This window comes from Dromaius novaehollandiae, chromosome 1 (assembly GCF_036370855.1).
Source record: "Dromaius novaehollandiae isolate bDroNov1 chromosome 1, bDroNov1.hap1, whole genome shotgun sequence".
Taxonomy (NCBI): Eukaryota; Metazoa; Chordata; class Aves; order Casuariiformes; family Dromaiidae; genus Dromaius; species Dromaius novaehollandiae.
Genome location: NC_088098.1, coordinates 154,529,489 through 154,599,746, shown reverse-complemented (window position 1 = coordinate 154,599,746; position 70,258 = coordinate 154,529,489). Strand labels below are relative to the sequence as shown.

The 70,258-nt window shown below is 50.2% G+C and overlaps 1 protein-coding gene and 2 long non-coding RNA genes across 3 annotated transcripts; 1 reads left to right on the top strand and 2 right to left on the bottom strand.

The window, feature by feature from the left end:
- Positions 1-11,713: 11,713 nt before the first annotated feature.
- Positions 11,714-13,570, top strand: LOC135329990 (uncharacterized). The gene is made up of 4 exons (XR_010391705.1): positions 11,714-12,223; positions 12,662-12,733; positions 12,925-12,996; positions 13,510-13,570. It is a non-coding gene; the product is annotated as an uncharacterized LOC135329990 (long non-coding RNA).
- An 11,341-nt stretch (positions 13,571-24,911) lies between these two features.
- Positions 24,912-26,812, bottom strand: LOC135327496 (uncharacterized). The gene is made up of 5 exons (XM_064506534.1): positions 26,664-26,812; positions 26,086-26,210; positions 25,814-25,891; positions 25,327-25,474; positions 24,912-25,131 (listed from the first exon to the last, which is right to left on the bottom strand). Exons 1-5 carry the CDS (start codon positions 26,810-26,812, stop codon positions 24,948-24,950), a joined length of 684 nt encoding a protein of 227 aa, XP_064362604.1. The 3' UTR covers positions 24,912-24,947.
- Positions 26,813-26,876: 64 nt separating this feature from the next.
- On the bottom strand, positions 26,877-30,319 carry LOC135329981 (uncharacterized). The gene is made up of 7 exons (XR_010391703.1): positions 30,120-30,319; positions 29,033-29,868; positions 28,902-28,940; positions 28,651-28,710; positions 28,215-28,286; positions 27,640-27,711; positions 26,877-26,942 (listed from the first exon to the last, which is right to left on the bottom strand). It is a non-coding gene; the product is annotated as an uncharacterized LOC135329981 (long non-coding RNA).
- Positions 30,320-70,258: the final 39,939 nt, after the last annotated feature.

Here is a 70,258-nt window from a genome sequence, read left to right as displayed (position 1 = left end):
TGGTGTGAGTGTGAACAGTCCTGTGAGTGTGTGAGTGCGTATAACCTGGGAACCGAAGGGGGCACCCGTCAGCTGCTAAAGCTGCCCGCTGCGACGGGACAGCAGTCCTAGCAGTCAAAGCCTCGGGTGGTGTGAGTGCGGTTCCCAGAGAGAGAGAGTGTGTGATCACAGCAGCTGCAGGCTGGTATTGCGGGGGAAAGAGGAAAGAAAGAAAAAAAAAGGCATACCTGATCACCATAGGATGCACTTTTCAGGAACTCAATGTGGGAAATAATTTTGGCCTAGAGAAGGGGTCACCCTTGGCAGAAATTTTGCAAAACTGGAGTAAGACTGATGGTAGTAAGAATCAAAGGAAAAAAGGGTTGATCCAAGTATGTCAGAAGGATTGTCCGTTCGTGACTAAGGAGGGTAACCCGGCAGAAGGATGGCCGCCGCAGGGAGCCTTTGATCATCAGGAGTGAACAGTGAATACTGTGGAAATTGGGGTAAATTCCTGGGATATAGATTTGGATGTCGGGGGCAGATAGTGGCAAGTATAGAAGGTCTAGAAGTGCCCTATCTAGTGGATACTGGAGCTACCCTTTCCCTTTTGAGTTTTGAGCCTAAAGGGTGCAAATCGTCAGATGAAATAATAGTACAAGGAGTGATGGGAAAAGGCAAATGAGCGTTAACTAAGCCCTTATTGCTCACTGTTGGAGGTAAAGGAGTGTGGGGACATTTCATGATTTCCACAGATTCACCCTCTTGCCTTTTAGGGAGAGATGTCCTGCAAGCCTTGGATACTCAGATCTGCTTACAGCCGGGAGGGATAAAATTAATACTAACGGGCTCATGCGTTGTGGCTGAGACACCAGAGCCAGAGTCAACTAATCTGCAAATTCCCATAGGTTTAGAATGAGTTCCTGGAAAGTTACGGAGCTCTTGAGGAATGGATGGTGGACTGTTGAAATCAGCTAGTTGAGTCTCGATAACAGCAAAGGGGGGATTCCCTCCTATGGTTAAACAATACCCTACCCCAAAAGAAGCTGAGAAGAGTATCTGAAAGCAAACTGATCACTATGTAAAACTGGGTCTCCTTAGAGTCTGTGAATCCCCATACAACACTCCGATTGTGCCACTTAAAAAGCATAGGCAGGATTCTGATGGCGATCCAGAATACCAGTTTGTACAAGATTTGCGAGCAATCAGTCAACGTGTGGTGACCCCTCCCCCAGTAGTGCCTGATCCTTCCACAGTGCTTTTACAAATGCCACGTTGGGCAAAATGTTTCCCTGTAATTGACCTAACTGCTGCTTTCTTGTGGGATGTTGCAGACCATGGATTCCTGGGTTGGGAGAATTAACAAAACCCCTGACAGAGGCCACTAGAAATGAAGAAGCAGAACCCATTGTGTGGGGCCCCGAAGGAGAGCAAGCTTTTAGAAGTATGAAAGGAGCTTTGGCATCCACGCCTGCTCTCAGGCTCCCAGAATACACAAAGCCCTTCAATTTGTAGGTGCATGAATGTAAGGGGATCACCAGCAGAGTAATGAGGCAAAAATTAGGACCCCACCAGAGACCAGTAGCATATTCTGCTCAGCTAGATTTGGTTGCAGCAGGAGTGCCATCCTGCGTCAAATCGGTGACAGCGGCAGCGGCAATAGGGAGAGAGAAGCCACCCTCTCGTTCTGGGGCACCCTGTCACAGTTTATGTGCCGCACAAAGTGGAGATACTATTAAACAATATGCGACCCAGGCATTATGGCCACAACGGGCACACAGATACGAACTGATCCTCCTCATGGCAGATAGTGTAGTCCTAAAAAGATGCAATATCCTGAAACCAGCAACTCTAATACCTCTGCCTGATGATGGAGAAAAACATCACCAATGTGAGCAGGTAATGCACACTTCCAGGAAGCCGAGAACAGATTTAACTGATGTTCCTTTGCAAAAACCAGATCTACTTGTATTTGTAGACAGCTCATCCTGCTACCTGCATGGACAACATCAAACTGGGTATGCTGTAGTCAGCCAAAAATGAGTAATAGAGGCCGAACCGCTTCCCACATGAATGAGTGTGCAAGACACAGAACTAGTAGCCTTGACACATGCAGCGCTCAAAGGAAAAGGAAAGTGAGTCAACATCTACAGCGCCTCTCGATATGCCTTTGGGGTATGTGAGGCAACTGGGATGTTATGGAAAAAACAAGGATATTTTTTTTTTTTTTACATGATCGGGAAAGAAAATAGCCAGTGCAGAAGAAATACATAGTTTGCTGGAAGCAATCCAAATGCCCAAAGAAATTGCTGTAATACACTGCCCAGTCCATACTAAAGACGCTACAGAAATTAGTAAAGGAAATGCTTTAGCTCACACCGCTGCGAAGGCTGCAGCCCGACAGCCTCTGAGAGGATGTATGGTGGCAGTTCCAATGATGAACCAAAGTGAATGGCCAAATTTAATAGACCCCAGAACCATGTGTGAAAAGCCCTGCTCAGTGGAAGAGAAGAAACAATAGGAATAGTGGGAAGCAAAGCAGAATGATGATGGAATATGGACAATTGGAGGAAAACCAATTCTACCAAAAAAAAGGAAAAGTAATTCCTATAGCTAGGTGGTTTCACAAGAAAGCTCATGGGGGAGCAGAGGCAGTAGCTAAGCAAGTACAGACAGTAAGGGCCAGTGCAGGAATTTACGCGGCTGCAAAAAGAAGCAGCAGTAGCTGCCCAACCTGCCAGAAGTTCTCAAGCAGCAAACCAAGCTCAGAGTTGGGGGGACGACCGTGGGCCTGCTTCCCTTTTCAAAGGCTACCAATAGATTACACGGCTATGCCATCCATGGATGGTACAAACACTTTGTAGTGATAGTAGATCAGTTATCAGGCTAGGCAGAAGCTTTCCCAACAAGAAAGGCCGACGCAGGGGAATGAGTAAAAGCCTCACTGAAAGAAATCATATACAGGTATGGGGTTCCAGAAGCCGTTGATTCAGACATGGGCGCTCATTTTACGGCAAGCATAATCACTCAGTTATGTAAGTCATTAGGAATAAAAAGAAACCTACATACCCCTTATCACCCACAATCTTCAGGACAAGTAGAAAGAATGAATAGAACACTAAAAGAAAAAGTAGCAAGAATATGCACACATGCTAGCCTAAAATGGCCAGAAGCATTAAACTTAGCTCTATGGCATGTTCGAAATGCCCCACGCCAACCCGTAGGACTACCACCAGCCGAAATTCTCTTTGGGAGACATTTAGCTGTACGAGGGACTTATTATTCCAGCTAAGAGAAGCCTATTAGACGGAGATGAACGACTAACCCAGTATGTTCTAAGTATGCAAAAAAGGATTTGAAAATCTTAAAAACATATATATATGTGTGTATATATATATATATATATATATATATATATGCTCAATGATATCAATCCCCACCACCTGAAATACAAGTGCCTGGTATACAGCCTGGGGATGAAGTTTTAGTTAAAGCATTTTTATGAAAATCCAAGTTAGAACCTAAATGGGACAGGCCATATACTGTCATACTATGTTCTTATTTTGCTGTTAAAGTTGAACTGTAGTTGTGCATATTGGGAAAGGCTGTGTATGTATGAGAACCCTTTGTAGTCTTATATTCATAGAGAACATTGTTGTAAATACAAGTAATCACTCAAATATTTGTATTTGTAACTTTACCCAAAATTATGGGATGCGACTTTATTTATTCAGCTCCTGTTACGTCTTATCAATTGTTACAATCTAATACACTGAGTCGAGATTGACTGCCTACCCCCATCGGAATGAATCTTACATTTGTGAAGAAACTACTGCAACGTGATGAGCTGCGTCAACTGCTAGAAGGCATCCAAAACAATGGGCAGAAAACTCTAATCACCGTTCATCATCATACGGAAGAGATACACAATGTCTTGGAAAGGGTGAGGCAAGACGGAGCACCTCATGGGTGGGAAACTCTTCTAGGATGGTCACCAACTGCAACAGGGATTTATAATCACGTGTTGCACCCAGTAGTAGTTGTGTTAAGTTTAACTTAACATAACTGTGTTATGCCTATTACTTATGATCATATTATACGTAAGATTATGGAAAGTGATGGTATGCCTCGAAAGACTTTGAGAACGCTGTTTAAAATATTAGCAGGGATGCTTAATAAACAAAGGGAGGACTGTTAAGGAAATTATCAAATTGAAGCTGTCTAGAGGTAGCTGCTTAGCACAACTTATATAAACCTTGCTTAGCATGAGTAGCCACATTTGCTGAGGCCTTAGGCCGCACTTGGATAACGTGAGGAACTTTTACCTAGTTCAGTAAGAAAAGGGCCTGAGAGCTGGTTCAAGCTGGGAAGATAAGGAAGCTACAAGCAGTCTGCATTCCTGCGTCTCACGCTCTGAAAGGGAGGGTGTCAAGACTTTGAAATAAGACCGGTGCAGGGCATCAGGACCTTGAGGGGCAAAGCCTCCCCTCACTGCTGGGGCAGTGTTAATTGTTATGGTTTGGAATCACCTCCTCCTCCTCAGGACCTTGAGAGACAATGGTAGGACCCAACAAGAAACAAAGGTACAGTCGTCAGCAGAAACCACAACGGTAAAGATAAGGAGGAAAAATAGCCTACCTAGGAGCAATGATGAGACCCAATAAGGAGCAGGAGACCCTAGACCTAAAATGACTATTGGTCTGAACTACCGCGTGAGGGGTGGGAAACTTAATTTGAAAAAGTTATAATTGCCCAGGGATTTCTTTGTTTGGGGTCGCTCTTTGGAGGCACCCAGCTCAAGCTGTAATTCCTGCACGCGTGTCATTAAAATTTATTTATTTAATTTGCTTTGATTTGGCTCTGAACTTTTCTGCGGGAACCTAGGGTCGGACCCTGTTATGGTGGCTGGCGAGCCTATTTTCCATAACAAAGGCATCCCCAATTTCTCCTGCATGAAGGTCCAGAGGTGAGCTCTGGGGAGGGTTTTGCTGTCCGGTGGACCTGGGCTCAACTCCCAAAAGGCTGCTGCGGCACATACGGCTGTGCCCCCTCCTCTGTTTCTTTCTGGCATGCTTTCCCTGCAAGCTAACACCTGGTTTCACTGGGGAGTGGGAACTTTGGAATGAGAGGTACAGGACAAGGGGACAAGAAGGCCCCTCAAAGAAGGCACTCCGTGCACGATGCCCCAACAGCTCCCCCATTGCCCCTTTCTGGGCCCTTTGAAATAAGCAGGAGGTCCTGAAAAACAGGGCTCTTTCTGCACGTCTTTAACAGCAATGACTTGCAAAGGCTAGGAAAACAAATGGAGTGCAGTCAGAGTGTGGTTTTTTTCTCTCCAGATTGCACCAAAACCTGCCTATTGCTTCCCCTCTGGGGAGAAGACGGACACTCGAAGGAAGAGACTGTGCCCCTCTGGCAGGGGAGCAAGCACTTGGTCTCACCTGGGGAGACTAAACAGCTGTCCGTAGTAGCCTCGCAGTAGTTCTTCTGTCCTGTGAACCAGCAGCTTTCCAGAGATGGGATGTGTAGCTCATCCATCCTCCACCCAGACACACCTAGCTAGACATGGTCACTAAACTTACTGCCTGTTGAGGACTAGTGCCTACAGAGCAGCAAAACAGAACAGCAAAACATGAAGCCCCAGAAGTTACACCTACTCATCAGCTATTTAAAAGAAAAAAAAATTCTAAGGCACACCTGGCACAAGCAAGTATTGGCAGCTGTGTGCACGTGCAGAGGATGGGTTCATCACGCTGCTAGATGCAAAAGAGCCAAGAGGGATTTGGGAGGGCTTCAGCGATGTGTCCCAGGGTGCTTGGTGTGGCAAAGTGGTTTTTGATCTTCTCTTGGTGCCCACTACTGCACATCGTGCCAGTGGGCAAATTTTAAAGTACTAGGGCATCGGAAGTGTTTTACAACAAGACGAGAGTGGCTTTCTGAAGATGACTTTTGTCTCTGGTGTGTGGAAGTTATTGTAATGAGTGTGTCAGAGATGTGCATATAAACCTTTGTGGATCCTGTGAGGTAGCCTCCCTTCCCACACCACGCAGCTCCCAGGGATTTTGGAGCTTTGCCACGTGGGGACTGAGGCGGTTTTAACCCCACTGAGCACATGTTAGCAAACACGACTCCTAATCCACTCAATCTCCTGCCGTGTCCGCATCTCAGACCTTGCAGGGAGTCCCTCGAGGCCCTAAGCACAAAAGGTGCACCGAGTGGGATCCCTGCTGTGAAAGGAGGCCCAAAGTGATGCCCTGATTTACGTGTTGGGCAGGATTTTGGAAGAGAGCTTCTCCGTCCTTCTGCATGCTGTGTGCCTGAGCAATGCTGAGGTTTCACTTTCCTCTGATTCTTGACAGTGCTTCCACATGTGTCAGAGCCAGGAGAAGCCCCCCACAGCAGGAAATACTCCTTTTTTCCAGTGCACCGAGGTACTGAGCAGTCTTGCGGGGATGCCTAAGTGAGAGATAAGTCCTGGAAACGTGGAGCATGCGAGTTGTGTTTGGAAGAGCAGAGGGCAGAGGAAGGGGAGGTGGTGCCTGTGTGGGAGAAAGGGCAAAGGGAGAGAGCCAGGTTCAGGTGTCTCCTTGGCCACAGGCAGACACAGAGGAGCCCGCTCTGCCTGCTGGCCTGGGGAGCGCCGCCAGCACAGTTTGGGGTAGCGCTGGTTCAGACTTTCACCGGCCAGTGGGCTCTTGCCCATGAGAAGTGTCGATGAACTTTCTTGTCCACCGGTGCCAAGAGGCCAGAATTAGTGACAGTAACAACACGGGATGTAAAATTGCCTGGGAATCCCAACCACACACTGAGATTATCAGTCCTGCAGAACCCAGGGATGTATGGGATTGTCTCCTTTCCTCCAGGTCTTGGTGATGAGAAAGGTGCAGAGGATGCAGCTCATAGAGCCCGACAAAAGCAGCATTTGGTCTTCACTGCCGCAGTCTCGGGTTGGGTGCTGTTTGGGGTAGTGCTGACTTGTATAGTCACTTCCCAGCTGAGGAAGAGAAAACAGTGAGTTGTTCTTTTCTGACCTTCTTTAGTACATGGCTGCTCTTAGCAACAAAGCATGTGTAGGGATAGTGTTGTGGAGTGCCTGGTGAGCTGTTGAGAGGACTCTGTTGAGACGTCTGCTGTTAGCTTTCCTAAGCAGACTCTTCCTTCCTAGCAGTGAGTGCTCTTTCCTGAAAGCCATTCTCGTTGTTGCAGAGAAGCGGTACCAGCTAACCCTGCCGCTGCCTCCAACAGAGGGGAGTCAAGCACAGAAGAAGGCAGAGCAAAACCAGGGAGTGACAGAGAAAAGGATGAGCTCACCCTAGAAAATGAAAATCTGAACAACAGCTCCAGTCGCCTTCCGGTGAACTTTGCAACAGAGCTTTCCCAGTTATTTAATGCCACAAATTCAGAAAGTTCATTTCAGCCTACATGCCAGAACACCTCAGATGGTGATTATGACTCTTCCTCAGATATCTGCATTCCCCGGGATTTACCCCAAGCCGATCATTCCAAGTGCGTGTGCTTTCATTACCAACAGGGATATTGTACTTCAGATGCATATTCCGAATAGAATAATAAAAATGGTGGGCTAGAATGGTGCGAGTCCTTGGCTGTTTTGGTCCTCTGTGTCTGGGTGTAATGCGCAGCGCTTACGGCAGGGTTGGATGAGGGAGAGGAGCTGTCAGGGAGTTGCCCTCCCTCAGGGGCTGCCCTCGGTGCCATCATCAATGTAGTTTCCCAGCTTGGGCTGTCATTAAGGTTTCATTCATCCGAATGGGGGAGCGTGGATGAGACATGGCACGCAAATGGTTATCCGTGAACTCACTGGGAGTGCTGCACTGAATCCTGGTGGATTTGGGGACTGAGAGGGGAAGGAGGTGCTGTGAAGGATGGCTGTGCAGCTCTGAGCAATGAGTTAGAGGAGTGCTAAAGTGAGACCAGAGGCTGCTGGGGGTTCGCGCAATGGTCCTCTGTGCGCAGAAGCTGAATGTCTTCAAGTAGAGAAAAGGGAGAGGGGGCTAGTTGGGCAAGAGAGCAAAAAGGACTGTGATAGGAAGAACAGTACTGGCCTTAAAAATGGCACAAAGACGCACAGAAATGGCATTGCTCTGCTCCCAAACACTCAAACCATGAATACGAGCGGTAAGGCAGAAAAGAGAATACAGCTGTATTTGGAGGAAAGCCCAGGATCCTATGTGCTCTCTCTGAACGGGGCCCAGGTAGACTCTTACCTTTCCAGAGGATCACAGGCAAACAGTTGCCACCTCTGAAAACATGTCACCCCTATTGCCAGCTTGCAGGAGAGGGCGAGGAGTAAAGGCCCTTGTAGGATCCAATAGGAAGGCCATGGCAGGAAGGTGCAGCCCCAGCACCTGCAGTGTCCCTGGGGAAGCTCACAGAGCCCTGAGAAACCTGGTGAGGGAAGGGCATAGGCGAGGAAAGGCAAGCAGTGAGATTTGCGCATGTTTCTTAGGGGGCCCAGCAACCCTTTGCCTCTGGGATCGGAAGAACCAGCTCCTCCCTCTTCCCTGCATGTTCATCAAGTGCTGCAGGATTTGCTCTGTGCGCTGCACTAAGGGACAGGCATTCAAGCGGCAGTTTCATTTTCCTCTCACGAGGCTCAGCCAAGCAAGGCCTAGGAACACACCACTCCCGAGAGCAGCAGGAGGCCTCCAGAAACACAGAAGCCAAAGCCTAATTCTGCCACAGGCTCCTGGAGAGGCGGGGGAAAATCCCACCTCCTCAGTGGCTGGTTGAGAAACACCCCTGATGCCAGAGAGAGAGACATGACAGAGGCTGCCCAGGGAGGGACTGGCCATTAATTTACAGGCAAGAAGCGGAGAAGCAGATCTGATGGTGCAAATGGCCTGACAGAAGTGCTGCAAAGTGCTGTGCGCATGCTGAGCAGGTGCTGAGTTGCCACTCTAATGCTCTGAGATCACTGTGCCCAGACAAGGTGCAATGCAAAGAGGGATGAGAAAGGGCTGAAAGCAGCCCCAAGAGCTCCAGGTCAAGCGCAGTATTAGTATCATTCAAAATGTCGCTGGCAGGATTTATTACTGCAGGCAACAGCTCCCAGAGAAGGTAAAAGGCCTGCTCTGTTGGGGGCATTGTGCAGGGAGGTTCTGAAGAAGGTTATGATTCACAAGGCACCCCCAATTTCTCCCGCATGAAGGTCCAGAGGTGAGCTCTGGGGAGGGTTTTGCTTTCCGGTGGACCTGGGCTCAACTCCCAAAAGGCTGCTGTGGCACATACGGCTGTGAGCCTCCTCTCTTTCTTTCTGGCATGCTAGGAGCTGATTGCACTGGGGAATGGGAACTTTGGAATGAGAGGTACAGGACAATGGGAGAAGAAGGCCCCTCAAAGAAGGCACTCTGTGCACGACACCCCAGCAGCTCCCCCATCGCCCCTTTCTGGGTCCTCCGAAATAAGCAGGAGGTCCTGAAAAAAAAGGAGTCTCTCTGCATGTCCTTAACAGCAATGACTTGCAAAGGCTAGGAAAACAAATGGAATGCAGTGGGAATGTGCTTTTTCTCACCAGATTACACCAAAACGTGCCTATTGCTTTCCCTGTGGGGAGAAGACGGACACTTGAATGAAGAGACTGTCCCCTCTGGCAGGGGAACAAGCGCTTGGTCTCCCATGGGAAGACTAAACAGCTGTCCGTAGCAGTCTCGCAGTAGTTCTCCTCTACTGTGAACGAGCAGCTTTCCAGAGACGGGATGTGTAGCTCATCCATCCTCCACCCAGACACACCTAGCTAGACACGGTCACTAAACTTATTGCCTGTTGAGGACTAGTGCCTACAGACTACTGAACAGAGCAGCAAAACATGAAGCCCCAGAAGTTACACCTACTCATCAGCCATTTAGAAGGAAAAAAAAAATTCTGAGGGGCACCTGGCAGAAGTGAGCAAGTTTTGGCAGCTGTGTGCACATGCAGAGCATGGGTTCTTGACGTGCTTTCCTCCTCCTGCTCGCCTCTTCCTCTTGGGATGCACTTACACCCCTTAGCCCTACAGAGAGACCAAAGGAGGAAGAGCGGCAGCATCATATGATGCAAGAGACTCGCTGGGCCCACAGAGGCCCCTGGCTAAACCACCATGTTCACACAAGCCAAGCATCGCCAGAGCGAGCCAAACACGAAGCCTCTGCTATTGCAGCTCTCAGTCCACAAAGCCTCTGCTACTGCAGCTCTCAGTCCACTCAGCACCTGTGCAGCACATGAGACTATTCAAGGTGTGTTAATGAGCTTTACAAAGCCTTTACAAGGGCAAGTTGCAGGACTTGTTTGCACATTCTTCATAGGAAGAGAGCAATCTGAGGGTAACCCAGCAGGTGAGTCTCACTCCAGCACCATACTTCCCACAGACAAGCAGTAGGGATACATAACACAGGACTGTTGAACTGAAATGGTTTCAGACAGAGTTTGAGAGGCTGTTCTGAGAAAGCCCTAAGTCAGTTGCTGCAGAGACCTAGTTGGAGGATGGGTGTGATGGGACTGGGGCATTCATGACTCCGTAGGTCCTGGCGCATTTCCTTGCTCCACCACAGAGACCCGGGGCAAGTTGTGCCAACCACCTCAGCTGCACAAGAAGGTATGTCTGTTGCAGAAGGGTAGTGTCAAGATAACCATCAACAGCCTAATTCCTCGCTATGCAGATAGTCAACATTCTGGAAATAGGCAGCTGTCCGGGGAGAGGAAGTCCTCTCTCTGGACAGCTGCCAAAGCGACTGTGCCACTGTAGGCGAGCACTGAGACTGCTCCAGAAGCAATTCTGTGCTTGGGCGGGCGGCGACGGAGGCAGCGCCGCCCCCGCGCGGCGCGGCGCGGCGCGGCAGCCTGGGGGCCGCGGGGCAGGCCGGCGAGCAGCCGGGGCGGCGGGAGGCGCCTGCCGGGCTGCGGGGCCGCGGGAGGCGGTGGCGGGGGCCGGGAGCGGCTCGGCGAGGCTTGTGGGGCCGCGGGGAGGGGGGGGGGGTGCGCTGGGGGGCGTCGGGGGCGAGAGCTGTGCCTGGAGCAGCGCCTGGCACTGGGTGACAGGACCTGTTGTCCCCGCGGGGGGTTCCAGCGGTGGCTGCTGGTGATGGCGATGCCGGTGCTTGGCTGGACGCCGGCACTGAGCCTCGCTGGAGGTGAGTCCTTGGGGGACCTTCCCTTCCCTGGCAAGACCAGAAGCATGCCTTTCCTGGTGCTGCGTTGCCCTGGCGCTGGCCGGGAGCTCTTGTGCCCATGCAGTGTGAATGATCCCCCTGAGCCTGTGCTGCTTCCAGTGCCTGCTGCCAACTGGGCTCGCATGATGGGGTTGAGTTTACAGCTTGTGTGAGCTCCGGGGCGTCCTTTCCCCCAGCAGCTCAAGATGCGTGTGATGTGCATGAGTGGAAGGGAGAGACAGGTGCTGTGGTGTAATTATATGTTCCCTATCATTTACCACCCTTCAAATCAGAAGAAGACTATAGAATTAGATAATGAGAACTGTTCCCATCTGTGTTTGGCTATAGATGTGGCTGAAGTTGGTAGATATCCAGCTTCTCAGCTGCATCCCGTTGCTGAGCCTCTGAGTCTTCCCGGGGGTATGTAGTCAGTTTTTACTTTCCTGAAAGAACAAGAACTTTCCTTGTGCTATTTTGTTCCCGTGAACTTGTGCTTCATACTTCCTCTGCAGGTTGTCCAAGCGCTTTACAGCCGTGGGCGAGTCCCAGGGGTAAGTTGTGAGCATTTCTTTCCTTTGAGAGCTCCCAGGTGCTGAGCCTCGCGGACAGGCTGGAGGTGAGTCCTCGGGGGACCTTCCCTTCCCTGGCAAGACCAGAAGCATGCCTTTCCTGGCGCTGTGTTGCCCTGGCGCTGGCCGGGGAGCTCTTTTGCCCGCGCAGTGTAAATGATCCTTCGTGTCCTCCGGTGCTAAGGGTTCCCCATTTGTAGAGTGCTGTCCGTTAGAGAGCTCCCTGCAAGAAGGTGCCGAGGGCCTGTGTGTTTGTCCTGGGGGTGCTTGGGGGCTCTGGGATCACGCCTTGACAGGGGATTTTGAAAGGTGCCAGGGGGCAGCCAGGAGGTCTCCCCAGTCCCTCTGCAGCTGGGGTCTCTCCACCTGCACGTGCACCCAAGTGCTGTCGTGTTCCCTTCTCTTCACTGCGCTTGACTTCTGCAGAAGGATGTTGCAGCCTGTAATGTCAGCTTGTCTGTGTTCCTGTAGGCAGTGGTCTTCCAGCTTCTCAGCTGAATCTGCTTTTTGAGCATCAGGGGGATGCCAGGGGTAAGTGGTCAAGGTTGATTCACTTCATGGAAGGAGCCTTTGCTTTTTGGTATTTTGTTCATGTGGCATTGGACTGACTGACTAAGTCCTGGGCCAATTCTTAGACACACAAAAGAGCAGAGGGGAATTTGGGAAGGCTTCCGAGATCTGCACTGGGAGCTTTGGCGCGCAGAGTGCTGTTGGCGAGCTGCTCTGACACTGTGCTGCTTCCAGTGCTTGCTGCAATGCGGTTGAGTTTACAGCTTGCGTGAACTCCAGGGCATCCTTTCCCCCAGCAGCTCTGTGCCTGCTTAGACTGGTACCCATACAGTGCATGTGCATGCACCCGGTGAGCGTCTGCAAGATGCTCGTGAGTGGAAGAGCATGACAAGGGCCTTGGGTGTAATTCTGTGTTCCTCGCCGTCATTCACTACCATTCAAATCTGTGTTTGGTTACAGATGTGGCCGACATAGATGGGCATGCAGCTTCTCAGCTGGATCCCCATTTTGAACCTCAAGATGGCCATGCACGTAAGTCACGAATATTTAGCTTCTTTGAGAGCTTCCATGTCACGGACAAAATATCAGCCAGGTACCTTGTCAGCTTTAGGTATCTAGAGCTCTATGTGTGTCCCTTTTTCCCCTTCCATGTGCTGCCATTGACTTGAAAAGCTGTGTCTCAAGCTCAAATGGAAGTGTTTATCATGTGTTTTGGATTACAGCTGTTCCCCTGCAGAGGGCTTATCCAGCTTCTCAGCTGGATGCTGTTGCTGAGCCTCCAGGCCTTCCCAGGGGTACGTAGTCAATTTTTACTTCCCTGAGAGAACAAGAACTTTCCTTGTGCTATTTCCCGTGTTCCTGTGAACTTGTACTTCATACTTCCTCTGCAGGTGGTCCAAGCACTTTACAGCCGCAGGGGAGTCCCAGGGATAAGTTGTGAGCATTTCTTTCCTTTGAGAGCTGCCAGGTGCCAGGCAAAAGGTCCTCTCTGCCCCTCCACAGCTTTGAGACTCGTGACCTACATATATGTCCCATCCTGGCCCCCTCCCCTTCCATTCGCTTCCATTTCACTTTCGAAAGCACTGAGGGGCCGTGTGTGTGTCCTGGGGGTGCTTGGGGGCTGCTGGGTTGCGCTGCAATGGAGGATTTTGGAGAGGCGCCAGGTCCCAGCCAACAAGTGCCCCTGGCCCTATTTCAGGTGGAAAAGCCTGAAACTACATGTGCGTCCCCCATTCCTGGCATGTCACTTCTGCAGAAGGATGTTGCAGCACGTAATGACAACTTGTCTTGTCTGTGTTTGCTCACAGGTGTTCCTGCAGGCAGGGGCCTTCCAGCTTCTCAGCTGAATCTGCTTTTTGAGCATCAGGGGGATGCCAGGGGTAAGTGGTCAAGGTTGATTCACTTCATGGAAGGAGCCTTTGCTTTTTGGTATTTTGTTCATGTGGCATTGGACTGACTGACTAAGTCCTGGGCCAATTCTTAGACACACAAAAGAGCAGAGGGGAATTTGGGAAGGCTTCCGAGATCTGCACTGGGAGCTTTGGCACGCAGAGTGCTGTTGGCGAGCTGCTCTGATGCTGTGCTGCTTCCAGTGCCTGCTGCAAAGCCAGGGGACTTAATGGGGTTGAACCTACAGCTTGTGTGAAGTCCAGGGCACCCTTTCCCCCAGCAGCTCCATGCCTGCCTAGATTTATGCCCATATGGTGGCACTGCAGGCACCTGCTAAGTGTTCGCCAGATGCGCATGAGTGGAAGCATGGTGTAATTTTATGTTCCCTGTTGTTCACCACCATTCGAATCAGAAGAGGAGTGTGGAAATATGTACTGAGAACTGCTATGTGAACCCATGTGTGTTTGGTTACAGATGAGGCTGTGGTTGAAGGTTATCCCAGTTCTCGCCTGGATCCCGTTGTTGAGGCTCAGGTTCTTCCCAGGGGTACGTAGTCACGTTTTCCTTATCTGCAAGAATAAGAACGTCCTTTGTAATATGTAGTTCATGTGCAATTGTACATCATGCTTCCTCTTCAGGTGGTCCAAGAGTTGCTGAGCCTCGCAGGGATGCCAGGGGTAAGTTGTGAGCATTTCTTTATTTGAGAGCTGCCAGGTGCCAGGCAAAAGGTGATGCCTGTCACCTTTGAGACTCTCGACCTGCAAATATGTCCCATGTCATTGCCTGGCCCCCTCTTCCTTTCAGTGCAACTGCTGTGTGGAGAAGGAAACCTTGTCACCAAAGTGTTGGGTTTGTGCTCTGCCTATAGGCGATGGTTACCGAACTTTTTGGCGGTATTCAGTTCTCGTGCCTCGGGAGGATCCCTGGGGTAAGTAGTCAAGCTTTATTCACTTGACAGAATAAGCTTTTACCCTTTGAAAATGTTCTTCATATGGCACAGACCTGAGTAAGTCCTCGGCTGATGCTCAGAGTCCTTTCCCCCAGCAGCTCCCCGCACGCTTAGATTTGCCTGCGCAGGCACCTACTAAGGATTTGCAAAATGCTCAGGAGTGGAAGGGTGAGACAAGTGGCTTAGTGTATTTTTACGTGCCATGCTCAATCACTACCATTCACATATGAAGTAGCCTACAGAGCTATGTAACGAGAGCTCTTCTCATCTCTTTGGCTACAGATGTGGTCGTAGATGACGGCTATGCAGCTTCTCGGGTGGATGCCGCTTTAGAGCAGGAGAAAGGGATCGATCAGAGCCTCGCCGCAGTGATGCATCATGTCCCACCTTGCAGGCACTGGCAAGCCGCATAGCTTGTTGAGGGTCTCTTCTACAAGCGTGTTCTTCACCGTGTTTGTTAATGTTAAGGTGCTAGAGTACAGGAAGTGTTCTAAAGCAAGCTGGGAGCGGCTTTCTGAAGATGACTTTTGTCTCTGGGGTGTGGAGATGCTTGCAATTAGTCTCTGGGGAGTCCCAGAGGTGAGGCGTGACTATGGGTTTACTGTGAGAGCCGCTGTGTCCCTAGCCAAAGGTCAGGCAGACCCATCAGCTGCTGTGTGAATCTAGACCTACCCAGGGCATGACAACATCCCTTTCAGTGCACTAGAGTTCCTTTCCTAACACATGTATTGCCCCAGGTATTTTACCCTTTTCTCTTCCGTGTGTAATTACAGATGTCCCTCAAGTCACTGAAGCTTCTGCAGCTTCTCAGGGGCTGGAGCCTTTCCCTGAGCCTCAGGGAGATCGCAGGGGTAAGTAGTCTCTCTTCCTTTTGATTTTTTTAGTATTTTCTCTTTTTTCCTGTTTTATTGCCCTCCTGGGGAATCCAAGGTGCCCAGCACACATGCCCTCCCTGAAGCCCAGGGGCACAGGTAGGGGTAGCGCTGGTTCAGGCTTTCACTGGCCAGTGGGCTCTTGCCCGTGAGAAGTGTCAATGAGCTTTCTTGTCCATTGGTGCCAAGAGACCAGAATCAGCGATAGTAACAACACGGAATGTAAAATTGCCTGGGAATCCCAACCACACACTGAGATTATCAGTCCTGCAGAACCCAGGGATGTATGGGATTGTCTCCTTTCCTCCAGGTCTTGGTGGTGAGAAAGGTGCAGAGGTTGCAGCTCATAGAGCCCGACAAAAGCAGCATTTGGTCTTCACTGCCGCAGTCTCGGGTTGGGTGCTGTTTGGGGTAGTGCTGACTTGTATAGTCACTTCCCAGCTGAGGAAGAGAAAACAGTGAGTTGTTCTTTTCTGACCTTCTTTAGTACATGGCTGCTCTTAGCAACGAAGCATGTGTAGGGATAGTATGGTGGAGTGCCTGGTGAGCTGTTGAGAGTCCTGCATGCCTATAGCTGGGCAAAACTGTCAGCAAGAAATAGAGCAATGGAGCTGATGGTGGAACCTGCCAGACAAAAGTGCTGGGGAGCGCTGTGCGCATGCTGAGCAGCTGCTGAGTCGCCACTGTAATGCTTTGAAAGCACTCTACCCATAGACAGTGAAATGGCAATAGGGAGGAGAGAGGGATGAACGCAGGCCCAAGAACTCTAGCTCAAGCTCAGGATCCTTAAAAAGGCCTTTGGCAGGCTTTATGGCTTCAGGCAATAGCGAAAAGAGAAATAGCGAAAAAGCCTCCTATGCAGCAGTGGTGGTTTTGCAGGGAGGTTCTGAAGAGTGTTATGATTCACTAGCTATCCTGAGTTTCCCACGTGTGCAGGTCAAGAGGTGAGCTGCAGGTAGGGGTTTGGTTTCCAGTGGACCTGCGGTCAAATCCCCAAAGGCTGCTGTGGCACATAAGGCAGTGTCCCCTCCTTCGTTTCTTTCTCGCATGCTTTCCCTGGAAGCTAAGAGCTGGTTTCACTGCGAAAGGGGAGCTTGAGAACCAGGTGTAAGAAAGCAAGACCAAGGGAGAGTAATGCCCCTCAAAGAAGGTACTCTCTGCACGTTATCCCAAGAGATAACTGCCACGGACCCTTTTTGTGCCCTTCCATACTAGCATTAGGTCCTGAAAGAAGGACTCTTTCTGCAAGTCTCTAACGGCAATGACTTGCAAAGGCTACGAAAACAAATGGAACGTGTGTGAGGTGACAGGCAGAGATGGTTGCGATGGCTCCTTGGCAGAACCAGAGGCAAGGGGAGGCATGACAATGATCAACATTGACTGTTCTCAACATCAATATGCCTCAATGACTATCGACTTCCATCCGTATCATGAGGGAACAATAGCTATAGATTGGCATCGATACTTCTCGATCTCAACAGGCACCTCTAGCTTTCACTGTTGCACCGCTTTTGCTCTCTGTAGGCATCAATGCCTATCGACATCGATGCCTCTTGATATGGAGGGGCATCGGTGCCTGTTGAGGTCCATGCCTATCGACAGGCATTGATAGCAAGAGGTATTGATAACTGCTGTTCCTGAGGACGATTGTTAGCTAGGAAATTGCACGCAGCCATGACTTTGGTCAATTCTAGTCCCAAAACCCTGTAATGGGTAGGGATCTGTAAACCAGCTGCACTCCTAACTGCGAGCATGTCCCTCCTTACACTCTCCACACACTCTCACCTTCCCACTACAGACAGCAAAACAAGTGTTTCAAAGAGACTGCACTGTTGTCTTTCTAAGCTTGCACTTGTGAAACATAATAAATGACCTGGTTTTAGAAGAACTTTGCGGTCAGTGCTGGAGACACTGCTGTGGGCACCTTTACAGGAGCACAAGGAAGCCTCCAGAATATGTCTGCTTGCAGAGCTGTGTGCACTAACAGGTGGCATCTGGTTGCCACACTGCCTCCCTGCCCAGCGCAGCGCTTGTCCAGTTGCACTAAGGAGCAGTACAGACAGAGGCAAGATGTGGACGGTTGCCAGCGAGGTGGGAAGGAACAAAAGCCATCCATTGCTCTTCCATGTCATGGGGTGGGGACACTTGCCAAGCCCCATGCCTGGGCTGGGCTGAGCCCTGCAGCGGTGCCGCCCAGGGCTGGGGCTGGGAAGCGGTGCTGCCACAGAGCAGGTCCCTGTGAGCCAGCAGTGCCTGGCCCCGGGCTGGCTGGTGGCCCCGTGGCTGCACTGGCAGGAACCTGGACAGGAGCTGAGGGCAGCCACGATTCCTGGGCGGCCCTCGCCCACCTGCAGAGCTCTACCCCGCTCTGGGCACAGACCAGGACGTGTGTGGACAAAGTGGAGCGAGCCCAGGGCCCAGCACTTCACTGCTTTCCCTGCACAACCCTTTGAACGGGCAACACAAAGCGGTGGAAGCAAAGTGTGTTGCAGCAATGGGATGGCCCCCACCATTTGCCCCGCTGCCCTAACTCAGCTAGAGCGATGCTGAGAAGGTGGATAAATACGTAGAGCCCTCATAACCCCACCGAGCTTTGGGCACCAGGTGTGTATGCGGTGCCCCACCGCCCCCCCTGGAGGGGCTACGTGGCACGATGGCAGTGTGGGGGAAGCAGGTGCCAGGCGCAGAGGGTGGGAGATGCCATTGCGGAAATGCAAGCGCAGGATTGGGTAACGCCAGCCGGTGTCCCACGGAAGTCGTCAACCAGTGGCACCTCTCAGGCCCCATACCTTCTGCAGAAGTGCAGTGAATAGCAGGGGACCATGGCAGCATGTGGATGCAAACGCAAGTCGAGTGTCTCACAGCTGCAGAGGGACTGCAGAGACCTGTTGGTCTCCAGCATGATTTTTCCAATCATGATTGGTCTCAAGCATGATTTTTCAATTTTTGATTCACGGGCCATGTAGCTTAAGTCCTTGGCCAACGCTCCTAGATGCAAAAGAGCCAAGTGGGATTTGGGAGGGCATCAGAGCTCTGCCCTGGGGTGCTTTCTGTGGTGAAGTGCTGTTTGCTAGCTGCTTCGACCTTGGGCTTCTTCCAGCGCCTGCAGCAAAGCCAGCAGGCTTGTTGGGGTTGAGTTTAGAGCTCGTGTGAAGTCCAGGGTGTCCTTTCCCCAAGCAGCTCCCTGCATGCTTCCCTTGGTAGCCAGATGGTGCCTGTGCAGGCACCTGCTAGGCATCTGCAAAATGCTCAGGAGTGGAAGGGCAAGACAAGTGCCTTGGTATAATTATGCGCCCCACGCTCATTCACTACCATTCCAATCTGAAGAAGCATACAGAAATGCGTAATAGGAGCTCTGCTTGTCTCTTTGATTACAGATGCAGGTGTATGAGATGGCACTGCAGCTTCTCAGCTGGGTGCCAGTTTTGAGACTCTGGGGAATCCCGTAGGTGAGTCGTGAATATCTGTTTCCTTTTTTGGTTTACTGGAAAGAAGCACTGTTTACTGTGGAATATTTTATTCGTGTGGCATTTACCTTCATACTTTCTGTTTAGGTCCTCAACGAAGAAAGTGTCAGGCCAGAACAGGCATGTCTTCTCAGAAATCTTTGGAAGTGCTAAGGAGATCTTGAAGCACTGAGAGAGAGCAAATGGTGGGTGTATTTCAGTGTATGTCAAGCGTAATCATTGCAAACCTGAGCTTCAGAAACATGTACGGATAAGCTGTAGCCTATGCAGGAGGAAGGGATTGATCAAAGCCTCACAGTGGTGACGCACCGTTTCACTCCTTGCAGGCATTGGCAAGCCACAGAGCTTGTCCAGGGTGTCTTCTACGAGCGTGTTCTGCACTGCATTTGTGAAAGTGCCCAGAATAGAGTGGTAAGAGCTTGGGGCTCAGTCCACTGTATGTGACTGTTAAGCATATTGACTGGCGGAGTTGCCAGGATAAGCCTTGGTTCTCAGAAGGCCTTTTTCCCCACACGGCTTGTAATCCACTGTACCTCCTGCTGTGTCTGCATCTCAGAACTTGCAGGGAGTCCCTAGAGGCCCTAGACACAAAAGGCACACCAAGTGGGATCCCTGCTGTGAAAGGAGGCCCAAAGTGATGCCCTGATTCACAGGTCAGGCAGGCGTTTGGAGGGAAGGTTCTGCATTCTTCTGCATGCTGTGTACCTGAACAATGTCGAGGCTTTACCTTTCTCTGATTCCTGACAGTGTGTCACAGCCAGGAGGAGCCACCTATGGCGCGGAAAAAGGCAAAGCAAAAAGGGCGAGATTGCCAAATTGCCTGGGAGTGGACTGGAGCCATCACAGTTCTCACTCTCTATGGTAACAGACATCACCATGTTCTCAATTGCCAGAAATTCCCAATGTGCTCCTCAGCCTGGCTGTCAGAGCAGCTCAGCTGGTGGTGATGACACCTTCCCAGCTCTAGGCGTTGCTTTGGAAAAGGACACTAACATTTCCACACTCCCAATGTGTGTGTCCACAGTACAGGCAGGGATTTTGTGCTTTGGAAACATATTCCAAAGACAGCATTAAGAGCATTCAGTGGAGCAGAAGTTGCCATCTTGTTTCCTCAGGGAGGCCTGGAAAGTTGCGTATTGGTCTTTGTTGAGCACACTGAGAAGAAGGACTACGTGGCTCTCCTAGATTCTGGCATACTGCGGAGTACCTCAGGCCCCGCTGTTTCCCAAAGCTAGCTCTCCTCCCCAGCATGGGCAGAAAAGGCAAGTTTTTGCCTTTTCAAGGCAACACAGTACAGGCCAAGAAGAACTTGAGAGGACACTAGACTTGGGTGGTTGGTGCAGACAAAATCAAAAGCCGTGTGGGTGCGGGTGTGCCTGGTTTTTGACCTGCAGTTTTCGGTACCCCACTGCTCCTGCTCAGAGGCAGGGTGCCAGGCACCATGGGGGCCACACGCCGCTCCCCCAGCACCCTCACATCAGCTATGGCCTCGTCCAGCCAGGGGGCCGATGGGGCCCAGCGCTGCAGCCCTGGGAGCCCGTCCACAGTGTGGGGCCGCTGCACCCGTCAGGGCCGGGCTCTCCTCTGCCCCGGCACCCACAGCCCGCATGTCCTGAACAGCTGCCTCCCCCGACACGCACCGTCGCACAGCCCCAGGATCCGGACCAGCCACCAGCAACCGCCCCCAGCCCCCCACAGCCAGAGACTGCCCACTGCAGCTCCCTGGAGAACCAGGCCCACCACGCCCACACAGCTGCCCACCCCACTTGCCCCTGCGGGCAGCAACAGCCAATGGGCATGCCCCACACGCAGCCCCGGCCAATCAGCAGCTGCCACCTGCTGTGCCTGTTGCCAGCCGCCTCCCCCCAGATCTTCCTCCTCAGGGCCTGGCCCCGCCCGCATGTGCCCCCAGCCCGGCCGGGAGCGGCTGGTCCTGTGGGGCCAGGCTGGGTCCTGTGGGGCCAGGTCCATCCTTGCTAGGGCCAGGCAGCGAGGGGCAGCTGCTCCCAGCGCGCCAGTGACTGCCCTGCAGTTTCTCTCATGGGCCGCTCACCAGCCTGTGAGGTTTCCCAGCAGGGATTTAGGACTGTTTGTTGGGGCAGCCGAGGATTATTTAGTAATAAATATCTGTAAAGTACCCTGTGACAGAAGGGAGAGCAACTTCTTTCCTTTTTTTTTTGCTAAGTTAAGCACACAAATGCAGAAGATACACCTACTCCTCATCTCAATTCAATTTCTACATATCAAGACTCATCATCCAGCGCCGTGCCCCCCCCCCCCCCCCGCCAAAAAAAAGAAGACTCTAAGGAGGCCCTGGTAAAAGTGAGCAAGCGTTGGCAGCTGTGAGCACATTCTGAGTATTGATTCTCGACACTCCTGTTCCTCTTGTGATGCAGTTACACCCCATTTGCCCTCAAGAGAGACCAAAGGAGGAAGAGCTGGGGCTTCACATGCTGGAAGTGACTCAGTGGGCCCAGGGAGTCACCTGGCTAAACCACCAGATTCGGCAAAGCCAAGTGTCAGCATACTGAGCCAAACACATAGCCTCTGCTACTGCAGCTGTCAGGCCGCTTGAGGGCTGTACAGCATGGGAGACTGTCCAAGGTGTGTTAATGCCCTGACTCCTTTAGAAGGGTGTCACGGGACGACAGACTACCTACGGTCCCAGACCACATAGGTTGTGTGTGGCACGAGGGAGAGGAGGAGGGGGAGAAGGAGATCTACTGCACGACTCCACAACTTGTCTCAAAGATCAAAATTTACTGCACAAGCTACAATGGTACAAAGCAACAATCCTTATTAACAGAAACTTAGCTCAACTGGAACACTTTCTAATTACACTAAAAGCTATGCTAATGACAACTACTCAGTAACAGACAAAGCTAGCTAATTTATACTAACTGTAACTACCCAAACAAATGAACTAGGCAGACTGATTCTAACTGATCTTACCCATGCATTGCCTCAGCAGCCAACATACACTCAATCCCAGGGAAGGAACTGCAGGAGGGCATCCCCCTCCCCAGGGGATCCACAAGTTGACAGACCCACTGTCACCCACAAAGAGCCCCAGACAGCCTCTGGGGCCAACCTATTTATACCCCTTAGGGGAAGGTGGAGGTGGAGTTGTGAGGCCAGTTGTGGTTCTCTTCGTGCAGTCTCAGTCCCTAGCTCTTGGCTGCTGCAGGGTTCAGCTCTCCTCCATCGTTGTTATGACGATCACACCCACAGTCATGGGGGGGGGGGGGTCCAAACACCCACAACGACAGGCTAGCTGCCTTGAGCACTCTTCAGCACTGAAGAAAGGAGTTTGCGAATGACTGCTTTACTCTTGCAGTGGTGGTTCCAAGGAGAGATCCCATAGCTGGGGTAAAAAGGAGTTAATTCCAGTCCACGATGATTAACACTGCCCTAGCAGTGAAAGCAGGTTTTGTTTCTCAAGGTCCTGACAAGGAGGAGATAATTCCAGACTGCAGTAATTAACACTGCCCCAGCAACGAGAGGAGGTTTTGTTTCTCAAGGTCCTGGCACCCAAGCAGGCCTTATTTCAAAGTCTTGATGTCCTCCATTTTGGAGTGCGAGGCACAGGAATGCAGACTGCTTGTAACTGGCACCAGATGGGGGGGGGAAGCTGGGAGCATCCCCCCACAAAGGGCAAATTACAGAAGTTGTTCTCACGTTCTTTGTAGGATGACAGCAACTATTAAGGAAATCTCAGGTGAACCCAGCCCTGTGCTGCCCACTGACAGGCAGTACGGATGTGTAACATACCGCTGTTGAATTGAAATCTTTCTAAGCAGAGTTTGAGAGGGTGTTTTGCCAAAGCCCCAAGTCAGGGTGCTGCAGAGACCCAGCTGGAGGGCAGTTGTGACGAGGCTGGGGTCTTCGTGACTCTAGAGGTCTCGACCCAATTCCCTGCTCCACCACAGAGACCCAGGGGCAAGACACACTGATGGCCTCAGCTGCTCACCTGTGTCAAGAGAATGACAGTAAAGTAAATGCCATTTCCCAGAAACAGGAAGGAAATGTAGTCATGCTGTGAAGTCTCAGCAACCAGCCCTGTGAGTTGGAGCAGACTCAACAAGAGCCTGTTTCTCAGCGACCTCCAGAGGCAAAGGCTTTTTTTGGCTCCTCAAGTCAAAGAAAGGCCAAAGCCAAGTGCCTCAGAGCAGCCTTTGCTTTTGGAAATAAGGAGGCAACAAGCTCTTAGAAGAAATCCATACTGTGACAGCAGCTGCATGTCCAGGTTTTGTTGCAAAGCCACCTACTTGCCCTTGGAAACCTGGGTCTGTAGGAAGAGAAGTATTTGCACATCTGGCGTCTTAAAGTCATGTAGCTTTTGGTGCAGGGGGAGGGAAATTCCTGCCAGAGTCTGGAAAGGGACAGAACCCATCTGGATGCTAGCTATGGCCAGTCTTGAAGAACTGAGCCTTTCACTGTAGAAGCTGGGGGATGTACAAGTCAGATGCCACCCATGGCAGGAAATACTCCTTTTTTCCAAAGCACCAAGGTACTGAGCAGTCTTGCGGGGATGCCTAAGTGAGAGACGAGTCCTGACAACGTGGAGCATATGAATGGTGTTTGGAAGAGCAGAGGGCATAGGAAGGGGAGGTGGTGCCTGTGTGGGAGAAATGGCAAAGCAGGAGAGCAAGGTTCAGGTGTCTCCTTTGCCGCAGGTGGCCACCAAGGGGCTGGCCCTGGCTGCTGGTGTGGGGAGTGCAGCCGTCACCATTTTGGTTCCCCTTCCATTCAGTGCAAATTCACTTCTGCAGAAGTGTGTTGCAGCCTGTAATGAAAACTCTCCTTATCTCTGTTTGCTTACAGACGTTCCTGCACACAGAGCTCTTCCAGCTTCTCACCTGGATCCTGTTTTGGAGCATCAGGGGAATGCCAGGGGTAAGCGGTCAAGATTTATTCCCTTCATGGAAGGAGCCTTTACTTTTCAACATTTATTCCTGTGACATTTCACTGAATAAGTCCTCGGCCAATGTTGAGCTTGTGTGAAGTCCAGGCCATCCTTTCCCCCAGCAGCCTCATGAGAGGAGACTGCTGCTTGAATGCCTGTCCCTTAGTGCAGCGCACAGAGCAAATCCTGCAGCACTTGATGAACATGCAGGGAAGAGGGAGGAGCTGGTTCTTCCGATCCCAGAGGCAAAGGGTTGCTGGGCCACCTGAGAAACATGCGCAAATCTCACTGCTTGCCTTTCCTCTCCTATGCCCTTCCCTCACCAGGTTTCTCAGGACTCTGTGAGCTTCCCCAGGGACACTGCAGGTGCCAGGGCTGCACCTTCCTGCCATGGCCTTCCTATTGGATCCTACAAGGGCCTTTACTCCTCGCCCTCTCCTGCAAGCTGGCAGTAGGGGTGACAAATGTTTTCAGAGACAGCAACTGTTTGCCTGTGTTCCTCTGGAAATGTAAGAGTCCACCTGGGCCCCCTCGAAAGACAGCACAGAGGATCCTGGGCTTTCCTCCCAATACTGCTGTATTCCCTTTTCTGCCTCACCTCTACTATTCATGGCTTGAGTGTTTGGGAGCAGAGCAATGCCATTTCTGTGCGTCTTTGTGCCTTTTTTAAGGCCAGTACTGTTCTTCCTATCTCAGTCCATTTTGCTCCCTTTCCCAACCAGCCCCCTCTCCCTTTTCTCTACTTGGAGATGTTCAGCTTCTGCGCACAGAAGACCATTGCACTAACCCCCAGCAGCCTCTGGTCTCACTTTAGCAATCCTCTAACTCATTGCTCAGAGCTGCATGGCCATCCTTCACAGCACCTCCTTCCCCTCTCGGTCACCAAATCCACCAGGATTCAGTGCAGCACTCCCAGGGAGTTCACTTGCACTCCAAGGCTCATCTGCACTCCCCCTTTCAGATGAATGAAACCTGAAGGACAGCCCGAGCTGGGAAACTACAGTGATGAGGGGACTGAGGGCATCCCTTGATGCAGGGCAACTCTCTGACAGCTCCTCTCCCTCATCCAACCCTGCTGTAAGCGCTGTGCATTACACCCAGACACAAAGGACCAAACACCCAAGGATTAACACCATTTAGCCCAACAGGTTTTTTATTCTCTTCAGAATATGCACAGGTTTTTTATTCTGCTTAGAATAGGAAGCCGAGTGGAGCTGCTGCTGGGATTTTCATTTTCTAGAGTAAACTCATCCTTTTTTCTTTCGCTTCCTGGCTGTGCTCTGCCTTCCTCCATACTGGGCTCTTCTCCGTCAGAGGCAGCGGCAGGGTTAGCTGGTACCGCTTCTCTGCAACAACGAGAATGGCTTTCAGGAAAGAGCACTCGCTGTCAGCAAGGAAGGGTCTGCTTAGGAAAGCTTACAGCAGACGTCTCTACAGAGTCCTCTCAACAGCTCACCAGGCACTCCACCATACTATCCCTACACATGCTTTGTTGCTAAGAGCAGCCATGTACTAAAGAAGGTCAGAAAAGAACAACTCACTGTTTTCTCTTCCTCAGCTGGGAAGTGACTATACAAGTCAGCACTACCCCAAACAGCACCCAACCCGAGACTGCGGCAGTGAAGACCAAATGCTGCTTTTGTCGGGCTCTATGAGCTGCATCCTCTGCACCTTTCTCATCACCAAGACCTGGAGGAAAGGAGACAATCCCATACATCCCTGGGTTCTGCAGGACTGATAATCTCAGTGTGTGGTTGGGATTCCCAGGCAATTTTACATCCCGTGTTGTTACTATCGCTGATTCTGGTCTCTTGGCACTGGCGGACAAGAAAGCTCATTGACACTTCTCATGGGCAAGAGCCCACCGGCCAGTGAAAGCCTGAACCAGCGCTACCCCTACCTGTGCCCCTGGGCTTCAGGGAGGGCATGTGTGCTGGGGAACTTGGATTCCCCAGGAGGACAATAAAAGAGGTAAAAAGAGAAAATAGTAATAAAAGAATCAAAAGGAAAGGAAGAGAGACTACTTACCCCTGCGATCTCCCTGAGGCTTAAGCAGAGGCTCCAGCCCCTGTGACGCTGCAGAAGCTTCAGTGACTTGAGGGACATCTGTAATTACACACGGAAGAGAAAAGGGTAAAATACCTGGGGCAATACATGTGTTAGGAAAGGAACTCTAGTGCACTGAAAGGGATGTTGCTATGCCCTGGGTAGGTCCAGATTTGCACAGCGGCTGATGGGCCCGCCTGACCTTTGGCCAGGGACACGGTGGATCTCACAGTAAACCAAGAGTCACAACTCACAGGTGCGATTCCCCAGAAACTCAAAACGGGCATCCAGCTGAGGAGCTGCAGAGCCACTGTCATCTGCAGGCAGAGCTGTAATCAGAGAGACAAGAAGAGCTCCCAGTACATATTTCCGTGGGCTGCTTCAGATTGGAATGGCAGCGAATGAACGTGGGACGCATAATTACACCAAGGCACTTGTCTCACCCTGCCACCCCTGAACATTTTGCAAACGCTTAGCAGGTGCCTGCACAGGCACCATATGGCTACCAACAGAAGCATGCAGGGAGCTGCTGGAGGAAAGGATGGCCTGGACTTCACACAAGCTCAGCATTGGCCGAGGACTTATTCAGTGAAATGTCACAGGAATAAAATGTTGAAAAGTAAAGGCTCCTTCCATGAAGGGAATAAATCTTGACCTCTTACCCCTGGCATTCCCCTGATGCTCCAAAACAGGATCCAGGTGAGAAGCTGGAAGAGCTCTGTGTGCAGGAACGTCTGTAAGCAAACACAGATGAGAAGATTTTTCATTACAGGTTGCAACACACTTCTGCAGAAGTGAATTTGCACCGAATGGAGGGGAACCAAAATGGTACCAGCTCACACCAGCAGCCAGGGCTGGCTCCTCTGCAGCTTCCTGCAGCAAAGGAGACACCTGAACCTTGCTCTCCTGCTTTGCCTTTTCTTCCACACAGGCACCACCTCCCCTTCCTCCGCCCTCCACTCTTCCAAACACAACTCGCATGCTCCACGTTTCCAGGACTTATCTCTCACTTAGGCATTCCCGCAAGACTGCTCAGTACCTCGGTGCACTGGAAAAAAGGAGTATTTCCTGCTGTGGGGGGCTTCTCCTGGCTCTGACACATGTGGAAGCACTGTCAAGAATCAGAGGAAAGTGAAACCTCAGCATTGCTCAGGCACACAGCATGCAGAAGGACGGAGAAGCTCTCTTCCAAAATCCTGCCCAACACGTAAATCAGGGCATCACTTTGGGCCTCTTTTCACAGCAGGGATCCCACTCGGTGCACCTTTTGTGCTTAGGGCCTCGAGGGACTCCCTGCAAGGTCTGAGATGCGGACACGGCAGGAGATTGAGTGGATTAGGAGTCGTGCTTGCTAACATGTGCTCAGTGGGGTTAAAACCGCCTCAGTCCCCACGTGGCAAAGCTCCAAAATCCCTGGGAGCTGCGTGGTGTGGGAAGGGAGGCTACCTCACAGGATCCACAAAGGTTTATATGCACATCTCTGACACACTCATTGCAATAACTTCCACACACCAGAGACAAAAGTCATCTTCAGAAAGCCGCTCTCGCCTTGCTGTAGAACACTTCCGATGCCCTAGTACTTTAAAATTTGCCCACTGGCACGATGTGCAGTAGTGGGCGCCAAGAGAAGATCAAAAACCACTTTGCCACACCAAGCACCCTGGGACACATTGCTGAAGCCCTCCCAAATCCCTCTTGGCTCTTTTGCATCTAGCAGCGTCGGCCAAGGACGTAAGCTACATGGCCCACGAATCAAATAGTGAAAAATCCTGCTCATTCCTGGAAGGGAATCAATCCTGACCACTTACCCCTGGCATGCCCCTGAGGCACAACAATGGCATCCGGATGAGAAGCTGGGAGGCCACTGCCTACAGGAACACCTGTAAGCAAACACAGACAAGTTTTCATTACAGGTTGCCACACTCTTCTGCAGAAGTGAATTGCAGTGACGGGAAGGGGAATGGGGACACGCACGCAGGTTGAGAGTCTCCCAGCTGCAGGAGGGCCAGGGACACTTGCTGCCTGGGACCTGGCGCCTCTCCAAATCCTCCGTCAACGCACTATCCAACACCCCGCAAGCACCCCCAGGACAAACACGCAGCCCCTTGGTGCTTTCTTCTGGGGAGGTCTCTAACGTACACCAAGGAAGCCAGAACTCTACAAACTGGGAACCTTTAGCACCGGAGGACAACAAGGGTTGTTTACATTCCTCATGCACAGAAGCCCACTGGCCAGTGCAAGACTCAACCAGCGCTACCCCTAACTGTTTCTCTGGCCTGCCAGCAGGGCACGGCTGTTGCAGACCTTGGCATCATCCGGAGGGCACAACAAAGCGAGAAAAGAAATGCTTATTTTTTCAGCTGAATATCTGCTGACTGCTCACCTCCACGATGTCCCGGAGTCACCAGTCCAGGCTCCAGAGCAGAAGAGGGATCTCCATCCGCTACGGCCACAGCTTCAACCAAACACATGGGAACAGTTCCTGTTATATATATATGTTGCCATATACTTCTGCAGATTTGTACGGGTACAAACTGAAGCCTGCACAGAGCTGCTGGGGGAAAGGATGCCCTGGAGTTCACGCAAGCTGTAACTCCACCCCAACAAGCCTGTGGCCTTTGCAGTAGGCACTGCGAGCAGCACAAAGCCTTCCCAAGGAAAAGCACACCGCGGCAGATAGCTGACGGCCTCCCAAGTCCCACTCTACTCTTGGGAGTGTCTGAGCAGCAGCCAAGGACTTACTCAGGTCTCTGCCATATGAAGAACATTTTCAAAGGTAAAAGCTTATTCTGTCAAGTGAATAAAGCTTGACTACTTACCCCAGGGATCCTCCCGAGGCACGAGAACTGGATACTGCCGAAAAGTTCGGTAACCATCGCCTATAGGCAGAGCACAAACCGAACGCATTGGTGACAAGGTTTCCTTCTCCACACAGCAGTTGCACTGAATGGAAGGGGGGCCAGGCAATGACATGGGACATATTTGCAGGTCAAGAGTCTCAAAGGTGACAGGTGTCACCTTTTGCCTGGCACCTGGCAGCTCTCAAAGTAAAGGAATGCTCACAACTTACCCCTGGCACCCCTGCGAGGCTCAGCAACTCTTGGACCACCTGAAGAGGAAGCACCATGTACAGTTGCACACGAACTACATACTACAAAGGACGTTCTTATTCTTGCAGGTAAGGAAAAGGTGACTACGTACGCCTGGGAAGACCCCGAGCCTCAACAACGGGATCCAGGCGAGAACTGGGATAACCTTCAACCACAGCCTCATCTGTAACCAAACACACATGGGTTCACATAGCAGTTCTCAGTACATATTTCCACACTCTTCTTCTGATTCGAATGGTGGTGAACGACAGGGAGCATAAAATTACACCACACTTCCACTCAGGTGCATCTGGCGAGCACTTAGCAGGTGCCTGCAGTGCCACCATAGGGGCATAAATCTCAGCGGGCATGGAGCTGCTGGGGGAAAGGGTGCCCTGGACTTCACACAAGCTGTAGGCTCAACCCCATCATGTCCCCTGGCTTTGCAGCAGGCACTGGAAGCAGCACAGGCTCGGGGGACTCGGCAAGTGCTTTGCGCGCCAAAGCTCCCAGTGCAGATCTCGGAAGCCTTCCCCAGGTCACACATGTGGGTCGAGAGCCTCACAAGTGCAGAGGAGCCGGGGGGGACCTGTTGGCTGGGATCTGGCAGCTCTCCCAATCCTGCATCCAGGCGCTATACCACAGGCCCCAAGCACCCCCAGGACAAACACACAGGCCCTCAGCACCTTCTTGCAGGGAGCTCTCTAACGGACAGCACTCTGCAAAGGGGCAACTCTCAGCACCAGATGACACGAAAGATCGTTTACCCTGCGCGGGCACAAGAGCTCCCCGGCCACCGAAAGGCCAAAGCGGCGGCAGGAAAGGCATGCTTCTGGTCTTGCCAGGGAAGGGAAGGGAAGGTCAGGTCCCCCGAGGACTCACCTCCAGCATCTTCCCAAGCCTTCGGTCCTGCATCCGGCCAAGCACCAGCATCACCAGCAGCCACCGCTGCAACCACCCGCGGGGACAACAGCTCCCGTCACCCAGCGCCAGGCGCTGCTCCAGGCACAGCTCTCGCCCCCAGACCCCGGCGCCCCCCAGCGCACCCCCCTCCCCGCGGCCCCACAAGCCTCGCCGAGCCGCTCCCGGCTCCCGGCTCCTGGCCCCGGCCGCCGCCTCCCGCCGCCCCGGCCGCTCGCCAGCCGGCCCCGCGGCCCCCAGGCTGCCTCCGTCGCCGCCCGCCCGCCCGCCCGCCCTACCTGGGCCCGGCGCTGCCCGCGGAGCAGCCCGGCTGTCCCGGGCACGCAGGGCCGCCAGGAGGCCGAGCAGCAGCAGCAGGCGGCACCCGGGGCCGGACGCCCCCCGCGCTCGCACCATGCTGCCCGCCGCCAGCAGCCGCCCGCCGCCGGCGCCCTCGAGCAACGCGCGCGGAGCGGCGTCTGCGGAACGCGGCGCGGCACAACGCAGCGCAAAACACCGCCCCGCACCGCAGCACAACGCACTGCACCGCCCCGCAGCCCAACGCAGCGCAGCGCAAAACACCGCACTGCCCCGCAGCACAACGCAGCACAACGCAACACTGCGCAGCGCAGCGCAGCGCGCGGCCCCTCTGTGAGCTCAGGGGCGCCCTCCGCGCGCCTCCGCGGGGGCGCAGGGGGCCGCGCACCCCCGCCGCGGCCCGCGCTCCCTCCGCGCGCCGGCGCCGCCCTGTGCGGGCAGTCCGGGCATGCTGGCGGCCGGGGGTGCTGCCGCCGCCCTCGAGGAGCCCCTCGGGGGCAGCCCGGCTCTCTGCCCACACGCTCGCGGCCCTGCGCTCGCCTCGCTGCTCGGCAGCTCCGCGCCAGCGCCTGCCGGATCCGGCCTCGCTCGCTGCTCTCCTTCCCGCCCCCGCTGCCGCCGCTCTGCTCCAGCCCCAGCCCCAGCTGCAGCTCTGCCCTTCTGGAGCTGGCCCAGGGGCAGCTGCTGACAAGTGGGGGGGCTCCAGTGCCAAGCCTGTGCCCCATCTCTCAGCCCCCGTCCAGCTGGGATTCAGAGTCCTCCATTCTTGCTGGCACCACTCCTTCTGTCCCCTTTGCTTTGGGACCAACATTTCAGGCCTCCTTGGGCTTTGCGCAGCACCCGAAGCAAGCAGAGCTCTCCTGGGCCTGGGCCTGGGCCTTGCCCCGAGTGCTCCTCTTACAAGACAACCCTGGAAGCTCAGGAAGAAGGTTCCTGCTCTTTAAAGGAGGCAGATTAGGAGAAGCGCACTCTCTCTTTTCGGAGAAGCAGCATTCTTTAACCCAGGACATCCTGGAACTGCTAAAGCCCTAAAGAAACATTACATCAAAATGTTTTATTTCTAGCTATGTATTGCCAGTTTGGCAAAAGAGTTCATGTATCCCTAACTGACCTGTCCTCCATGTAATACAAAAAATCACGCCCACAGGTCAAAAAGCCCTGCACCACCCGGGTGAAGACCCCTCCCCGGAGCATGCGTAGTGGTAAAATGGTGTGTAAGCAGTATTATAATTGTCTGTAAATTACTACCCAATCAGTGTAAAAGGGAAAGTTGCAAACCTTGCAGTGTGTTTGTATAAATGCTACTTGAAAAGGCAGGGGGGTGTGCTTGATTTGTGGGAAACCACCGAGCCCCCAGGCTTGCGCACCTCTGAAACTGGAGGATGAGAAAAAATGGCCAGAAATGGGAACGCTGAACTATAATACAATTTTGCAACGTACGTTGTTTTGCAGAAGACAGAAGAAATGCGATGAGGTCCCCTAGGTCGATTTGTTTTTCTCTTTGAGAAGCGATCATGGAACAAGAAAAAAATGTAAGCTGTTGGTCTCTGACTGAAATGTGTTAATGATGATGGAAGACAAAGAGTAAGTGCCTCGGTGTTGCTCTGCTGGTAGCATTGGGAAAAGTTGTTTAAAAGTGGGCGATGAGGAAGAGGATGCACAGCTATTGGTCTCTCCGGAAAGAGATCAAGGTAGTGTCGATGGCAGAGATGAGGGAAGTGAGGCATTTAGCCCGACTGCAGGCAGAACTCGGGCTACTCGGGCTCAGCAAAACGCTGTGATTCAGGCCCCGCTGCGTCAAGCAGTGGGACCAGAGGGACCGCCTGTAGATGTGAAGGTGCCTTTTTCAACTCCAGATTTAATGAATTGGAAGGAGTCTGCTGGGTCATACCGAGAAAATCCAGAAAGGATGTATGGATCCTTTAAAATGATAACTCTCGATATGCCTTTTGAAAAGAACGAGGATTTTTTTAAATGTCATCAGGAAAGAAAACAGCTAGTGGAGAAGAAATATGTAATTGGCTGGAAGCAGTCCAAAGGCCCAAAGAAATTGCTGTAATACACTGCCCAGCCCATCCTAAAGACACTACAGAAATCAGTAAAGGAAATGCTTTAGCTGACGCCACTGCGAAGGCTGCAGCCCAACAACCTCTGAGAGGACGTATGGTGGCAGTTCCAATGATGAACCAAAGTGAATGGCCAAATGTAATATACCCCAGAACCATGTATGAAAAGGCCTGCTCCGTGGAAGAGAAGAAACAATAGGAATAGTGGGAAGCAGAGCAAAATGATGATGGAATATGGACAATTGGAGGAAAACCAATTCTACCAAAAAAAAGAAAAGAAAAAAAGTAATTCCTATAGCTAGGTGGTTTCACAAGAAAGCTCATGGGGGAGCAGAGGCGGTAGCTAAGCAAGTACAGAAGGTCCTGGCCAGTGCAGGAATTTACGTGGCTGCAAAAAGAAGAAGCAATAGCTGCCCAGCCTGCCAAAAGTTCTCAAGCAACAAACCAAGCTCAGAGTTAGGGGGACGACCGTGGGCCTGCTTCCCTTTTCAAAGGCTACCAATAGATTACGCAGCTATGCCTTCCACCGATGGGTACAAACACTTGTTAGTGATGGTAGATCAGTTATCAGGCTGGGTAGAAGCTTTCCCAACAAGAAAGGCCGACGCAGGGGGAGGAGTAAAAGCCTTACTGAAAGAAATCATACGCAGGTATGGGGTTCCAGAAGCCATTGATTCAGACAGGGGCGCTCATTCTACGGCAGACATAGTCAATCAGTTATATAAATTCCTAGGAATAGAGAGAAACCTACCTACTCCCTACCACCCACAGTCTTCAGGAGAGGTCAAAAGAATGAAGAGGACATTACAAGAAAAAATCGCAAAGGTATGCACACGCAGTGGCCTAAAATGGCCAGAAGCCCTAAACTTAGCTCTGTGGGACGTATGAAATGCTCCACAACTACCTCTAGGACTACCACCAGCAGAAATTCTCTGTGGGAGACCTTTAGCTACACGAGGGACTTCTATTCCAGCTAAGAGCAGCCTGTTAGACAGAGAGGAACGACTAAGCCAGTGTGTTCTAAGTATGCAAAAAGGGGTTTGAAAAATCTTAAAAAATACGCTCAGTGGTATCAATCCACATCACCTGAAATACAAGTGCCTAGTATACAGCCTGGGGATGAAGTTTTAGTTAAAGTATTTTTAGGAAAATCCCAGTTAGAACCTAAATGGGACAGGCCCTATACTGTCATACTATGTTCTTATTTTGGTGATGAACTGTACTTGTATATATTGGGAAAGGCTGTGTATGTATGAGAATCCTTTGTAGTCTTATATTCATAGAGAACATTGCTGTAAATACAAGTAATCACTCAAATATTTGTGTTGGTAACTTTACCAAAATTATGCGATGCGACTTTAATTATACAGCTCCTGGTACATCTTATCCACTGTTACAATCTAATTGCACATTGAGTTAAGTAAGATTGACTGCCTACCCCCAGCGGGATGAATCTTACATTGGTGGAGAAACTGCTGCAACATGATGACCTGCGTCAACTGCCAGAACGCATCCAAAACAATGGACAGAAAATTCTAGTCACCGCTCATCATGATACGGAAGAGATACAGGACATCTTGGAAAGGGTGAAGCAGGACAGAGCACATCATGGGTGGGAAACTCTTCTGGGATGTCACCAACTGCAACAGGGATTCATACTCACCTGTTGCGCCCAGGAGTAGTTGTGTTAAGTTTAACCATGTTATGCCTATTACTTATGATCATATTGTACATTAGATTATGGAAAGTGACAGCATGCCTTGAAAGCCTTTGAGAACTCTGTCTAAAGTATTAGCAGGGATGCTTAATAGAAACAAAGGGAAGACTGTTAAAAAATATTGAGCTGGAACTGTCTAGAGGTAACCACTTAGCACAACTTATATAAACCTTGCTTAGCATGAGTAGCTAAATTTGCTGAAGCCTTAGGCTGCTCTCAGATAACATGAGGAACTTTTATCTAGCCCAGTAAGGAAGGGCCCCAGGACCAGTTCAAGGTGGAAAGATAAGGAAGCTTACGAGGAAGGTAAGTCCATCAGCAGAAGCTGCCACAGTAAAGATCAGGAAAGCCAGGCTGCCTAGAGACAGCAGTGGGACCCACTGAAGAACAGGAAGTCCCCAGAACCAAATATGATGATTGGTCTGAAGCTTTGCATGAGGGGTGGGGAGCTTAGATTGTGAGGGTATAATTGCCCAGGGATTTCTTAGTTCAGGGTGCCTCTTGGGAGGCAGCCAGCTTGAGCTGTAATTCCTGCACGTCCATCATTAAATTGTATTGAATTTGCTTTGATTTGGCTCCGAACTTCTCAGCGGCAACCTATGGTCGGACCCTGTTATGGTGGCCGGCGAGCGTAGTTTTCATAGCAGTGTGTGCTTTGAAGAGCTGGGACAGTTGCGGTTTAGTCAAGTGATGGCTTGTAGTCTTAGCAAGAAGGTATTGGCCTGGACGTGTCTCTCTGAGAGAGAGGTGAGTGTTGGCGGCCCGGGTGATCAGGGCAACAGCACCTTTGGGAAGGGCAGGAAAGAGAACGGAAGGGCAGGGAGTTTCCTCCATTCTTCATGTCTTCTGGTAGGTTTGGGATTCATGGGCTGTGGTGGAGCAGCAGAGCTGAGTCTGCCCAGCCACCTCCCCCTGCATTTCCCAGCAGGAGCACTGACCCTGTGTCTCAAGCACAAGCTCCTCTGTTCCAAGTCCATGGATTCCATTTCCTCCTGTCCATTCAAGGTGATGTCGAGTGATTTCCGAGCTGCAAAAGCTTGGGTGCAGGGGAGGCAGGGAAGGTCCGCGAGGAAGGAGTCAGTGGCCCAGAAGAATGTGCACAGGCAGGGAGGCAGCTTTCTGCAAACGGCATTTCTGTCTTTACTCATGTTTTGGCTCGTGTGTCCCCCGGCTCCTACAGTGACATCAGAGGAGCATGAAGGGCTCCGTTGTGCAAGCCTGGATGTAACTAGCATGCAGGGGGGTTCTGTCGGTTCCCAGGCTCTGATGTGAATTGTCCTCCTGGACACGAGTTTAATATGCCCGAGGTGCAAGTACGTCTCTTCCTGCAGGACCAAAGTTTCCAATGGCAAGGAGGTGGCTTTGGAAGAAAGCCTGGACATGCAGGCACTGGCACAGTATTTGTTTCTTCTCAGAGCTTGTTGCTTCCTTCTTTGCAGAGTCCAAGGCTGCTCTTCAGCTCTGAGGTACTTTGCTGTGGGCTTTGTTAGACCTGAGGAGGCAAAGAACGCCTCTGCCTCTGGAGGGGGCTGGGAAAGAGGCTCTTGTGGAGTCTGCTGTGATTCACAGGGCTGGTCTGTGGGACTTCATGGCATGACTCCATTTCCTTCCTCTTCCTGGGAAATGCCATTTCCTCTCCTGTCATTTCTCTGTCCCCAATGAGTGCTTCACTGACTCCAAGCCAGTGTTTTTGGGTGTTCTGCCTTGCGGACTCCTTTGAGGCGAGGGAGCAGGTAACCAATTTTCCTCGTCCCAGAGTTTTCAAGCAGGAACCATCTCCCATTGTTAGGGACTTGTTTTTTCCTCGAAGGCAGTTTGGTCTGCGTTCCTATTTCCCCATGCCAGGAGGCATTTCTTCTGCTTTGCCGTGGAGCAGCTGTTTGCAGATAACAGCTCTGTTGTTCACCACCTTCTGTTTTGGCTGCATGTTCAACAGCACGGGTGTTTAGGATGCTGGCCAGGCCCTTGTGGCTCTTGCTGGCTGAAGGAGGCCAGCGTGGCTTCTCTGGGTGTGTGCTCCCGAGAAAGGGGAGTGTGTGGGCAAAGACATGTGCTGCCTTGCATGAAAGCACAGAATTGCTTCTGTAGCAGTCTCAGTGCTCGCCTACAGTGGTGCAGTCACTTTGGCAGCTGTCCAGAGAGAGGACTTCCTCTCCCCAGACATCTGCCTACTTCCAGAACATTTACTATCTGCATACCAGAGAGTTAGGCCATTGACGGTTTTCTTGGCACTACCCTTCTGCAACAGAGACATCCTCTTCTGTAGGTGAGCAGCAGAGACGGAGTCACAAATGCCCCAGTCCTGTCACACTTGCCCTCCAACTTCGCCTCGGGGCTTTCTCAGAACAGCTGCTCAAACTCCGTCTAAAACCATTTCAGTTCAACAGTCCTGTGTTATGTATCCCTACTGCTTGTCCGTGGGAAGTATGGTGCTGGAGTGAGACTCACCTGCTGGGTTACCCTCAGATTGCTCTCTTCCTATGAAGAATGTGCAAACAAGTCCTGCAACTTGCCCTTGTAAAGGCTTTGTAAAGCTCATTAACACACCTTGAATAGTCTCATGTGCTGCACAGGTGCTGAGTGGACTGAGAGCTGCAGTAGCAGAGGCTTCGTGGACTGAGAGCTGCAATAGCAGAGGCTTCGTGTTTGGCTCGCTCTGGCGATGCTTGGCTTGTGTGAACATGGTGGTTTAGCCAGGGGCCTCTGTGGGCCCAGCGAGTCTCTTGCATCATATGATGCTGCCGCTCTTCCTCCTTTGGTCTCTCTGTAGGGCTAAGGGGTGTAAGTGCATCCCAAGAGGAAGAGGCGAGCAGGAGGAGGAAAGCACGTCAAGAACCCATGCTCTGCATGTGCACACAGCTGCCAAAACTTGCTCACTTCTGCCAGGTGCCCCTCAGAATTTTTTTTTTCCTTCTAAATGGCTGATGAGTAGGTGTAACTTCTGGGGCTTCATGTTTTGCTGCTCTGTTCAGTAGTCTGTAGGCACTAGTCCTCAACAGGCAATAAGTTTAGTGACCGTGTCTAGCTAGGTGTGCACACGCACTTGGAATGATCGGCTTGGGGTAAATCCCGGGGAATGCAGATATCTGAGGAAGAGTCATAATCACCATCTGAGGTGTTCTGGCATGTAGGCTGAAATGAACTTTCTGAATTTGTGGCATTAAATAACTGGGAAAGCTCTGTTGCAAAGTTCACCGGAAGGCGACTGGAGCTGTTGTTCAGATTTTCATTTTCTAGGGTGAGCTCATCCTTTTCTCTGTCACTCCCTGGTTTTGCTCTGCCTTCCTCTGTGCTTGACTCCCCTCTGTTGGAGGCAGCGGCAGGGTTAGCTGGTACCGCTTCTCTGCAACAACGAGAATGGCTTTCAGGAAAGAGCACTCACTGCTAGGAAGGAAGAGTCTGCTTAGGAAAGCTAACAGCAGACGTCTCAACAGAGTCCTCTCAACAGCTCACCAGGCACTCCACAACACTATCCCTACACATGCTTTGTTGCTAAAACACAGAAAATAGAAAGAACGTCGGAAAAGAACAACTCACTGCTTTCTCTTCCTCAGCCAGAAAGTAACTATACACATCAGCAGGACGACAAACAGTACGGAACCCAAGACTGCGGCACTCAGGACCAAACGCTGCTTTTGTCGGCCTTTAGGAGCTGCAGCCTCGGCATCTTTGCCACCACCAAGACCTGGAGGAAAGGAGACAATCCCATACATCCCTGGGTTCTGCAGGACTGATAATCTCAGTGTGTGGTTGGGATTCCCAGGCAATTTTACATCCCGTGTTGTTACTGTCACTAATTCTGGCCTCTTGGCACCGGTGGACAAGAAAGTTCATCGACACTTCTCATGGGCAAGAGCCCACTGGCCGGTGAAAGTCTGAACCAGTGCTACCCCAAACTGTGCTGGCCAGCAGGCAGAGCGGGCTCCTCTGAGTCTGCCTGTGGCCAAGGAGACACCTGAACCTGGCTCTCTCCCTTTGCCCTTTCTCCCACACAGGCACCACCTCCCCTTCCTCTGCCCTCTGCTCTTCCAAACACAACTCGCATGCTCCACGTTTCCAGGACTTATCTCTCACTTAGGCATCCCCGCAAGACTGCTCAGTACCTCGGTGCACTGGAAAAAAGGAGTATTTCCTGCCGTGGGGGGCTTCTCCAGGCTGTGACACGCTTGGAAGCTCTATGAAGAATCAGAGAGAGGGAAAGCCTCAGCACTGCTCGGGCAGACAGCATGCAGAAGGACGGAGAAGCTTCCCTCCTGCCCGACCCCTGAATCAGGGCATCACTTTGGGCCTCCTTTCACAGCAGGGATCCCACTCGGTGCACCTTTTGTGCTTAGGGCCTCGAGGGACTCCCTGCAAGGTCTGAGATGCGGACACGGCAGGAGATTGAGTGGATTAGGAGTCGTGCTTGCTAACATGTGCTCAGTGGGGTTAAAACCGCCTCAGTCCCCACGTGGCAAAGCTCCAAAATCCCTGGGAGCTGCGTGGTGTGGGAAGGGAGGCTACCTCACAGGATCCACAAAGGTTTATATGCACATCTCTGACACACTCATTGCAATAACTTCCACACACCAGAGACAAAAGTCATCTTCAGAAAGCCGCTCTCGCCTTGCTGTAGAACACTTCCGATGCCCTAGTACTTTAAAATTTGCCCACTGGCACGATGTGCAGTAGTGGGCGCCAAGAGAAGATCAAAAACCACTTTGCCACACCAAGCACCCTGGGACACATTGCTGAAGCCCTCCCAAATCCCTCTTGGCTCTTTTGCATCTAGCAGCGTCGGCCAAGGACGTAAGCTACATGGCCCACGAATCAAATAGTGAAAAATCCTGCTCATTCCTGGAAGGGAATCAATCCTGACCACTTACCCCTGGCATGCCCCTGAGGCACAACAATGGCATCCGGATGAGAAGCTGGGAGGCCACTGCCTACAGGAACACCTGTAAGCAAACACAGACAAGTTTTCATTACAGGTTGCCACACTCTTCTGCAGAAGTGAATTGCAGTGACGGGAAGGGGAATGGGGACACGCACGCAGGTTGAGAGTCTCCCAGCTGCAGGAGGGCCAGGGACACTTGCTGCCTGGGACCTGGCGCCTCTCCAAATCCTCCGTCAACGCACTATCCAACACCCCGCAAGCACCCCCAGGACAAACACGCAGCCCCTTGGTGCTTTCTTCTGGGGAGGTCTCTAACGTACACCAAGGAAGCCAGAACTCTACAAACTGGGAACCTTTAGCACCGGAGGACAACAAGGGTTGTTTACATTCCTCATGCACAGAAGCCCACTGGCCAGTGCAAGACTCAACCAGCGCTACCCCTAACTGTTTCTCTGGCCTGCCAGCAGGGCACGGCTGTTGCAGACCTTGGCATCATCCGGAGGGCACAACAAAGCGAGAAAAGAAATGCTTATTTTTTCAGCTGAATATCTGCTGACTGCTCACCTCCACGATGTCCCGGAGTCACCAGTCCAGGCTCCAGAGCAGAAGAGGGATCTCCATCCGCTACGGCCACAGCTTCAACCAAACACATGGGAACAGTTCCTGTTATATATATATGTTGCCATATACTTCTGCAGATTTGTACGGGTACAAACTGAAGCCTGCACAGAGCTGCTGGGGGAAAGGATGCCCTGGAGTTCACGCAAGCTGTAACTCCACCCCAACAAGCCTGTGGCCTTTGCAGTAGGCACTGCGAGCAGCACAAAGCCTTCCCAAGGAAAAGCACACCGCGGCAGATAGCTGACGGCCTCCCAAGTCCCACTCTACTCTTGGGAGTGTCTGAGCAGCAGCCAAGGACTTACTCAGGTCTCTGCCATATGAAGAACATTTTCAAAGGTAAAAGCTTATTCTGTCAAGTGAATAAAGCTTGACTACTTACCCCAGGGATCCTCCCGAGGCACGAGAACTGGATACTGCCGAAAAGTTCGGTAACCATCGCCTATAGGCAGAGCACAAACCGAACGCATTGGTGACAAGGTTTCCTTCTCCACACAGCAGTTGCACTGAATGGAAGGGGGGCCAGGCAATGACATGGGACATATTTGCAGGTCAAGAGTCTCAAAGGTGACAGGTGTCACCTTTTGCCTGGCACCTGGCAGCTCTCAAAGTAAAGGAATGCTCACAACTTACCCCTGGCACCCCTGCGAGGCTCAGCAACTCTTGGACCACCTGAAGAGGAAGCACCATGTACAGTTGCACACGAACTACATACTACAAAGGACGTTCTTATTCTTGCAGGTAAGGAAAAGGTGACTACGTACGCCTGGGAAGACCCCGAGCCTCAACAACGGGATCCAGGCGAGAACTGGGATAACCTTCAACCACAGCCTCATCTGTAACCAAACACACATGGGTTCACATAGCAGTTCTCAGTACATATTTCCACACTCTTCTTCTGATTCGAATGGTGGTGAACGACAGGGAGCATAAAATTACACCACACTTCCACTCAGGTGCATCTGGCGAGCACTTAGCAGGTGCCTGCAGTGCCACCATAGGGGCATAAATCTCAGCGGGCATGGAGCTGCTGGGGGAAAGGGTGCCCTGGACTTCACACAAGCTGTAGGCTCAACCCCATCATGTCCCCTGGCTTTGCAGCAGGCACTGGAAGCAGCACAGGCTCGGGGGACTCGGCAAGTGCTTTGCGCGCCAAAGCTCCCAGTGCAGATCTCGGAAGCCTTCCCCAGGTCACACATGTGGGTCGAGAGCCTCACAAGTGCAGAGGAGCCGGGGGGGACCTGTTGGCTGGGATCTGGCAGTTCTCCCAATCCTGCATCCAGGCGCTATACCACAGGCCCCAAGCACCCCCAGGACAAACACACAGGCCCTCAGCACCTTCTTGCAGGGAGCTCTCTAACGGACAGCACTCTGCAAAGGGGCAACTCTCAGCACCAGATGACACGAAAGATCGTTTACCCTGCGCGGGCACAAGAGCTCCCCGGCCACCGAAAGGCCAAAGCGGCGGCAGGAAAGGCATGCTTCTGGTCTTGCCAGGGAAGGGAAGGGAAGGTCAGGTCCCCCGAGGACTCACCTCCAGCATCTTCCCAAGCCTTCGGTCCTGCATCCGGCCAAGCACCAGCATCACCAGCAGCCACCGCTGCAACCACCCGCGGGGACAACAGCTCCCGTCACCCAGCGCCAGGCGCTGCTCCAGGCACAGCTCTCGCCCCCAGACCCCGGCGCCCCCCAGCGCACCCCCCTCCCCGCGGCCCCACAAGCCTCGCCGAGCCGCTCCCGGCTCCCGGCTCCTGGCCCCGGCCGCCGCCTCCCGCCGCCCCGGCCGCTCGCCAGCCGGCCCCGCGGCCCCCAGGCTGCCTCCGTCGCCGCCCGCCCGCCCGCCCGCCCTACCTGGGCCCGGCGCTGCCCGCGGAGCAGCCCGGCTGTCCCGGGCACGCAGGGCCGCCAGGAGGCCGAGCAGCAGCAGCAGGCGGCACCCGGGGCCGGACGCCCCCCGCGCTCGCACCATGCTGCCCGCCGCCAGCAGCCGCCCGCCGCCGGCGCCCTCGAGCAACGCGCGCGGAGCGGCGTCTGCGGAACGCGGCGCGGCACAACGCACTGCACCGCCCCGCAGCCCAACGCAGCGCAGCGCAAAACACCGCACTGCCCCGCAGCACAACGCAGCACAACGCAACACCGCGCAGCGCAGCGCAGCGCGCGGCCCCTCTGTGAGCTCAGGGGCGCCCTCCGCGCGCCTCCGCGGGGGCGCAGGGGGCCGCGCACCCCCGCCGCGGCCCGCGCTCCCTCCGCGCGCCGGCGCCGGCGCCGCCCTGTGCGGGCAGTCCGGGCATGCTGGCGGCCGGGGGTGCTGCCGCCGCCCTCGAGGAGCCCCTCGGGGGCAGCCCGGCTCTCTGCCCACACGCTCGCGGCCCTGCGCTCGCCTCGCTGCTCGGCAGCTCCGCGCCAGCGCCTGCCGGATCCGGCCTCGCTCGCTGCTCTCCTTCCCGCCCCCGCTGCAGCCGCTCTGCTCCAGCGCCAGCCCCAGCTGCAGCTCTGCCCTTCTGGAGCTGGCCCAGGGGCAGCTGCTGACAGGCCGGGGGGATCCAGTGCCAAGCCTGTGCCCCATCTCTCAGCCCCCGTCCAGCTGGGATTCAGAGTCCTCCATTCTTGCTGGCACCACTCCTTCTGTCCCCTTTGCTTGGGGACAAACATTTCAGGCCTCCTTGGGCCTTGTGCAGCACCCGAAGCAAGCAGAGCTCTCCTGGTCCTGTACATTTCCCTCAGTGCTCCTGGTGGCTTTTGGTGCTCTCTCTCAGCAAGGAGGAGGTCCTGACACACTCACATGTATCCTGACACCAGAGGCTGGACTTTGTGAGCATGGCTTGTGTGTCTTGCCACCCTCCCTTCTTTATGTCAAAGAGGGTCACAGGCCACTTGTGGATGGATTTGAGGCGCTCATAGGTGCAGTGTGGCTGGAAGAAATACTGTAGCCTGTGATTATGGCCTGGCTCTAGTCATGGCTGTGTGCTATTTCCCAGCTAACAGTTGCCCTCAGGAACAGCAGTTATCAGTACCTCTTGCTATCAATGCCTGTCGATAGGCATGGACCTCAACAGGCACCGATGCCCCTCCATATCAAGAGGCATCGATGTCGATAGGCATTGATGCCTACAGAGAGCAAAAGCAGTGCGACAGCAAAAGCTACAGATGCCTGTTGAGATCGAGAGGTATCGATGCCAATCTATAGCTATTCTTCCCTCATGATACGGATGGAAGTCGATAGTCATTGAGGCATCTTGATGTTGAGAACGGTCAACGTTGCTAGTTGTCATGCCTCCCCTTGCCTCTGGTTCTGCCAAGGAGCCATTGCAGCTGTCTCCCCCTGTCACCTCACACGTAGCAGGGGAACGATCCCATTTGTTTGGGAGGGTAGTGCTTTGAGACCCAGAGCCTGAACATCTTTCCGTGAGAAGTGCTGCTTTCGGGAATGGTTTTCCTAGTGCTTACCTGGCTGAGCCTCGTGGGAGGAGCCTGCCGCTTGAATCCCTGTCCCTTAGTGCAGTGTGCAGAGTGAATCCTGCAGGACTTGATCAACATGCAGGGAAGAAAGAGGAGCTGGTTCTTCCGATCCCAGAAGCAAAGGGTTGCTGGCCCACCTGAGACACATCCTCAAATCTCACTGCTTGCCTTTCCTGTTCAGTGCCCTTCCCTCATCAGGTTTCTCATGGCTCTGTGAACTTCCCCAGGGACAGTGCACATGGTGGGGCTGCACTTTCACATAGCATTCATACTGGACCCTAGGAGGGACTTTATTCCATTCCCTCTCTTTGAAGCTGGCAACAGGGTTGAAAAGTGTTTTCAGAGTGAGCAACTGGTTTACATTTGCGCTCCAAGTCTCATGGGCACTCCTCCATTCTCATGAAGGAAACCTTAAGAACAGCCCAAGCTGGGAAACCATGTGGATGGTGGTGTCCCTTGATGGAGGGCAACTATCTCACAGTTCCTCTCACACATCCAGCCTGCCGTAAGGGCTGTGCATTACATCCACACAGAAAGGACCAAAACAGCCAAGCACTCACGCTATTTTAGCCCAACATTTTTGTTATTCTATTCGGAATATGCACTGGAAGTTAACTTGAGCTGTTGTGGAGATTTTCATTTTCCATGGCAAGCTCATCCTTTTTTCTTACTCTTCCTGAATGGGCTCTTCCTTCCTCTGGACTTGGCTCTTCTCTGCTGGAGGCAGTGGCAGTATTGGCTACTCTGAACAGCTAACCAGGCCCTCCACGATACTATCGCTACACCTGCTTCATTGCTTATATAAACCTTACTTAGCATGAGTAGCGAAACGTGCTGAAGCCTTAGGCCACAGAGTCAATAAATCTGCAAATTCCCGTAGGTTTAGGATTGGTTCCTGGAAGGTTATGGAGCTCTCGAGGAATGGATGTTGGACTATTGAAATCAGCTAGCTGAGTCTCAATAAAAGCAAAGGGAGGATTCCCTCCCACGGTTAAACAGTACCCTATCCCCAAAGAAGCCGAGAAGGGTATCCGAAAGCAAACTGACCACTATGTAAAACTGGGTCTCCTTAGAGTCTGTGAATGCCCATACAACACTCCGATTGTGCCAGTTAAAAAGAATAGGCAGGATTCTGATGGCGATGCAGAATACCAATTTGTGCAAGATTTGCAAGCAAGCAATCCATGTGTGGTGACCCCTCCCCTGATCCTTCCACGGTGCTTTTACAAATACCACACTGGGCAAAAAGTTTCACTGTAATTGACCTAACTGCCGCTTTCCTTAGGATCCCACTTGAGGAAAGTAGTCAACCCTTGTTTGCCTTTCCATGGAAAGGGTAACAACGGATGTGGACACACCTCCCACAAGGGTTCACTGGGTCTCCCACCATTTCCTCACAAATATTAAGGAATGATTTAAAAGATGTGGAATTCCCGGGTGGGTCAACTCTCATGCAATATGTAGATGATTTACTGAGAGCAGGTAAGGATGAAGATACCTGTAGAATAGACTCTGCATATCTGAGTCCCACTTTAACAGAAAAAGGTCCCCGGGCATCTCCGTCTAAACTCCACCTGTGTCAAAAAGAGGTAAAATACTTGGGGTTCATTCTCAGAGAAGGGCAACGACTAGTCGATCCAGAGAGAGTAGATGCTGTCATAAAACTGCCCCGTGCAGTAACACAGAAACAGTTAGAAGGATTCCTTGGAGCTGTGGAATGTTGCAGACCATGGATTCCTGGGTTGGGAGAATTAGCAAAACCCCTGACAGAGGCCACTAGAAATGAAGAAGCAGAACCCACTGCGTGGGGCCCCGAATGAGAGCAAGCTTTTAGAACTATGAAAGGAGCTTTGGCATCCACACCTGCTCCCGGGCTCCCGGATTATACAAAGCCCTTCAACTGATAGGTACATGAATGTAAGGGGATTCCCAGCGGACTAATAAGGCAACAATTAGGACACTCCCCCCCCCCCCCCAGAGACCAGTAGCGTAATCTGCTCAGCTAGATTCGGTTGCAACAGGGGCACCAGCCTGCATCAAATGGGGGGCAGCAGCAGCAGCAATAGTAGAGAGAAGCCGCCCTCTCATTCTGGGGCACTCTGTAACAGTTTATGTGCGGCACAAAGTGGAGATGCTACTAAAACAATATACCACCCAGGCATTACGGCCACAATGGGCGCGCAGATACGAACTGATCCTCTTCATGGCAGATAATGTAGTCCTAAGAAGATGCAATGCCTTGAATCCAGCAGCCCTAGTAGCTCTGCCCGATGATGGAGAAAAACATCACCAATGTGAGCAGGTAATGCACACTTCCAGGAAGCCGAGAAGCGATTTAACTGATGTTCCTTTGCCAAACCCAGGCCTAGTTCTATTTGTAGACAGCTCATCCTGCTACCTGCATGGACAAGGACGAACTGGGTATGCTGTAGTCAGCCAGAAATGAGTAACAGAGGCTGAACCGCTTCCCACACGGAGGAGTGCGCAAGGAGCACAACTAGCAGAACCGACTCTCGATATGCTTTTTGGGGTATGTCAGGGAACTGGGATGTTATGGAAAGAATGAGAATTTTTTACATCATCAAGAAAGAAAACAGCTAGTGGAGAAGAAATATGTAATTGGCTGGAAGCAGTCCAAAGGCCCAAAGAAACTGCTGTAATACACTGCCCAGCCCAGGACTTCTTTCTTAGTTGTTTGGCCTACAACTAGTGCATGCAAGACACTCCCCTTTGTGCTGTGTCCTTTGAAGAGCTTGGACACTCGTGGTTTAGTCAAGTGAAGGCTTGTAGTCTTGGCAAGAAGGTATTGGCCTGGACGCGTCTCTCTGATAAGGGGTGACTATTGGTGGCCCTGGTGATCAGGGCAACAGCACCTTTGGGAAGGGCAGGAAAGGGAAGGGAAGGGCAGGGAGCTTCCTCCATTTTTCACGTCTTCTGGTATGTTTGGGATTCGTGGGCTGTGGTGGAGCAGCTGGAAGGGCTTCGTCAACTCCCTCGAGGTAGCGTTCTCTTTCTAGGATAGCTTTATTGCCCATTCCCAAACCGTATGAACACCTGGGATTGTAGTGCTTTAAAGGAGTAATGGCAGGCAGTAAAGGCAGGCTTGCTCTTTTCCTATCGATAACCTGAAGAAGGAAGACAAATGCATCCTGGTCACCAATGTTAAGGAATTTCTGCTCTTTGGCAAACACTGGTGCAGGCGAAACACTCCCCTTTGTGCTGTTGTTAGAGACTATTGAACTGAAAGTGTCTAGAGGAAACCACTTAGCACAACTTACAGAAACCTTGCTTCGCATGAGTAGCTAAATGTGCTGAAGCCTTAGGACACACTTGGATAAAGTGATGAACCACTTTGGGCAAAATGTTTCACTGTAATTGACTTTGCTGCTTTCTTGAGTGGGTTTGAGTCCCGTCTCGTTCCGGCCAGAACGGGGAGTGCGCAGCCAGATCAGCGTAACCTTCAGTAACCTGAAGGAGGAATACAAATGCTTCCTCATCACCGATGTTAAGGAATTTCTGCTGTTTTGCCAGCCCGGGAGGTTATTTTCATTGACCCTATTTCAAGGTGATGCGACGTAAAGTGTTGGAGACAGTCTTCCTGCAAATGTGTGAGGAATGAAGAACAGAGGAGCCGGCTGGTCTGTCATTCAGCACAGTGAATGGCTCTGTAACATCCCAGCAGATGAAAAGGCAGCATTCCTTTTGTGGCAGTCTCAGTGCTTGTCTACAGCTGCATGATCACTTTGGCAGCTGTTGAGAGAGAGGACTTCCTCTCCCCAGACGTCTGCCTAGTTCCAAAACGTTGAATAGCTGCATACCAGAGAATTATGCCATTGACGGTTTTCTTGACACTGCCCTTCTGCAACAGAGATACCCTCTTCTGTAGGTGAGCAGCTGAGGCTGTAAGGATGACTTGCCTCTGGGTCTGTGTGGTGGCCTGAGGAACCGAGCCTGGAACACCTGAGCAATGAACTCTCCAGTCCCGTCACAACCATCCTCCATTTTGGTCTGAGTGTAATTAAGTAATGCAAATTCTGCTCTCTCTGTCTTTGCAGGCTGATTGCAAGAGATCCGAGGAGAGTGAGGAAGAAGCAACTGTGGATCTGTAGGCTTAGACTTTCAATCGAAGAGTGCATGGAACATGTACTGTATTTTGGTCTCTTGGGGGGCTGCAAAGGTCTTTTTCTCTCATGATGCTCCGCAGGTTTTCAGCACATTTTTCCATGTTCCAAAGAGTGGTAGTAAGTTAAATCTCTTTCACTGTAGAACTCTCCTCAGTGTTTTGCTGTTGTACCATCTCACAGGTACTTCTCAACCAGCTTCGGGCTGGTTTTGATCAGATCATTGAGCTCCAGAATGCCCAAGATGCAATGTACAGAGCTGCTTTGGAAGAGTTGCAGCTGAGGTTGCAATTTGAGGAGAGAAAGAAACAGCGTGAGCTTGAGGTACAGTAATGTTATCACTAGAACATGGCAGTTAATTGAGGCATATATATATGTTTCTTGCTATATAATGCTCAGGGTTTTTTTGACAACATCTAGAGCTGAAACAAAAATTTAATGTTGGGACAAGTGTAGAAGTCATCAGTGGTAGGTAGTGAATTCAAATAAAAGCCCCTGAATGGCATTTTTCATGTCTGTCTTGCCCCAAAAGTCTAGGTGAATAGATTTTTTGGAGGACAAGAAGTTTAGGGCTGTTTCAGGTGAAGGGAATGGAAGCAGCTTGCGTATTCTAAAACTTTTCCCAGTGAATGCCATAGCTCCATGCCTGCCTCTGTACTGCGCGTCTGTGGGAAGTGTGGTGCTGGGATGAGACTTTGTTAACCTGAGATTTCCTTAATAGTCTCTGTCTTCCTACAAAGATTGTGAGAAGGACTTCTGTAACTTTTCCTTCTAAAGGAGCCAGGTCATTAATGCAGCTTGAATAGTCTCCTGTGCTGTACAGTTGCTGAGTGGACTGACAGTTTCAGTATCAGAGGCTATGTGTTTGTCTTGCTCTGGTGATGTTTAGTTGAACATGGTGGTTTAGCCAGGTAGAAGGTGGGCTTATGAGTCACTTCTGTCATGTGAAGCTTGGCCTATTCTTTCTTTGGTCTCTTTGTAGGGCGAATGGGGTGTAACTGCGTCAGAAGAGGAGGAAGAGAACAAGAGGATAAAAGAATTTCAAGAATCAATCCCCAAAATGTGCTCCCAGCTTCGAATACTTACTCATTTTTACCAGGTGCCCCTTTTTGTATATGGATTATGAGTTTTGGTATGTAGAAATCAATTTCAAATGCAGGTTAGGTGTTATTACTGCATTGATATGCGCCATTAGTGGATTTGGTATTCAATTTTTGCTGCTCTGTTTAGAAGTCTGTATTCACCGTTCTTCAGCAGATTTTTGTGATTATCTGTATTCCCCTGATAAAGAGGGCTAGTCTCTTCATTTAAGTCTCCCCCTTCTTTCAGGAGGGGAGGCAATAGGCATGTTTTGGTGTAACCTGAAAAAATCAAATTCCTACTGCATTCCATTTGTTTTCTCAGCCTTTGCAAGTCATTGCTGTTAAAGACATGCAGAAACAGTCCTTTTTTTCAGGACCTACTGCTCAATTCTAAGGGTGCGAAAAGGGGCAATGGGTGAGCTGTTGGGGCAGTGTGCACAGAATACTTTCTTTGAGAGGCATTATTCTCCCATTGTCTTGCTTTCTTGCATCTGATTTGAAAGCTCCCATTCCTCAGCGAAACCAGGTGTTAGCTTGCAGGGAAAGCATGCCAGAAAGAAACAGAGGAGGGGGCACAGCCGTATGTGCCGCAGCAACCTTTTCGGGTTTGAACCCAGGTCCACTGGAAACCAAAACCCTACCTATAGCTCACCTCTTGACCTTCACACATTCTTTTAGTATGCCTTTTACCTACTCTTATTTATCACCTTTGGCATATCTGAAGGTAGTTTTATTTAATGATGCTAATGCTGAGTTTGACCTAGAGCTGTTGGACCCGCTTTCTTCCTATTTTTTCTTGATATTTCTTATCTCTTCTTTCTTTTTACTTTTTACTCTCCATAAATATGTGTTGAGACAAATATTAAACATGTAAACATGCATTGTTTCCCTAGGTAAATGAATGAAAGTGCTTTTTTGCTGGGATAACTCACCCACATTTTCCTTTTAGCTTGTAACAGTACAGTAGGTACAGGTTATTTACAGCAGTTATAATAGCGAATCCGTACCTTTTCAGCATGTGCACAGCACTTCCCAACACTTCTCTCCAGCAGTTTCCACCATAAGATCCGTTTCTCTATTGCCTACAGCTTTGTCAGGATTTAGCTACCCTGGATGAAGTGCTGCATTGCCCAGAGTTCAGTTCACATGCAGGTTTGAGGGAAAACAGGTCAGAAGGGCTAAGGTCAGAAAATGCTGGTGGCTGTTTCTGGAGGCTGTACTGATCCCAGGCTATTGATGCTGTGAAATGCCCTTGTAGGCACGGCAGAGCTAATGGGTTGCTCCTTTCCCTGGTGTTAACGTAGCTTTTAATCGTGAAATTCTGAGGAAAAATGCTAAATAATAATCTCCGCTGGGGAGGGATTAAATATCTCATCCTGCCGGTGTTGGCAACAGTAGCCTCCACATGCACAGGGATCACATTTTTATTTGGAAACCTTAGGTACCATTTCAGAGGCATTAGCAGCATTAAGGAACCGGTTTCATTCTCTCCAGATTGCAAAACAAGCTGATCGGTAACAACTGTAGAGATGTGATGATAAAAATAATTATTCTAGAGCCTGCTTTGTCATTTTCCGTAATTGAGCTAGGTCATCAACTAATTTTCTTTCGGAAACCTGAATAGTGTAGGCACTGATCACTCTGGAGCTCTATGGATTTTCAAAAGTTCTCATAAAAGAGTTAGAAACACAGTTGTACTGAAAATCAGGGATTCCTGAATTGTTCTAGTGCTTTCCCGTATCTTTTTTCCCAGATATGGAACATACAAATTGCTATCATGGGATTTTTCCATCAAAATACATCTTACTGGAGATTTCTTTCTAGGAAGCAAGACAATTGCAGGAAACTAGCTGAACAAGTCAGTATTTTTCATCTGAATTTTATTTTCCTGAAAAATGAGCATTTACCTATTGTTTTTAGATCATCCAGATGTGGGGGAAGGAAAGGAAAGTCACTTTTTGCTTTTCAAAAACAAACCAAAATCAAAAATTTCTCCTTTAACTTTTTTCTTTAATGACTGGCAAAACTTATTTTTAAAAAAGGGAAAAAAAAAACCAACAAAACCCAGGAAATTCCAAGCAATCCAAATGTGTGGGTTTTTACAAAAAGCTGTAAAATTCAGGTATTTTTTGATCAGCTTCAATAGGAGCTCTGGAGCACTGTTTGACTTTTGCTACAAAGTCTCTCATTTTCCACTGGTGGTGTGAGCAGTGTTGACATAGGCACTTTTGTAGCATTTCTCCCAGCTTGTATTATTTTCAATCCCAACTTCTAACAGTTGTATTCTAGCCATTATTTTCCATAAAAAAGAAATCAGAAAACCTTTGGCCATGTGTTTAGTTCTAAAGCTGATCCTATCTCTTTAGTGCTGTCATCTTAATGTTACTGCATAGTCATTTGTGTAGGTATTAATTGGGGTGTTTTCTAGTTACGAGAGTCTCTTTTCCAGCTTTCTGTCCTCCTGCCAGTGAATTCAGATTTCTTCTTATCACATATGCTTTGTTTAGGAGAGTCAAAATATATTGAAGGAGATCTAATATAGAGGGATTAGAATTGCAATATTTATGTCTTCTCAATATTTGGTTTTCGTTTGAGGCATTATTCTCTATAAGGTATTTATAGTTCATCAATAATGTTGAATATCTCCTCTTAGTCTTTTTCCCTTCTCATTTCCTTTACACTCCAGCTGCCACCATCTGGAAGGTCTTCAAGTCTTCAAGCTTTGATACATGCTATGTCCTGTTTCAGAACATAACTTCACCTAGAACTTACATAGCCTTTTTAGAAACATTTCAAGATACCACCTATTTAAATCAACATTTTTATTTATATGCAGTCCTTCTAAATGTCATTTATGCAAACTCCTGAACAGCCTTCAAACTCCAGGATAATTACATACAATTACCTGTAAATATTTGATTGCGCAGTAGTGAAAGTTTGCTTTCATAGTGCCGTCATTTGTAAACCTTCTAGGGACGAAAAGCATTAATTTGCACTAAAGACCTAGCTCTTAAACCTACATGAATCATTAAAAATTACTGCCTCCAGACTGTCTCACGTTGGATCTCATGTTCAAAATTAGCATTTCTGGTACACTGACAGCCTTATACTTCTAAATCTTTAGGACATAATCTTCAGGCCTCACATCAGACTACGGGCATGCAATATTATGTGTAATGCTGATAAAGCTGTAAAATAAAAACTGAACAGCAATAGTAGGCTTTCTTCTCTTTTCTCTATCATGTGCTGGACAGTGCTGAATGGAGTCTGTTTCTAAGTATATGCCGGCTCTTTTTTAAGAAAACAATTTATGTGTGTGTTGCAATTTCAGCTCCCTCTCAGCTGAGCTGCAAACTGTCAGGTTTGGAAGTTTCTTTCTGCAAAATTTCCCACCAATAACTTGTGTTTTATCCTTCGACATCCATGTAGGTCATTATACATTATGCATCCCACTCTCTAGGCAAAAATGAGCAATATCTAGGCATTTTTTAAAATAAATGTGTGTAATAGACAAGTTTTACATTTTCTTATCCAAACTATGTTGTCTGTGGAAGGAAATACTCATCAGTAGTATGGCATGCTCCCCATTAGCGTGACCTTTAAACCTCCATGTCCCCCTTTTTGGTTGGCTCTGACTGCTATGTTGCCCTTGTAGCTTCTGCACAAGTGTCGTCTTATCACAGGAACACCTCTATTGAAGTCAATACGTCAGTAGGTACGGTTCCAAATTACTTTTATTGAATAAAAGATTTATTTTCACCACTGTTGCATATAAAATCTGGTACAAGTCATCCTTACCCGGCACTACGTGGAAGTGACTAAATCACATATACAAATTGGTAATGGGAATATGATTGTTTCTGTCCATTTAGGAGGTCAAAATTTAATAGTGATGTAATTAAGGTCTTCCCATACAACTCTGTGCTTTGTCTAATGTGTTATTGCCAGGGGATTTAATACATGCTTACCAACATGCTGTTTGGTCCCTGCAGGCCAAAATTTGCTGACCTTATGCTCACTGATTGGTACCACGGTCCATGAATAGCACGGTAGAATCAGTTATCAAGATTTTAAAAAGTGGTATCAGGTGGAGCTTATCTATACGCCACTGTAAACCAGGTTGCATCCTTGTAAAAGAGCTGTGTTCACACCGGTCAGTTCCTTACAGCAGTATAGCTAGCAGATTGCTGTGTTATTTTCAGTCCATTAGGCACATCCACAATTTCACCTCGAGGTAAGCTTCGTCACTCTAATGTTTCTGCAGTTGTGCTCCAAACTTTTTTTTGGCAGGTCTCCAGCTACTTTCCTATGCTCATGCTGTTTGCACGCAGCTGTCTTTGTGTTCACTACTACTGGGTGGTACCTGGATGTTTGCTCTGCTTAAAGCCACCACAGAGACAGGCTCTGTACATTTATGTTCCAAAAGTCGGCCTGTCTGCTTGGCAAAACTGTTATTTTGTTCTGCTTTGTTCCTACTTGCTATATTTTTAACTGGTCCCAGGTGGAGGCTCGCTGTTGGAGAGGCCATGCTGCAGTATCCTTGGGTTCCAGTGGCAGAGGCAAGGATGTGCGTAGGGAAATTTAAGACAATGCCAAGCAAGATCACAATAGAAGCATCAGAGACTCACAACTAAAGCTATGAGATGGCATTTAGAGGTAGCAAAGGACAAAATCTAGTCATTAAACAAAGTTCAGCAATACAGGAAGGGATTCAGGAGGATTTTGGTATTAAAAGCTAATAAATATGTGCATTTGCATACAGCCAATGCACAAAGGGATATTAAGAACTGTGTTCCTGATACCTTCTTACAAGAGTTCTTTGATGCACAGGATTCTGACCAGAACATCATAGAGTGAGACACAGATCAGCCCGCCCCACATTCATCCATGATGCAGGAACAAGTCGATTAGCAAGACAAATTAAACTTGCAGCTGCTAGTGTGTTGGCCACTGTCCTTACCTCCTCCCTTTCTTTCTCTTTTATTCCCACTTAAGCCAAAACCTCCTGTCACTGCGTTTTCAAAATGGAAACCCATTTTGAACCTACTGCCAACTCTGGCAATAGTTGGCTTGCCTTGTGGGCTACCCTCCTGTGTCGGCATAGAACATCCCAGCATCCTTGGATCCCAGAAAACATGCCTCATTGCAGATGTGTGTTTAAAGACAACTAAGTGTTCTGCAATTAAATTCCAAAGAACATGTCGTATTTTGATTCAAAAAGGATTTTGTTTGATTCTCCAGTTTGCTGCAAGAGCTAACAATAGTCATGGATTTCTGTATGTCAGTGAAAATCTCAAAACTGTCATTTTTTGCCAGTGCAGATGTAGAAATCAACATTAGCCTGTCCAACAGATGAAAGTCTAGCTATAATAAAAGCTGTTCAATGCTATTTGCAAGGTACAAATGTTGTTACTCCCAATACAGCCACATCTCAGCTTTTATAGCACAGTAAACTTTAAAAGCACCTGAGGGGGATACGACTGAAAGTTTTAGCAGAAGAAGGATACCGTGCTATCTCCCTCATGCCCAAATAGTTTGCTTTCCACTTCTAGATGTATGTAACTTCCAGGGGTACTGTTCTACCAGGAACAAAGCAGGTTTCCCCTTATTCCTCATAGGAAGGTAGTTCATTAACCTTTGGCAGTGCAAATCATGGTTATGGCTTTCAATGTTAGAATTGCTTAAAGAAGTGATCAGTGATCACTGGTCTGCTCTCATCACTCCCTGCCACATCCTCCCTAATATTGAAACTAGTGAATATCCTAGCGCCAGGACTCATCTGGTACCAGAAGGATCTGAAAGGACTCTGGAAAAGAGCAAATGAGCCTTGTTTGAGATACGTGGATTATAATTTGACCTCCTTTTGTGCAAAATAAGTCTTGTCTAGGCCTATGCAAACTATTTGCATGTTTGCAATCCAAATTGCAAACATGCAAATGCATGTTGTGTGCTGTCAGTTCTCAGCTGGCCACTACCAGAAACAATGTCTATGAACTGGGAAGGTTTCTTAAGATGCAGTTCTAAAGCACAAAGGAAGAAAGGTGGGAAAATACATGGGTACGGTGTTGTAGCATTCAAGTTTTGGAATAAAATATTTCTATTTTATATTTGTGCGGTTTTATCAAATCTTTTGACAAAGCTTCATTGGAAAAGCCTGCTGTTTTGTTCTTCATAGAGAAACAGAAAGTGAAAATGATGTTTGATTAAATCTTGATTACACTTAGTATGCCATGCCTGTAGGCATTGCATAGGTTGGAAAGTGAATCTTCATAACTAAAGTTATGCTAAGTATCTTGGCTTCACCTGAAGGTAGCACAAAGGCACAGCTAGACGTATGAAAGAAAAAGAATAAATCTAGTTTAGGAACCTATATCTGAATCTATTTATTCCAGTTCTTGTTCTGGAAAAAATCAGGAAACTTCTAGTTACTTCTACAAGAAAACAAGCTCCCCTATAAATATTAGCTCGTAAAACATCCTCTTAGGAAGAGTCCTGGGTGATAAATGGCTCCATCATGCTGTACATTGTGCTCTGCAATTCTAGAAGATGCCTAGGAGCTTGGTAAGAAGTTGTAACTTGCCTGCTATATTTCCTTAGGCTCTCCTCTGCTTAAAATGCTGAATTATTAACAATATACTAATACAGTCAGTTTGTATAATCTAAATGATCTTGTACATAGATAATAAACTTCTGACTAACAGAGTGACAGAATGTCAGTTAATTGGCCAGTGATATCTAGCTCAGTAACAGTACTTACCTCCAGTGTTTCCAAGTCTGGCAAAAGTCTAAGAGGATGGCACTTCAAAAGGATGAAGACAATTTCATTGTAAATTTTTACTACTGTGGAAACTAAACAACTGATTGGCTATTATTCTTCTCATCTTACAGGGTCTGACAGATCATGTAGGAAATTTGGAGACATATTTCTAAAAAGGCTCCACACGCAGCAAATTCCCCACAGCTTGAGAAAAACTTGAATTAAGGAGGCAGAAGGAGCTGCCTAGCTCAAAGACAATGACCAAATACAAGTGCAGAATAAGATCAGGTAATAGTAATACTGGGAGCTGGTTGGTCTTTTCCAAGAATAAGCAGACTTGGGCTGGTGAGGGCAGTGGCATTGCACAAGTATTAGTGTGCCTGATGGACCCTGACTAATACCAATGGCAAGCTCTAAAGGAAAACACGCTGGATCCAACAGTTGAGCCCTCTCACAACAGCTCTGTGTCTACCGAGATTAATGACTACAGTGTGGCTGGGTCAACCTGTGACAGAATCTGAAGTCTGACAGCTCCCTAAAAGCATGCCTGTTCAACACAGAGCTGGATGTGGATGATACAGATAGGAATGTTTTTATTTGGTTTACTGCTAGGTTACTGGCCAAAGGTACAGAGGGGAAAGAAAGACACCAAAAAGGTTTAAATCAAAAGACAGAGGGCAGTTGTGGACTGCTTCAAGATGCAGTCAATATTATCTTGAGCTCTATGCCAAATATAGGAACAGTCCAAGTTAGATGTCTTACAGGAATCAACATCACAGTAGTCAAGTCAGACACAAGCCACCATTTTTGCTATTGTAATGAAGCATTTGATGTTACATTGGACTGCCTTTCCTTATTTATTCCTTATTCTAGTAGGTAGGATATTTCATTCTTAAAGAAGGCTTTTAATGCTAATCCTATTTGCATATTCTCCATTTCTCATCCTTCCCCAGTTGTACGCTCTTCAAGATATGTTCCAAGTTTGGGCAATAGAAGAGATAGGGTGGTTTATTGTGTCACAGGTTATTTTAGGCATACAAAACAGTGACATTTAGCAGGCCAAAGCTATGTCTGCAAATACAGTTAGTACAAATATATCTACTAGATGTGGAATATTTGAGGACTTTTCAAAAGCAGCTTAGATAATAAGTACACTGCCTGACCTCTAGTGGTATTAAGCTCAAGGCACTGTCAAAGTTACTCAGCAATCTGGTACCATGGGGAAAAAGTCAAGGTTACAGAGACACTATCACATATGTGGTAGTTCTGTTCTGCTGTATCCCACCTTAGTGTCAGGTTTGTACTGGCCCAGATTTTGTCCCACTGCCAGGATAACTTTCAGGAGAGCTTTTAGTTCAGCAGGAATCCCAAACACTCTCAGCAGAGCAAACGTCTTTCAGCTATGCCTTTATTGTCAACTAACTCCACATGGTCATTAATCCTCCCTGCTATTGTCTTCCTGGAGAGAAATATGGAATATTGCAGCACCAGTGCAGGAAGGAATGACTATAAGTACCAGGAGGGAAAATCTACAATGTCTGCTCTCCAATGACTCAGAAAGTTAAAGAGGTGTAAGTTCTACTTTTAACCCCAACAGAAGAATAATGATCTATCTCCCTTGGTTTTGTGGGTCCTATCTCCTGGAAGAGGTGAAGCAGTCATTACTAACATCCCCTTGGAGGGTCCAGAGTTCCCACAGCAAAAGAAGGCGGCTAGGAATGACCTGCTGCATAGGGTATGGGCCTTTGCCAGAAGGCGGAGGCAGGAGTAGGGCTGCCAAAACGTGGTTACTAGCACAAAGATGCGGTGGAAATGGAAGCAAACGTGGCAATAGAAAACAGCGAACATGACTGTGTGATTAGGAAACAACACTTTCCTACAAGGCTGCCATGAGAAGATCAACATTATCACAGGGAGTTGTTGCTGCAGTTGCTTGGCAGGATAGCAAGCAGATCATGGGTCACCTGGAGACAGCCAAGTTATGTTCTTTAGATGTTCTGGGCCTGTTTGCACGGTTCCCCGTCTCGCCTATCATATTCTTCAGCCTCTGAGCCATGCTGAGTGTGCAGTGAGTCAGTCTCCAACAGCCCACCAGCAGAAAGTATTTCAGTGTTCTGCCACAACAGGGAGAGGTGCACAGACAATCTGACAAAGTGCAGTTGCACTATATGGAAGACATATTTTGTTTTATTTGCACATAAGTTTGGTTTCATTTACATTCTGGGGTTTTGGGGCTTTCTCTTGTATGCTTCCTTTACATTCATGGCAGCTGACTGCTTTCTTGCTGTTTTCTAATATACTATTTGCTGTTTAATCCTTTGGTGTGTAAATAGGTGTGGAATAAAGAGAGAGAGGAACTTCAAAGCAAATTATTTAAAAAGAAAATCAGTTTAATTTAAAAATTGGTCACTCTCCAGTTTAATTATTCAAAAAATTGTTATGTTTGCCTTATATTACAGCACTATTTAAAATGAGAGCTCCTCTCATATGCCCAAATAAGACTTTTAGTGGATTTCTTTCAAAGTACGATCCACAGTTATTTATGTATCTTATTCGTCTATTTAAATGTACATCACCTTCATAATTAACAATTCATTGTGAGTATAATTCAGACAGCTGTTTAAAGTTCAGTTGTTATAGTGCGCATCTCTTTAATGTGTGTGTAAACTGATGAGGCTCAGCTGTTCGTCAAATGTAAGTCAGTTCTTTATGACATGCACTGTGTGGTTTCATTTAACACTTACTACACACATGGTACTTCTGGAAATAAACCATCAGTGATAAACAGTTCCTCATAAAAAGTGAGATTCACTTAAAGCAGCTTTAGAAATTCAGCTTTGGCCAGCTAAAATTTTGATTTCTAAATCTGAGTTCATCACCCTGGGCTGACTTTATAGTTAAAAGAAAAACAGACAGCTGAGGTAGGTCAGATTAACTACTCTCTGAAAGTGCTTATCTGAGAAGATGAATTGCCATCCCAAAGTTCTTCTGCACTGACTATAAAGCATTTGTTGCGTGACAAACTCAGACTTATTTGTCTAACTATTGGGCATTCTATTTTAGGGCTAAGGAAAGCTATCCACAGATCTAGTTTGTCTGGCTGCAGAGAATCCCAGCAAGCACTGCAGTTTCCAAAAGAAATGGTCTTACTGATAGCACACCTGTACTGAAAATGTGCAGTCTCTTACAGAAGTAGGGCAGAGGCAGATTTTTTCTCATCTGATTGAAATTAGAGACAATAAACTGTTTTGCTGGGAATATATATCCCACTGAGTAGGTCTGATAGTGAGTAAAGTATAAGTCCCAAATCGAGCCATCCTTATTGGACTTCGGTTCATCTTTTTTTATTTGTCCTGATGCCTCTCTTGCTCAAGATAATTTACAGAGATTACTGCAGCTTGAATCGTTTCTGAGTTCCTAGAAAGAGAAAGACTGAAATCCATCAAAACAGCACAGGGTTGAATGAGTATAGGCTTCATTTGCATTAGCTCCAAGACACTGCCCATTTTCCAATAGCTCATCAAGCAGCTCTGGACCAGCTTCCTATCATATGATTATGCTTCTCCTCTTTTGACCTTTAAGACAAGATCAATTGGCCCAAGATACATGTAGGCTCCATGTAGTATATACACCTGTATATGATCACAGAATTCCCTTTGAATATCAGTTTACAGTATTAAAATCTCTATTTCTATCTACCTGGACTGAGAGGAAGGTCCTTCTACATGTCAGATTTATCCAACTCATACCTCTCTGGTAAATGATTCTATTCTGCAGCAGAAAGTATGTTTCATTCCACCTCATTTCCTCAAAATAAGACCATTTAGTTTACTAATTTCTATACTGAATATTTTTGCTCCTTAAGTGCCAATTACACATTTTGAAAACAAGAGTCTTAGTACAACAAGTCTTCCCAGTATGCAAGAAACTTTAGAGTTTAAATTCTTCCAACTAATAACTGCATTGATATTTTTCTTTCCATCTTCTGCCTTCGAAAAGTCCCTTGCTATTTTGTATTATCAGCAGTTTGACTAATTTATTCCTAAGGGTTTCAAGGTGATGTAGCAATGTTTACAAAACCAGTATCTAGAATGTGTATTACATACTCTACTGATAGAAAGAAAGCTGAAAAAAGCAGAAAAAAATGGAATCCTATAGTTGTTTACTTTCATGGTCTTTACTTTAATGCTCTTTAATTGTCTGCTCTTGGTTTCAGGCTGATTTTGCTATCGGTAGGCATCGACACCTATCGACATCAGTTCTTGATATTGAGAGGTATCAATGCCTGTCAGTTCCAATCCCTATCAATATTGACATCTCTCCGTTTAGACAGACATCTATAGCTGTCACTCTCAGACTGACTGTGCTCTCAGCATGCATCAATGACTATCAACATTGACGGTTCTCAATACTGAGAGGCCTCAATGAGTATTGATTTCTATAAGTATCTTCAGGGAACAACTTCTACAGATATCAATTCCTATTGATAGGCATCATTACCTCTTGATCATGATGTAGCCTTGAGAATTAAGGAAGAAGCAAAAGACTTGCTTACACTAGTGGAGGGAAAGACAAGCAAGGAGCTTGAACATTAGCCACTTCCACTCAGAACAGATGAGCAACGGATGGAGAAGAGAAGCTCGCATGCCATTCGAGGAGTTACTGCTTTGGGTTTTGTGTGAAGAGGGACAGGGGTGAAAAGACCCAGAATGCATGCCTCTAGTAGCTGTAGTCCTGTGACACCAAAGCTGTGCAAAACTGATACAAGCAAGGCTAACCATGGCCGCTGAAGTTTCTGCTTTGCCCCTCTGCTCCCATGAGCCAAAAAAGTCCTAATTCTAAACACATAGCTCTATCTTTGAAAGCATTGCCGTGCCACAAAGAAGTGTTTCCCTCCATACCGATTTTTCCTAAGAGAAACGTAGCTAGGTGAAAGAGGTCAAGACTGAGCCAGTACACTTACTTAGACATCCTACGATTTTCTCAGCTGAAAAGTGGGCTCGGGAAGTCCCAATCCCTTCTGAGCACACCAGAGCCGCTACGCTTGAGACTCTCCAGTTTCTTCTCCAGCGTTTGCTCCTCCTGTCCTAGCCTCTTCTGTCCTTAGCTAAGCAAGAGCACAGGGAATGAGGGAAGGGAAAAATGGGAAAGCAGAAGGGTGCGTCCCTGAGGCTTGTTCCTTGCAGCAGACAGGGGACAGTGGGAAGGCCTCAGAGAAGGTTGCTGCAAGGGAATGGAGAAGGATGGGGCAGTAGCAGGCAGTTTCCCTTTCTCCCCTGCCCCCTCTCCTTTTCAGCTTAAGAAGTTTCTCTTTGTAAAGCTGCTCTCCCAGTCTGCCAGACTGAGACAACCTCCCAGAATCACAGGCTACAGTTCTTCCTCAGGTCAAACTGCATCCAAGATCTTCTGAGGTCTCCATAAGTGACCTGGTAAGCAGGTCTGCTGGACTTCATAACGGAAACAGGCAGACACACAGTTTGACTTGTATAGTTACCTCACTGCAGAGGAAGAGAAAACAGTGAGTTGCTCTTTTCTGACCTTCTTTATCAGATGCCTGCTCTTAGCAATGAAGCAGGTGTAGCGATAGTATCGTGGAGGGCCTGGTTAGCTGTTCAGAGTAGCCAATACTGCCACTGCCTCCAGCAGAGAAGAGCCAAGTCCAGAGGAAGGAAGAGCCCATTCAGGAAGAGTAAGAAAAAAGGATGAGCTTGCCATGGAAAATGAAAATCTCCACAACAGCTCAAGTTAACTTCCAGTGCATATTCCGAATAGAATAACAAAAATGTTGGGCTAAAATAGCGTGAGTGCTTGGCTGTTTTGGTCCTTTCTGTGTGGATGTAATGCACAGCCCTTACGGCAGGCTGGATGTGTGAGAGGAACTGTGAGATAGTTGCCCTCCATCAAGGGACACCACCATCCACATGGTTTCCCAGCTTGGGCTGTTCTTAAGGTTTCCTTCATGAGAATGGAGGAGTGCCCATGAGACTTGGAGCGCAAATGTAAACCAGTTGCTCACTCTGAAAACACTTTTCAACCCTGTTGCCAGCTTCAAAGAGAGGGAATGGAATAAAGTCCCTCCTAGGGTCCAGTATGAATGCTATGTGAAAGTGCAGCCCCACCATGTGCACTGTCCCTGGGGAAGTTCACAGAGCCATGAGAAACCTGATGAGGGAAGGGCACTGAACAGGAAAGGCAAGCAGTGAGATTTGAGGATGTGTCTCAGGTGGGCCAGCAACCCTTTGCTTCTGGGATCGGAAGAACCAGCTCCTCTTTCTTCCCTGCATGTTGATCAAGTCCTGCAGGATTCACTCTGCACACTGCACTAAGGGACAGGGATTCAAGCGGCAGGCTCCTCCCACGAGGCTCAGCCAGGTAAGCACTAGGAAAACCATTCCCGAAAGCAGCACTTCTCACGGAAAGATGTTCAGGCTCTGGGTCTCAAAGCACTACCCTCCCAAACAAATGGGATCGTTCCCCTGCTACGTGTGAGGTGACAGGGGGAGACAGCTGCAATGGCTCCTTGGCAGAACCAGAGGCAAGGGGAGGCATGACAACTAGCAACGTTGACCGTTCTCAACATCAAGATGCCTCAATGACTATCGACTTCCATCCGTATCATGAGGGAAGAATAGCTATAGATTGGCATCGATACCTCTCGATCTCAACAGGCATCTGTAGCTTTTGCTGTCGCACTGCTTTTGCTCTCTGTAGGCATCAATGCCTATCGACATCGATGCCTCTTGATATGGAGGGGCATCGGTGCCTGTTGAGGTCCATGCCTATCGACAGGCATTGATAGCAAGAGGTACTGATAACTGCTGTTCCTGAGGGCAACTGTTAGCTGGGAAATAGCACACAGCCATGACTAGAGCCAGGCCATAATCACAGGCTACAGTATTTCTTCCAGCCACACTGCACCTATGAGCGCCTCAAATCCATCCACAAGTGGCCTGTGACCCTCTTTGACATAAAGAAGGGAGGGTGGCAAGACACACAAGCCATGCTCACAAAGTCCAGCCTCTGGTGTCAGGATACATGTGAGTGTGTCAGGACCTCCTCCTTGCTGAGAGAGAGCACCAAAAGCCACCAGGAGCACTGAGGGAAATGTACAGGACCAGGAGAGCTCTGCTTGCTTCGGGTGCTGCACAAGGCCCAAGGAGGCCTGAAATGTTTGTCCCCAAGCAAAGGGGACAGAAGGAGTGGTGCCAGCAAGAATGGAGGACTCTGAATCCCAGCTGGACGGGGGCTGAGAGATGGGGCACAGGCTTGGCACTGGATCCCCCCGGCCTGTCAGCAGCTGCCCCTGGGCCAGCTCCAGAAGGGCAGAGCTGCAGCTGGGGCTGGCGCTGGAGCAGAGCGGCTGCAGCGGGGGCGGGAAGGAGAGCAGCGAGCGAGGCCGGATCCGGCAGGCGCTGGCGCGCAGCTGCCGAGCAGCGAGGCGAGCGCAGGGCCGCGAGCGTGTGGGCAGAGAGCCGGGCTGCCCCCGAGGGGCTCCTCGAGGGCGGCAGCAGCACCCCCGGCCGCCAGCATGCCCGGGCTGCCCGCACAGGGCGGCGGCGGCGCGCGGAGGGCGCCCCTGAGCTCACAGAGGGGCCCCGCGAGGCGTTGTGCTGCGCGGTGTTGCGTTGTGCTGCGGTGCAGTACGGTGCTTTGCGCTGCGGTGCGGTGCGGTGCAGTGCGTTGTGCTGCGGTGCGGGGCGGTGTTTTGCGCTGCGTTGTGCCGCGCCGCGTTCCGCAGACGCCGCTCCGCGCGCGTTGCTCGAGGGCGCCGGCGGCGGGCGGCTGCTGGCGGCGGGCAGCATGGTGCGAGCGCGGGGGGCGTCCGGCCCCGGGTGCCGCCTGCTGCTGCTGCTCGGCCTCCTGGCGGCCCTGCGTGCCCGGGACAGCCGGGCTGCTCCGCGGGCAGCGCCGGGCCCAGGTAGGGCGGGCGGGCGGGCGGGCGGCGACGGAGGCAGCCTGGGGGCCGCGGGGCCGGCTGGCGAGCGGCCGGGGCGGCGGGAGGCGGCGGCCGGGGCCAGGAGCCGGGAGCCGGGAGCGGCTCGGCGAGGCTTGTGGGGCCGCGGGGAGGGGGGTGCGCTGGGGGGCGCCGGGGTCTGGGGGCGAGAGCTGTGCCTGGAGCAGCGCCTGGCGCTGGGTGACGGGAGCTGTTGTCCCCGCGGGTGGTTGCAGCGGTGGCTGCTGGTGATGCTGGTGCTTGGCCGGATGCAGGACCGAAGGCTTGGGAAGATGCTGGAGGTGAGTCCTCGGGGGACCTGACCTTCCCTTCCCTTCCCTGGCAAGACCAGAAGCATGCCTTTCCTGCCGCCGCTTTGGCCTTTCGGTGGCCGGGGAGCTCTTGTGCCCGCGCAGGGTAAACGATCTTTCGTGTCATCTGGTGCTGAGAGTTGCCCCTTTGCAGAGTGCTGTCCGTTAGAGAGCTCCCTGCAAGAAGGTGCTGAGGGCCTGTGTGTTTGTCCTGGGGGTGCTTGGGGCCTGTGGTATAGCGCCTGGATGCAGGATTGGGAGAGCTGCCAGATCCCAGCCAACAGGTCCCCCCCGGCTCCTCTGCACTTGTGAGGCTCTCGACCCACATGTGTGACCTGGGGAAGGCTTCCGAGATCTGCACTGGGAGCTTTGGCGCGCAAAGCACTTGCCGAGTCCCCCGAGCCTGTGCTGCTTCCAGTGCCTGCTGCAAAGCCAGGGGACATGATGGGGTTGAGCCTACAGCTTGTGTGAAGTCCAGGGCACCCTTTCCCCCAGCAGCTCCATGCCCGCTGAGATTTATGCCCCTATGGTGGCACTGCAGGCACCTGCTAAGTGCTCGCCAGATGCACCTGAGTGGAAGTGTGGTGTAATTTTATGCTCCCTGTCGTTCACCACCATTCGAATCAGAAGAAGAGTGTGGAAATATGTACTGAGAACTGCTATGTGAACCCATGTGTGTTTGGTTACAGATGAGGCTGTGGTTGAAGGTTATCCCAGTTCTCGCCTGGATCCCGTTGTTGAGGCTCGGGGTCTTCCCAGGCGTACGTAGTCACCTTTTCCTTACCTGCAAGAATAAGAACGTCCTTTGTAGTATGTAGTTCGTGTGCAACTGTACATGGTGCTTCCTCTTCAGGTGGTCCAAGAGTTGCTGAGCCTCGCAGGGGTGCCAGGGGTAAGTTGTGAGCATTCCTTTACTTTGAGAGCTGCCAGGTGCCAGGCAAAAGGTGACACCTGTCACCTTTGAGACTCTTGACCTGCAAATATGTCCCATGTCATTGCCTGGCCCCCCTTCCATTCAGTGCAACTGCTGTGTGGAGAAGGAAACCTTGTCACCAATGCGTTCGGTTTGTGCTCTGCCTATAGGCGATGGTTACCGAACTTTTCGGCAGTATCCAGTTCTCGTGCCTCGGGAGGATCCCTGGGGTAAGTAGTCAAGCTTTATTCACTTGACAGAATAAGCTTTTACCTTTGAAAATGTTCTTCATATGGCAGAGACCTGAGTAAGTCCTTGGCTGCTGCTCAGACACTCCCAAGAGTAGAGTGGGACTTGGGAGGCCGTCAGCTATCTGCCGCGGTGTGCTTTTCCTTGGGAAGGCTTTGTGCTGCTCGCAGTGCCTACTGCAAAGGCCACAGGCTTGTTGGGGTGGAGTTACAGCTTGCGTGAACTCCAGGGCATCCTTTCCCCCAGCAGCTCTGTGCAGGCTTCAGTTTGTACCCGTACAAATCTGCAGAAGTATATGGCAACATATATATATAACAGGAACTGTTCCCATGTGTTTGGTTGAAGCTGTGGCCGTAGCGGATGGAGATCCCTCTTCTGCTCTGGAGCCTGGACTGGTGACTCCGGGACATCGTGGAGGTGAGCAGTCAGCAGATATTCAGCTGAAAAAATAAGCATTTCTTTTCTCGCTTTGTTGTGCCCTCCGGATGATGCCAAGGTCTGCAACAGCCGTGCCCTGCTGGCAGGCCAGAGAAACAGTTAGGGGTAGCGCTGGTTGAGTCTTGCACTGGCCAGTGGGCTTCTGTGCATGAGGAATGTAAACAACCCTTGTTGTCCTCCGGTGCTAAAGGTTCCCAGTTTGTAGAGTTCTGGCTTCCTTGGTGTACGTTAGAGACCTCCCCAGAAGAAAGCACCAAGGGGCTGCGTGTTTGTCCTGGGGGTGCTTGCGGGGTGTTGGATAGTGCGTTGACGGAGGATTTGGAGAGGCGCCAGGTCCCAGGCAGCAAGTGTCCCTGGCCCTCCTGCAGCTGGGAGACTCTCAACCTGCGTGCGTGTCCCCATTCCCCTTCCCGTCACTGCAATTCACTTCTGCAGAAGAGTGTGGCAACCTGTAATGAAAACTTGTCTGTGTTTGCTTACAGGTGTTCCTGTAGGCAGTGGCCTCCCAGCTTCTCATCCGGATGCCATTGTTGTGCCTCAGGGGCATGCCAGGGGTAAGTGGTCAGGATTGATTCCCTTCCAGGAATGAGCAGGATTTTTCACTATTTGATTCGTGGGCCATGTAGCTTACGTCCTTGGCCGACGCTGCTAGATGCAAAAGAGCCAAGAGGGATTTGGGAGGGCTTCAGCAATGTGTCCCAGGGTGCTTGGTGTGGCAAAGTGGTTTTTGATCTTCTCTTGGCGCCCACTACTGCACATCGTGCCAGTGGGCAAATTTTAAAGTACTAGGGCATCGGAAGTGTTCTACAGCAAGGCGAGAGCGGCTTTCTGAAGATGACTTTTGTCTCTGGTGTGTGGAAGTTATTGCAATGAGTGTGTCAGAGATGTGCATATAAACCTTTGTGGATCCTGTGAGGTAGCCTCCCTTCCCACACCACGCAGCTCCCAGGGATTTTGGAGCTTTGCCACGTGGGGACTGAGGCGGTTTTAACCCCACTGAGCACATGTTAGCAAGCACGACTCCTAATCCACTCAATCTCCTGCCGTGTCCGCATCTCAGACCTTGCAGGGAGTCCCTCGAGGCCCTAAGCACAAAAGGTGCACCGAGTGGGATCCCTGCTGTGAAAGGAGGCCCAAAGTGATGCCCTGATTCAGGGGTCGGGCAGGAGGGAAGCTTCTCCGTCCTTCTGCATGCTGTCTGCCCGAGCAGTGCTGAGGCTTTCCCTCTCTCTGATTCTTCATAGAGCTTCCAAGCGTGTCACAGCCTGGAGAAGCCCCCCACGGCAGGAAATACTCCTTTTTTCCAGTGCACCGAGGTACTGAGCAGTCTTGCGGGGATGCCTAAGTGAGAGATAAGTCCTGGAAACGTGGAGCATGCGAGTTGTGTTTGGAAGAGCAGAGGGCAGAGGAAGGGGAGGTGGTGCCTGTGTGGGAGAAAGGGCAAAGGGAGAGAGCCAGGTTCAGGTGTCTCCTTGGCCACAGGCAGACTCAGAGGAGCCCGCTCTGCCTGCTGGCCAGCACAGTTTGGGGTAGCACTGGTTCAGACTTTCACCGGCCAGTGGGCTCTTGCCCATGAGAAGTGTCGATGAACTTTCTTGTCCACCGGTGCCAAGAGGCCAGAATTAGTGACAGTAACAACACGGGATGTAAAATTGCCTGGGAATCCCAACCACACACTGAGATTATCAGTCCTGCAGAACCCAGGGATGTATGGGATTGTCTCCTTTCCTCCAGGTCTTGGTGGTGGCAAAGATGCCGAGGCTGCAGCTCCTAAAGGCCGACAAAAGCAGCGTTTGGTCCTGAGTGCCGCAGTCTTGGGTTCCGTACTGTTTGTCGTCCTGCTGATGTGTATAGTTACTTTCTGGCTGAGGAAGAGAAAGCAGTGAGTTGTTCTTTTCCGACGTTCTTTCTATTTTCTGTGTTTTAGCAACAAAGCATGTGTAGGGATAGTGTTGTGGAGTGCCTGGTGAGCTGTTGAGAGGACTCTGTTGAGACGTCTGCTGTTAGCTTTCCTAAGCAGACTCTTCCTTCCTAGCAGTGAGTGCTCTTTCCTGAAAGCCATTCTCGTTGTTGCAGAGAAGCGGTACCAGCTAACCCTGCCGCTGCCTCCAACAGAGGGGAGTCAAGCACAGAGGAAGGCAGAGCAAAACCAGGGAGTGACAGAGAAAAGGATGAGCTCACCCTAGAAAATGAAAATCTGAACAACAGCTCCAGTCGCCTTCCGGTGAACTTTGCAACAGAGCTTTCCCAGTTATTTAATGCCACAAATTCAGAAAGTTCATTTCAGCCTACATGCCAGAACACCTCAGATGGTGATTATGACTCTTCCTCAGATATCTGCATTCCCCGGGATTTACCCCAAGCCGATCATTCCAAGTGCGTGTGCACACCTAGCTAGACACGGTCACTAAACTTATTGCCTGTTGAGGACTAGTGCCTACAGACTACTGAACAGAGCAGCAAAACATGAAGCCCCAGAAGTTACACCTACTCATCAGCCATTTAGAAGGAAAAAAAAAATTCTGAGGGGCACCTGGCAGAAGTGAGCAAGTTTTGGCAGCTGTGTGCACATGCAGAGCATGGGTTCTTGACGTGCTTTCCTCCTCCTGCTCGCCTCTTCCTCTTGGGATGCACTTACACCCCTTAGCCCTACAGAGAGACCAAAGGAGGAAGAGCGGCAGCATCATATGATGCAAGAGACTCGCTGGGCCCACAGAGGCCCCTGGCTAAACCACCATGTTCACACAAGCCAAGCATCGCCAGAGCGAGCCAAACACGAAGCCTCTGCTATTGCAGCTCTCAGTCCACGAAGCCTCTGCTACTGCAGCTCTCAGTCCACTCAGCACCTGTGCAGCACATGAGACTATTCAAGGTGTGTTAATGAGCTTTACAAAGCCTTTACAAGGGCAAGTTGCAGGACTTGTTTGCACATTCTTCATAGGAAGAGAGCAATCTGAGGGTAACCCAGCAGGTGAGTCTCACTCCAGCACCATACTTCCCACGGACAAGCAGTAGGGATACATAACACAGGACTGTTGAACTGAAATGGTTTTAGACGGAGTTTGAGCAGCTGTTCTGAGAAAGCCCCGAGGCGAAGTTGGAGGGCAAGTGTGACAGGACTGGGGCATTTGTGACTCCGTCTCTGCTGCTCACCTACAGAAGAGGATGTCTGTTGCAGAAGGGTAGTGCCAAGAAAACCGTCAATGGCCTAACTCTCTGGTATGCAGATAGTAAATGTTCTGGAAGTAGGCAGATGTCTGGGGAGAGGAAGTCCTCTCTCTGGACAGCTGCCAAAGTGACTGCACCACTGTAGGCGAGCACTGAGACTGCTACAGAAGCAATTCTGTGCTTTCATGCAAGGCAGCACATGTCTTTGCCCACACACTCCCCTTTCTCGGGAGCACACACCCAGAGAAGCCACGCTGGCCTCCTTCAGCCAGCAAGAGCCACAAGGGCCTGGCCAGCATCCTAAACACCCGTGCTGTTGAACATGCAGCCAAAACAGAAGGTGGTGAACAACAGAGCTGTTATCTGCAAACAGCTGCTCCACGGCAAAGCAGAAGAAATGCCTCCTGGCATGGGGAAATAGGAACGCAGACCAAACTGCCTTCGAGGAAAAAACAAGTCCCTAACAATGGGAGATGGTTCCTGCTTGAAAACTCTGGGACGAGGAAAATTGGTTACCTGCTCCCTCGCCTCAAAGGAGTCCGCAAGGCAGAACACCCAAAAACACTGGCTTGGAGTCAGTGAAGCACTCATTGGGGACAGAGAAATGACAGGAGAGGAAATGGCATTTCCCAGGAAGAGGAAGGAAATGGAGTCATGCCATGAAGTCCCACAGACCAGCCCTGTGAATCACAGCAGACTCCACAAGAGCCTCTTTCCCAGCCCCCTCCAGAGGCAGAGGCGTTCTTTGCCTCCTCAGGTCTAACAAAGCCCACAGCAAAGTACCTCAGAGCTGAAGAGCAGCCTTGGACTCTGCAAAGAAGGAAGCAACAAGCTCTGAGAAGAAACAAATACTGTGCCAGTGCCTGCATGTCCAGGCTTTGTTCCAAAGCCACCTCCTTGCCATTGGAAACTTTGGTCCTGCAGGAAGAGACGTACTTGCACCTCGGGCATATTAAACTCGTGTCCAGGAGGACAATTCACATCAGAGCCTGGGAACCGACAGAACCCCCCTGCATGCTAGTTACATCCAGGCTTGCACAACGGAGCCCTTCATGCTCCTCTGATGTCACTGTAGGAGCCGGGGGACACACGAGCCAAAACATGAGTAAAGACAGAAATGCCGTTTGCAGAAAGCTGCCTCCCTGCCTGTGCACATTCTTCTGGGCCACTGACTCCTTCCTCGCGGACCTTCCCTGCCTCCCCTGCACCCAAGCTTTTGCAGCTCGGAAATCACTCGACATCACCTTGAATGGACAGGAGGAAATGGAATCCATGGACTTGGAACAGAGGAGCTTGTGCTTGAGACACAGGGTCAGTGCTTCTGCTGGGAAATGCAGGGGGAGGTGGCTGGGCAGACTCAGCTCTGCTGCTCCACCACAGCCCATGAATCCCAAACCTACCAGAAGACATGAAGAATGGAGGAAACTCCCTGCCCTTCCGTTCTCTTTCCTGCCCTTCCCAAAGGTGCTGTTGCCCTGATCACCCGGGCCGCCAACACTCACCTCTCTCTCAGAGAGACACGTCCAGGCCAATACCTTCTTGCTAAGACTACAAGCCATCACTTGACTAAACCGCAACTGTCCCAGCTCTTCAAAGCACACACTGCTATGAAAACTACGCTCGCCGGCCACCATAACAGGGTCCGACCATAGGTTGCCGCTGAGAAGTTCGGAGCCAAATCAAAGCAAATTCAATACAATTTAATGATGGACGTGCAGGAATTACAGCTCAAGCTGGCTGCCTCCCAAGAGGCACCCTGAACTAAGAAATCCCTGGGCAATTATACCCTCACAATCTAAGCTCCCCACCCCTCATGCAAAGCTTCAGACCAATCATCATATTTGGTTCTGGGGACTTCCTGTTCTTCAGTGGGTCCCACTGCTGTCTCTAGGCAGCCTGGCTTTCCTGATCTTTACTGTGGCAGCTTCTGCTGATGGACTTACCTTCCTCGTAAGCTTCCTTATCTTTCCACCTTGAACTGGTCCTGGGGCCCTTCCTTACTGGGCTAGATAAAAGTTCCTCATGTTATCTGAGAGCAGCCTAAGGCTTCAGCAAATTTAGCTACTCATGCTAAGCAAGGTTTATATAAGTTGTGCTAAGTGGTTACCTCTAGACAGTTCCAGCTCAATATTTTTTAACAGTCTTCCCTTTGTTTCTATTAAGCATCCCTGCTAATACTTTAGACAGAGTTCTCAAAGGCTTTCAAGGCATGCTGTCACTTTCCATAATCTAATGTACAATATGATCATAAGTAATAGGCATAACATGGTTAAACTTAACACAACTACTCCTGGGCGCAACAGGTGAGTATGAATCCCTGTTGCAGTTGGTGACATCCCAGAAGAGTTTCCCACCCATGATGTGCTCTGTCCTGCTTCACCCTTTCCAAGATGTCCTGTATCTCTTCCGTAT

Excerpts from the sequence above, each read along its gene's own strand:
- LOC135327496 (XM_064506534.1), bottom strand. The coding sequence starts at position 26,812 with ATGCGAGTTGTGTTTGGAAGAGTGGAGGGCGGAGGAAGGGGAGGTGGT. Across the intron at positions 26,211-26,663 it reads CTGGCTGCTGGTGTGAGCTG|CAGCCCACGGAAATATGTAC; the intron begins GTACCATTTTGG and ends TCCAATCTGAAG. Across the intron at positions 25,475-25,813 it reads GCCTCAGGGAGATCGCAGGG|GTCTTGGTGATGAGAAAGGT; the intron begins GTAAGTAGTCTC and ends CCTTTCCTCCAG.